The following is a 72089-nucleotide window of genomic DNA, read 5'->3' on the forward strand; positions in this document are numbered from 1 at the left end:
TGGCCTGACCAGTGCTAAGCAGAGGTGAAATATCACGTCTCTTCACTTACTGGCAACACTCCTCCTAATGCAGTTCAGGAGGCTGATGGACTTCTGTGCCATGCAGCATAAAAAATCATAATAATGTAGTTCAGGAAATTGTGTGTGACTTCATATTTCAATAGATGTGAGGTATAGGTTCATGGGTATGTTTTATTTCTCTTTTCATGTTTCCTAGTGTTGGCTAATCAGTTACATATTTGAGTTCATTAAGATCTCGGGGGAAATATATTTTTCTTTGTAAATGATTTTGTCTTCTGTGTTTTTTTTCTCTAATTTATGGTTTCTATGTAAAAGGATTTAAATTCCATTTAGAGAGATTAGGTCGGTGATTATAGAATTAACATAAGAGGTCATGGAAAACTGTGGTTTCCACCAAAGCAGATACTGTATAGATACAGGAGAGTCAAAACCAATAAATTATTATTTTGATTTTGTGAGGAAGTCACTCTTTCTTTATCTGTAGAGGAAGTGTATGTTTATGGATAACTATTTAAAGGAATTTCTAAATATTCTCTTGGGCTTAAATCAATGCCAAATCTGGAATTGCCGTTGAATTCCAAAGTAACAAATTCAGATCCAAACTGTGTAGAAATAAGGGGTACATTTCAGACTAGAAGTTCTTCTGAAAATTGACAATATTAAAAAAAATGTATCAACAGATTACTTTTAAGTCATTCAAGTAAAACAAAGGGTAAACTAAAAGCTGACTTGCAGCTCCTGTGTTATTCTCAGCTGTGGGTGTCCTTCACAGAGTCAGAGCTTCCATCACCCTTTTTGCACTACGAGTGCAAAGAACAAATCAAGACTTGCAGAGAGAAATCAGGGCAAAGCTTTCTGTGTATCTTTGATTGGTATAAGAGCACTTGTGAAACCAAGCAGCGCAGTGTGCATTTAATAAAATGTTAAGGAGTACAGGCTGGTCATTCTTTAGTTCTAATACATCATCTCTGAACTGGATGTATCAGGCAAAATTGCAGTATATAAATAAAACTGTCCATGACAACATAGCAGTGCATAAATCTTCCAGTAAAATATTTTCTGATAAAAACTAACTTGCTAACTTACTTGCAAAAACTTACTCACCATAGTCATCTTATTAGAGTATTTTCACTGACTGAGTTTAGGCTACTTAGGCATAGGGTACATGCTTGCAAAAAATGGTCTTTAAGTACTCTCTTTGAGTACTACTACTACAATTACAGGCACCAAATAAAAGCTGGAATGAAGAAAAAAAAATGGGAGGGGAAATATAACATGAAATGTTTGGAATTTCTGAGGTAGAACTTAGAATATTTTCTAGTCATCTTCCGACAATAATCTAGTTCAACACCCAAGCTACTGAAATAACAGTGATGAATAAGTAAAGAACAATATTAATGTGTATTCAGAACTGGATATTTACTTCAGTATTGCATTCCTGTCCATTTTTTTTGTTCTCAGAGTATGAACAGCAACATTGTTAAAGCAGTAATGTTGAAAATAATGTATAATCACATACAGCGTTAAAGCTTTTCACTTGGGAAATATGCGTAAAACATCACAATTTGAATAAAAGTCTTGGCAAGAAATGAAATGTACTTTGGTTTCTGTCCTATCCTCAGCTGGCAAAAAACAACTAGCCCCATTTAAGTCTATAAAGATACCCGATTTACACCAGGTAAACTCTCAGTATGTATCTAGAGTGTTTGAAGTACACACTAGTACAATTGTACTAGTAAATTGTATAATTCAATACTGGTGTATGTCTACTTTCCTAAGAAGTTTGAAGCTTAGTAATAATAACATAATGCTATTATACAATATGAAGTGAGAAGATGAAATCATATAAAGCAAAAGCAAGAACCTCCAGGGCACCATGTGGATGCATTTTAAGGTACTAAAATTGGATGTATTTTAAGGTACTAAAATATGAAATACTACAGAAAATCACTGCAATGTTTAATAGAGACACTCCTGAAGAGCAGTACCCATTTTGGCAGAAAAAGAGGGTATTTCTAATGTAACTTAACCCATCAACAAAGTTATAGAGCAAGTCACATACTCACTTTTGGCATGGGTTCTTATTTTACACTGCTATTTTATAGTAACAAAGGCTCTTTTGGGAGGTCATCCTAAAGAAAAAGGAAGGAAGGCCTCGTAACTGTAATACATGAGCCCCCTTGCCTCTTCCCAACTCTGTGGGGCACTCATGAACTAAATAAAGAAACCACACTTTCTCATACAGACTTTTTTCTGCATCCTTTCTGAAACCATGAGAAGTTGCTTTCTCTTCTTAATCTTTTTCAGGGATTTCACAGAACATGCAAACTGTCTTCAGCTCTTTTACAGGCTTTAGCAGACTGTCATCTGGTGCTGCAGAAGGCTGGCAACACACAGACTGCTTTATAAAAAATAAACTAGGAACCTGCTCTGTGCAGTTAATAACTTAAAGGTACAGTCAAAGAAACCTTGCTGTAAGGGTGTTAGGGTACAAACATAAGCTATTACTTATCCTCTAAATATTACTTTTCCTCCTCAGAACTCCACAGTAAACAAAGAGTATCTTACCCATCTTTCCTTTAACATGCATCCTAGTTTACTAAGAAGATACAAATGAGGTTGAACAAAATGCTTTTTTTTCCTAGGTAGGAGTTGATCATATGTGACAGTTTTGTGATTATAATACTTAATTACCACAGTGTTTTGCCATTCTGTATAGATGTTGACAACACCAGGGATGTGATATATTTCTAGGAGAGAGGAAATCTAGGCTGAGGCTGCAGAAAGGGAATAATTTCAGAGAGCATTAAAGGGACTGTTATGCCAAAGAAAGATCAAGGAAAAGGTCAAGGAACCGAATAAGAAAATCTAATAACAATAGAGATAAAGGGAAAAAAACCCACAATTGTTAACCGTTTTTAGTGAAATAAATCTGAGCTTAGTTACACATAATTCACTGACACTCTCGGCTGGCTTTTCTTCTATTATATAGGTAGGCCAAACTAGAAACGTGCATGTATGGTCTGTAATGTTTGCATATTGATCATTTGGTGTTTAATATGCTCATTTCTAAATTCTGAATACAACATCATTAGAAACCAAAACCAAAACCAAAACCAAAACCAAAACAAGCACCAAAGAAAACACCACCTGACGTAATTAAAATACATTTAGTTGATCTTCGTAAGTCTGAGCTTCCAGGTATCAAGTTGAAAGGCAGAAACTCTCAGGTTCCTGGAAATTGTAGAACAACGCTAAAAAGCCTTCATTTCTTACGTATTTATTGCAGCTTTGCCTTGTATAGAAAATATGCGTATAGAATAATGCACCACAGAACAGGGAAGCAAATATTTCTTTGAAAATTTTAACGGAAAACTTGACAGGTCAGTCACTAGTCAGGGAGAAAGAGGTGTTTCTAATTAGAAGTAATACTTCAATTTACTCTAAAAATGGGATAATCTGGTTAGGTTAAAGCAATCCAAATGAACAGAGGGATACAAAACAAATTATGCTAGTTAAAAGGTTTTAAAAATAATTATTTTTGCTGAGCATGGAGAATACTTTAACACCTGATTCAAATGCAGATGAACTGAGTGCAGGAACTGCTACATCAGTCTATTGATATCATCCCACTACAGTAATAAACTTTCAGGAAAAGAATAGATGATAGATTGTCAAACAAAAAGCAACAAATACATTACGTTATATAATTTTTAACTTGAATACATCATGAAACTAATAGTTTTGCATGTTTATATCTTTTCAGAAGAAGAGTATATGTTTGTTTCTGTAGGATATGTAAAGAAATAAACCCACCATATACACAGAATAAAACAAATATAATAAAAGAAAAAAATGATGTATTTTTTTTAACATGCCTTTCTACAGTTAAATGTCAGATATATTGAAAGTGAACATACTACTGCCTTGGTTTGTCTTCAAAGTATCTCCTGAAAAATCAATCAATATTGACTTTTAGTTTGAGTTATTACAGTTTGGAAAGCTATAATGGTTGGGGGTTTTTTGTTTGTTTGTTTTGCTTGGTTTTATTTTTACCTTCATTGTTATGAAGGTACAACATGCATAATATATTTTAAATATCTTCTTTTTTGGCAGTTATAGTTGCAAACAACAAAGGTAGTGCTACACCAAGTAGCAATTACTGTGCTTCAGATACCCTTCCCTAACTTGGGAAGTGTCAGTTCTGGACTGTTACCAAGCTTTTATCCTGAAGAAATTGGTATGCATCTGTGTAGCAAAAAAAAAAAGAGAAATGACAAGGTTTTTCAGTTCCATCTAGCGGTAAGAAGAGGTATATATTTCAAAGCACCAAACTGACAATAGTAATGGTGATAATAGAAAGCTTAACAAAAAAAAATTAACCAAACTGCAGTAAAAAATGTAAGTTAGAAATAAAAAGTTGCAATAATAAAGAAGTCCACCCCCTCTTTTCTGTTTATTAGTTTACAAATGCGAGAAAATAGGTTCTGACCTCTGAGACTGTAATTATCTTACAGGTATGAAATAGCAGGCATTTAAAATCTTGGGAAGCAGCTATATTATCTGTTACAGTCATGCAGTATGTTTGTTCAAAATTTATTTTCTGATAATAAGCAAACAAACAAAAAAATGAATCCTACTTTCCATCTTCACTGGCCTTCAATCATGGTGATGCTATTCTAGTTTCACTGCAGAACATGCAGACTGGTCACAATTACAAAGGCACATTAAACTGCACAGTTTCTCATTCTGCCTTATAAACAATTGCATAACATTTGCAGTGAATTATTTTTTTATTTCCTATAATGTTTACCAGGGAAGAAGTATTTATTTTATCTATAAAGGCATCGTGTTGTTATTAGTATTCATTGCCTTTACCCTCTGAAATTAAAAGCAAATGGATCAAGAAAAATGTTGGCCATTATGTTTGCTTCATGGTTGAGACAAGAACAATGTAGGGAGCATGTGACATTGTCGGTCATGAGAACAAGCATAGACATAAAAGACCATGTACTGCCAGAGTAAATTAAAAGCTGAGACTGCAATGGTCAAAACCATGATATCCTCAAGAACAATAGAACAACAGACTACCCCTTGCTTGGGTGATCTGACAAATCCACAGATTCATCCGCTTTCTGTCTTTCTTGCTGAACTAACTTCCCAAATAAAAAATCATTAAATCATTAACCAAATCATGATACTAAATAGCTTTACAGATGTGACTTTTACAAATAAAGAGTATACATATATTTTTTTTCTGCAGTGCCACGGGGGGGGGGGGGGGCAGGGAAAAACAACAACAAATAAAAAACACTAAAAAAAGTCAGGAAATATGATATAGAATATAGATGAGTTGTAGTCTTTTAGTACCAGTTGAGACCCTGTTTTCAAAAGCTCTCTTCACCTAGCAGTTTCCTTTTTTTATGAGTATCACTGTAGAGATGAGCTCTTTCAAAGATACAAAGTCACTTGCAGAAGCAGACCACTTCTGAAAAAAAATACACATAGGGATATACTGGAGAGAGTCCAGCAAAGGGCCACAAAGATGATGAAGGGTCTGGAGCATCTCTCCTATAAGGAAAGGCTGAGAGATCTGGAATTGTTCAGCTGGAGAGGAGAAGGCTCAGGGGGACCTTATTAATATATTTAAATTCCTGAAGGGAGGGTGCAAAGAGGACAGAACCAGGCTCTCCTCAGTAGTGACAGGACCAGAGGCAATGTGCACAACCTGAAACACAGGAGGTTCAGTCTGAACATCAGGAAACACTTTTCACTGTGAGGGTGACTGAGCACTGGGACAGGTTGCCCAGGGAGGTTGTAGCGTCTCCATCGTTGGAGATATTCAAAAGCTGTCTTGACATGATCCTGGGCATCCACCTCTAGGTGGCCCTGCTTGAGAAGGAATGTTGGACCAGGTGGTGACCTTCAGAGGTCCCTTCCAACCACAATCATTCTGTGATTCTGTGAAAATCAGCTTCTGATCTTTGTTTTATATAAAAACAACCTGCAAAAAACATTTGAGGCGGAGAATAAAACTCTGCTATTAACATCATTGCTTCATTTCTATTTTCCATTCTCTGGACTCATGTTCTGTGAAACTTGAATTCCAGAATACAGCACCTGAAAACAATGGTATACAGTGATAATGTCAGAAAAGTTTTGACCAGGAACTTTCATCAATATTCACTCAGAATTATTATTTTTTGAGAAATCATGAAGGATGTTGGGAAGCTGCTCAGAAATAACAGTAAATAAAATGATGAGGATTAGTCTATCTGGAAGTTACATGTCACTTCATATGGGGCTTCAGAAGCAGAAGGCTGTGAAACGTGTGTAGTAATAAACAAGAAACCAGTGTAATGCATGCAATATTTCACTCCATTTAGGAAATGAAAAGCTGAATTCTGCACCAGCTGTTATTTGCAAGTGAATTTTGAGTGCATCTCAAATATTGTACACTGTAATTGTAATATTCTGTGCTGAAGTTACTACTGCAGTATAGGTATACCATTGGAAAAATGAATCAAAACAGTATACTAGAATCATTTCAGGTGAAAGTGATTATATACTTTGCAACAGACAGCTGAACATCCATCTTCCCATTCTCAGAAACTTTTTGCTTTCCCTTTATGTTTATTTAGTATCTGCTAATCATACTCTAAAATATAAATTCTTTTTTTTTCTTTTTTTCTCTTTGTTTCATTTAAGATAATTGAACAGATCACCTTATTTTCTTTTAGAAATTTCAGTGTCTTGGCATGTTCAAAATTGTCTGTAAACAGCTTGATTTTCATGGTAAAAAAGTAAAACACTAGACAAATATCAGAAAGACCCTTCAAGTTCTTGTAGTATATGAGTAGCCACACAGTATTACATAATCTCATAACCAAATGCCAAAGTGGTAATTATTAAAATACCTAAAATTTGTTAGTCATCCAGTCCATCTGCCTGTTACTAAATCAGCAATTGAGTGTTTCAGAACTGAACCTCAAATTAGTTTAATATATTCCATTCAGTGTTCAGTTTCTTTGTCTACCTGATATTAGCAAGTAATGAAGGTTTTATCATTAAAAAACATTGTACTGGTTAATAGACCTTATTACAACAGAAGATTTCCTTAAAATTGTTCTTTTTCTTTTTTTTCCTTTTCTTAATTCCACTCTATTTCTTTAAGACATACTCTCTTTTACTATGGAATATTATTCTTAATTATTCTGAGTTAATGGTATAAAAACACCTAAATATTGTAATTATGCCCTCTCATTTTTTGTTTAATGAAGCAATTGTATAAATATTAAGTTTTACCGCAGTTATTTAATCTCCTTTTGGGAACCAATCCATCTAGCCTTCTGAAAACTTTTTCAGTTATTCTGTGAATTATTTCCAGTTTGCCTTCATTTTCCTCTATTAGTGAGAGATTCAGAAATTAATAAAATAAGCCTAAATTATTTATTGAGTGGCAGTTTCGTTTACTAACTCATTGTTCCCAGTAGTTGAGGACATAGCACAGTTTGTCTCAGGTCTGTAGATATGAGCCCTCCAGAGGTACCTGACTGTATCTAGACAAATGGGCTCAGACAGTTATGCATTTTTTCTGTCTATGTTTTGATCTGGCTTGATAACAGCAAACACCAGAAAGGAAATGGTGCTGCCATGCTAGAGCTGTGCAGGCCTGTGCTAATAAATCTTCTGAGATTGTTTCCTGGACACTGGAACCATTTTGTTATGATTCTTCAGCCGTTTTAGAGAAATGTTAAGATTCATAATTATAAATGTTTGAAAGTCAACATCAAACCAAACATCTGAGGGATCCATTCTGTCACCCTTTCTCAAGCTGCAAAAATATTGGTGAAATACTGGTGATTGTCAATAGGTAGGAGTAAAAGGTGCACTGAATATGTTTGTGTATGTGTATGTGTATGTGTATGTGTATGTGTATGTGTATGTGTATGTGTATATACACTTGCATGGTGATTATGTATACTTAAGGACTGAATGTAGCATTAAGAGAACGAATGAAAGTATAAATCTGGTACAGTTCAGAAACTATGTTCCTGAATATATGCATTGAACAGACCTGGACATGCAATGCTGTCATTGGCTTTATAATATCAGAGTTAAAAAGTGCTATTAATGTTTTCTCAAGCTGCTTAGATATTTCCATCTTTCTTTGCAACCCTTGACTTTGACTCCTCAGTTGTCAGTGGCATTCAAGAACATTAGAATAGCTGTCAGCATACCTTTGGACATTCCTGTTTTAAAAACTTTTTTTTTTTTCCCCAAAAGTTTCTGGCCACATATGAGAGAGAGAATCAACATTTCCAATTGTAGCATTTAAACAAATGCTTTGTTAAATTTTAAATGCAATTTTTGTTATCTCTTCATCGTCTAGTTTTAAAGTTGAAATGCTTGACAAAGTTATTAATTCATAATTCATAAACCTCAAATTACCCTCCAAAAGATTTTCAAAGATAGCTAAAGTCACATTTTTTTCACCTATATGAAGTGTTCGTCTTTTCAGAGGAGTTCAGTGATCTGAGGCAGTTGATCTCTTTGTGGCACATGTATGCTGAACATCAAGGTACTTGGTTATTGTCCTGGTTTCGGCTGGGATGGAGTTGATTTTCTTCCTATTAACTGGTATAGTGCTGTGTTTTGGATGTAGTGTGAGAATAATGTTGATGACACGCTGATGTTTTGGTTGTTGCTAGGTAATGTTTACGCTAGTCAAGGACTTTTCATCTTCCTGTGCCCTGCCAAGTGTGGAGGGGGCTGGGAGGTAGCGTGGCCAGGACGGCTGGCCCGGCTGGCCAATGGGCTATTCCATACCATATGACGTCATGCTCAGCATATAAGGCTGGGCAGAGAAGAAGAAGGGGGGGATGTTTGGAGTGATGGTGTTTGTCTTCCCAAGTAACCATTACATGTGATGGAGCCCTGCTTTCCTGAGGATGACTGAACACCTGCCTGTCAATGGGAAGTAGTGAATGAATTCCTTGTTTTGCTTTGCTTGCATGCGCAGCTTTTGCTTTACCTATTAAACTGTCTTTATCTCAACCCACGAGTTTTCTCACTTTTACCCTTCCAATTCTCTCCCCCATCCCACTGTGGGGGAGTGAGCGAGCGGCTGTGTGGTGCTCAGTGGCCGGCTGGGGTTAAACTACGACAGTTATTCACATAACTGCTTTGATAGGGTCATAGTCTGTTAAATGTCCAGGCACCTAAATGGAAACTGTAAATAGTGGGTTTCTTTGGAAGCCTGGTCCATGATTCTTTTCAGATAGATTGATGTTTATATGCTAATCTTTCCCAAGTGCTGCCTATGTTCGTATCTCCAGTCTTCATTATAGGAAATCTTCATGGTATTCCTAATCATATTGACATTTCTCTTTTAGTTTTCCTGCTCAAGGCAGATTATTTAAGGAAAAGAAAAAAGGATCAGCATCCAGGTTATTTTTTATTCAGCATTAATTTCAGCTCCTTCATTTATTAACTGACTTATTTTCTTTCTGTTACATCTTTTCTCTCTGAGATATTTCTTTGTTCTTCTTGTCATGTTATCTAACATGTATTTATTCTTTCTTTTCTTTGAATTAAAAACAGACAAAAGTTCTTCCTGAAAGTCATTGTTTTCTTCTGTATCACTGCATCTATTTTTCTTCAGTGTTAGACACTATTTTTCATGACATTCCATTAATTTTCCTAGGGGGTTAGTATATATGAGAATTCCCTGGTTCTGCATCATTTATTACTTACTCCTAATTAGAGTCTAATGGCTCCATGAAGACTTCTCTGTTACTTGAAGCGTAACAATGACTTGTAGATTTGGTGGGGAGTGGGGGGGTATATCCAAGAAAGATGCAGATGAGTTTAATGTTCTATTTAGTGGTGAAAATGACTGGAACACCCTAGAACCTGTCTATTGGTCCCTGAGGGCTGAATGAAGCAGACTCAACAATTTACTACACATGAGAAAAAAATCAAAACTCTAATCTATTTCTATGGTAAATAATGCAATCATAGCACAGATTTATTTTTTAACTTCCCTATTTCTAGTCCACGTTCAAAATCAGAATAGGGAGCATCTAATACAGAACTGGATGGGAGAGAACTAGTGACCTTGAAGCTAATGTGCTCCAGCCACTAAGGACAAACAAATCTTTCTGAATGGGAATTCTTGATTATTCCAATGGCAGATCTGACAGGAGGTTATAAAATTTCTATAGGTATTCAAGAAAGCAGACACCCAGTGCATAATACCTGAAATTCTCAGCATCACTTTGTCCTGGAACAGTGTACTTTATATTTAGTTTATATGGAAGGCAATTTCAGACACTAAGTTCTAGGACTTTTTCTCATTTTGAGTGGAGAAACTGCATGGTTAAAGCTGAGCTGGATAAGGACAAGAATATGCTCTCAACAAGTCTCTTGAACACCCCTTCCACTAATAGATAACAGATGCTGGAAAGCTTAATAGCAGATGACCAATGCAATGACAGTGTGAGCAGAAGAGCTTTGGAATTGCCATTACTTCAGTGTGCTCAGATAAGGCCTCTAAAGATGCCAGTGAGACAGATAACAAGTGCTGCATGCTTGATCAGCTCCTTCCTCCTCTGTTAGTCTCCTTGCAGCTGTATCACCCAGCTGTGAGAATTAGACCCTGCCTGCTCTCCAGCATGAAACCAAAATGCATCCAAGTATCTTCAGGCTTTTTCTAACTATTTAGGGATCAAGGAAGGGGCATACATTGTGAAAAGGAACAACCATGGGCAAGACATGAAAGAAATAAGACCATATACTTTCCAAAACTATATTCCTGTTCATGCAGAGACAATTATTTACAAATATCTTCTGTGGTTAACCACTTCTAAAGGGATGCAACAGGGCAACGAGACGACTGGCCATGGTGAAATTATATGCTGCACCTTCTCCCAGATGTGCCACAGCTCTCCTCTTCCAGCGTCCTCTGACAAACCTTATTCTTGCAGCAAAGCATGCTGATTTTACAATCCCTCCCAATTTTCTTCTCGTAAGAGAGGTTTTAATTGTATGCAATTGCATATGGCTGCATTTAACACGATACTTGTGTATATGAAGTTTGTACTAGCAGGTTTACTTTTGTTTCAATTCAGCAGTCCTTGTTATAACCATATTAAATATGCTTGATTAAATATACCACTATTATCTATACGTTTTATTCTATTTATTTAAAAAGTAACAGAATTTTTGTAAGTAGGATATTAGCATGGAAACATAGTGGCTGCAATATACAAAATACACAACATCCAGCAGGAAATCAGCAAAAATCTTGTTTTGAGAACAGTTGCATACTGTCCCACAGAATTGTGTGCAAAAAAACAGTGAAGAAACAGAAGGAAAGTAAAATACAAAATAAGTAGATTAATGAAAATGGAGGCAAAATGTGAGATTTTCCTCCCATTCGATACCCTCCCTTGGTAAATGCATACCTGGTATTTTTACCTGTTAGTGTTATTTGCTGTTGTTTCAGAGCATTTATTTTCAGAATATTCAGGTTTCTCTTATATTTGATTTGTTCTATTTTCCAGCATATTTCCTAGCAGTTTTGAAACTTTGCCTTTTTCCAATTATTTTGGAATATATGTTTCCCACAACATAAAAGCAATAAGAAAAGAAAGCAATAAAACTGTTTTCAGAGATTTTTTTTTTGTACTGCTTTAGTTTTAGGACCAGTGCATTACTTAGAATATTAATGTTTATCTAATATCATCTGTGCATTGGGAGTTTTGCTATTTAGAAGTATCTCTTCTTACTAAATATTAACATGTGAAATCTAAAAAAACACTGAAATCTGTAAAAAATGCATCCAGGGATGGACAAAACCACAGTCCAGGTGCCAGGGCTGCACAGCTACCAGACCTCCACTACTCCTATGACGTGGAGCATGCATGACTCACTACATTGTATTAACAAGGTTGGTTTAAACCTGTTACACTGTTTTCCATCCTTCATTCATTCCAGGCGAACCCCCGCCCGGTCTCCCTCACCTCAACCTTCCCAGTTGCCCCTACACAACAGATATGGGGCTCTGGAACTTGAGGACCAGACGAACGAGGATGAAGATGAAGGCCCATCCAGGGGGTTGCCCGAGGCGAGGCAGCCAGCCCCACAAATTACGACTGCCTCCGCTAAGAAAAAAAGGAGGGTAATTGCCATTGGTGATTCCCTTCTGAGGGAGACGGAGGGCCCAATTTGTCGGCCAGACCCATCCCACAGGGAAGTCTGCTGCCTCCCTGGGGCCGAGGTGAAGGACATCACTAGGGAGCTCCCTGGTCTGGTACAGGCCTCCGATTACTGCCCGCTACTGGTTATACAGGCTGGCAGTGAGGAGGTTGCAGCGAGAAGTCCTGAAGGGATCAAAAGGGACTTCAGGGCGCTGGGGCGACTGGTGGGAGGATCGGGAGCACAGGTAGTGTTTTCCTCGATCCCTTTAGTGGCAGGGCGGAATACTGAAAGGAACAGGAAAACTCATCGGATCAACATGTGGCTCAGGGGCTGGTGCCATCAGCAGAATTTTGGCTTCTTTGACCACGGGGAGGTTTACACGGCACCGGGCCTGCTGGCGACGGACGGAGTTCAGCTGTCTCACAGAGGGAAAAGGATTCTCGCGTATGAGTTGGCGGGGCTCATCGAGAGGGCTTTAAACTAGATTTGAAGGGGGAAGGGAATAAAACCAGGCTCACTAGAGAAGAGCCTAGGGGCGGCACACCAATGTCGGGGGAGAAATCGGCAGCCCAGCTCAAGTACATCTATACCAATGCACGCAGCATGGGCGGCAAACAGGAGGAGCTGGAAGTCATTGCGCAGCAGGGTAGCTATGACTTAGTCGCCATCACGGAAACGTGGTGGGATGAGTCTCACGATTGGAGTGCTGCAATGGATGGCTATAAGCTCTTCAGAAGGGACAGGCGAGGAAGGAGAGGCGGTGGGGTAGCCCTGTATGTTAGGGAGTGCTTCGACTGTCTGGAGCTCAATGGTAGTGATGACGAGGTCAAGTGCTTGTGGGTAAGGATGAGGGGGAAGGCCAACAAGGCAGATATCCTGCTGGGACTCTGTTATAGACCACCTAGCCAGGATGAGGAGGCCGACGAAATATTCTACCAGAGGCTGGCAGAAGTCTCCCAGTCGCTAACCCTTGTTCTCATGGGGGACTTCAACTTTCCGGACGTCTGCTGGAAATACCACACGGCAGAGAGGAAACAGTCAAGGAGGTTCCTGGAGGAACCTCCAGTGTGTGGAGGATAACTTCCTGATGCAGCTGGTAAGCGAGCCCACCAGGGGAGATGCCTCGCTTGACGTGCTGTTCACGAACAGAGAAGGACTGGTGGGAGATGTGGTGGTCGGAGGCTGGCTTGGGCTAAGCGACCATGAAATTGTAGAATTTTCGATACTTGGTGAAGTAAGGAGGGGGGCCAGCAAAACCGCTACCATGGACTTCCGGAGGGCGGACTTTGGCCTGCTCAGGACACTGGTTGAGAGGGTCCCTTGGGAAACAGTCCTGAAGGGCAAAGGGGTCCAGGAAGGCTGGACGTTCTTCAAGAAGGAAGTCTTAAAGGCGCAGGAGCGGGCTGTCCCCACGTGCTGCAAGAAGAACGGAAGGGGAAGGCGACTGGCCTGGCTGAACGGGGAGCTCTGGCTGGGACTCAGGAAAAAAAGGAGAGTTTATCACCTTTGGAAGAAGGGGCAGGCAACTCAAGAAGAGTACAGGGATCGCGTTAGGTCGTGCAGAGAGGAAATTAGAAAGGCAAAAGCCCGGCTAGAACTCAACCTGGCCACTGTCGTGAGAGACAACAAAAAATGCTTTTATAAGTATGTTAATGACAAAAGGAGAGCCAAGGAGAATCTCCATCCTCTATTGGATGCGGGGGGGTACATTGCCACCAAGGATGAGGAAAAGGCTGAGGTACTCAGTGCCTTCTTTGCCTCAGTCTTTAGTAGTCAGAGTGGTTATCCTCAGGGTACTCAGCCCCCTGAGCTGGAAGATGGGGACGACGAGCAGGATAAACCCCCCATAATTCAAGAGGAAGAAGTTAATGACCTGCTACGCCACCTGGATGCTCACAAGTCTATGGGGCCGGATGGGATCCACCCGAGGGTACTGAGGGAGCTGGCGGAAGAGCTTGCCAAGCCACTCTCCATCATTTACCAGCAGTCCTGGTTAACTGGGGAAGTCCCGGATGACTGGAGGCTCGCCAATGTGACGCCCATCTATAAGAAGGGCCAGAAGGAGGATCCGGGGAACTCCAGGCCGGTCAGCCTCACCTCGGTGCTAGGGAAGATCATGGAGCGGTTGGTTTTGAGGGCGCTCACGAGCCATGTGCGGGACAACCAGGGGATCAGGCCCAGCCAGCATGAGTTCATGGAAGGCAGGTCCTGCTTGACCAACCTGATCTCCTTCTATGACCAGGTGACCCGCCTAGTGGATGAGGAAAAGGTGGATGTGGTCTACCTGGGCTTCAGTAAAGCCTTTGACACTGTCTCCCACAGCATTCTCCTAGAGAAGCTGGCAGCTCACGGCCTAGACAGGTACACTCTTCACTGGGTAAAAAACTGGCTGGATGGCCAAGCCCAGAGAGTTGTGGTGAACGGAGTTAAATCCAGATGGCAGCCGGTCACGAGCGGTGTTCCTCAGTGCTCAGTACTGGGGCCGGTCTTGTTCAATATCTTTATCAACAATCTGGATGAGGGGATCGAGTGCTCCCTCAGTAGGTTTACAGACGACACCAAGTTGGGTGGGAGTGTTGATCTGCTCGAGGGTAGGAAGGCCCTGCAGAGGGACCTGGACAGGCTGGATCAATGGGCTGAGGCCAACTGTATGAGGTTTAACAAGGTCAAGTGCCGGGTCCTGCACTTCGGCCACAACAACCCCAGGCAACGCTACAGGCTTGGGGAAGAGTGGCTGGAAAGCTGCCCAGAGGAAAAGGACGTGGGGCTGCTGATTGACAGCCAGCTGAACATGAGCTGGCAGTGTGCCCTGGTGGCCAAGAAGGCCAATGGCATCCTGGCCTGTATTAGAAATAGTGTGGCCAGCAGGAGTAGGCAGGTGATCATGCCCCTGTACTCGGCACTGGTGAGTCCGCACCTCGAATACTGTGTTCAGTTTTGGGCCCCTCACTACAAGAAGGACATGGAGGTGCTGGAGCGTGTCCAGAGAAGGGCAATGAAGGTGGTGAAGGGTCTGGAGCACAAGTCTTATGAGGAGTGGCTGAGGGAACTGGGGTTGTTCAATCTGGAGAAAAGGAGGCAGAGGGGACACCTCATCGTGCTCTACAACTGCCTGAAAGGAGGTTGTAACGAGGTGGGTGTTGGTCTCTTCTCCCAAGTAACTAGCAGTAAGACGAGAGGAAATGGCCTCAAGTTGTGCCAAGGGAGGTTTAGATTGGACATTAGGAGAAATTTCTTTACAGAAAGAGTGATCAGGCCTTGGAAGAGGCTGCCCATGGAAGTGGTGGAGTCACCATCCCTGGAAGTATTTAAAAGACGTGTAGATGAGGCCCTTGGGACATGGTTTAGTGGACATGGTGTGTTGGGTTGACGGTTGGACACGATGATCTTAGAGGTCTTTTCCAACCTGTATGATTCTATGATTCTATTCTATGATTCTATGATTTCGCTAAACAGGTTTCTGTATTTTAATATTGACTACAGACACTACAGTTTCAGAATATTATGAGATCTTTTTCCTCATATGTTGATCACAATGAGGAACTACAGAATATTTATGAAAAATAAATTATATAGTGTACCAAAGATACTCAATTCAAAATAAGTAGGGTTGCAGTACTCTACTCTAGTAACCTTACTTCCATTAAGATAAGTAATCAATAGATGATATTTGTTTTTGCAGAATAATAGAAAACAATTCATTCACTTGGATTTTCTTGCTACAGTATGCTCAGAGTTAAGCAGGTAACACTGCTTTAGTCATCTAAGACTGTTACAGTTTAACCAGACTAAGATACTTGAGGAATAATCCATGTTTTATGTATGTATTAACAAATAATGGCAGTTTGTAGTGATTTGACCAAATACTTTACGTTCCTTTCCATGCACTTCCGTATGTCCAAGAGTGGAATTAGAGGGATTTATCTCACCCAGCTTTAGGATCTGTAACATGCTCTATTGCAGCAGTTGAAGAGAACATTATCTGGGAAGAGTCAACTTGGATGCCTATTTCAGGGTATAATAAATCACATATTAAAAGTGTCTATCTCTCTCCAGCGGCTCCAAAGGCTAAATTATTTGGAGTTTGCCATTTAGATATACAGCATTAGTAAAATTCTATTGAGGAGTTTTTTAATTGTATGCTTTTGTCAGAAAGCCTACAGATAACTGAAATCCTTATGACGAGGAATATAATCCCAGTTTTCTAAATGTATGTCCATCCTAAATCAAGGGCTAGTAACAAGAGATTGTTTACCACATTAACTCTTCGCAGTTTGTAGCTACGGCTTTTCACAGCATGCCATCACTTTTTAGAAGTTTGTGGCAGCACTCTGCTGCCTGAGTTAGGGACTGTGCCCAAATTCTGCAGGGCTCTGTGCATGCACAATAATGCCAACAAGATGCTTTTTGTCTAAAGTATCAATGCTTGGACTGATGCTGCAGTGCCCTACATTGTTTGGTATAGAAAAGAGAAATATGTAGACTTTAATGAACAGAATGACAGACAACAGGAGAAGAAATGGAAAGAGTTTTTAAAACAAATGCCTTTTATTATTAGAATGTCAATGATTTCAGTGGAGTAAGTTAATATCAGCTGAAACATCTTTCTTTTTTCTTTGTCTCTCTCTTTAAGAGTAGATTTTCAATTTTATCAAAGCTTTTTTTAACAAGACATTAAACCCTCCTCTCCTTCTTTTAATGTCTGTCTTCAATGGGAATTTTCAAAAACGTTGTGCATTTTAGGAGCAGAAGTTTTTCACGGCTTCTACGTCGTACAAATATTAATAATTTTCTCTGGTATTTGTATGCTCCCAAATCACACAGCCACCTTCAAAAATCCCTTGCCAGATAAATCACAGCACAGTGTTTCAATCAGTTTCCTAAAGCACAGATGTGAAAAGTTTAGTGTAAGGAGAGATTAGTACCATATGTTTACAGACACATGTAAATAGATTTTTCTTTTAAGTTCTCTACAGAATTTTTCCTACCTTAATGGCTGAAAAACTGAGACAGACTGTTTTATTACTGCTAAAATACAGGTAGTTGGGAGAGATCCTAGTTCTGTAACCATAAGGATCTCCTGGCTCGGGATGAGTCCAGAAGTTGTGAGGTCTGGGAGCCCATCTCTCTGCTTGAACAGCTTTTGCTATGTCTGAGCTGATTAGGGAGTGAGAACCCAAGAACTGAAAATCACCGATTGCTGCAGCTCCTGTCAGGTTTCACAAGGATGTGAAAGATAGAGGGTAGCGGTGTACATAAGCATAATCTTTTGCCCTTGGGACATAGCTTAAGCAAATAAGAAGTCCCAACATCTAGGAACTCTTCTCAAAACTAGAAGTGAGACTTAATCTGAATCTTGTCTGGCTCCTACTGAGCTCTTTTGTTATGAGTTTTTGTCCTTATTTTCTGAATTAGAAAAGAAAAACACTGTTCTATATATTGCTTGAGTAGATGGTGGTAGAGTCTATTAAAATCTAATAATAGGAAGAAAAGCAGTAGGGAAAGTGAAGGAAAAACAATCTCTCTTTGTTGCTTGTATTCTCTCTCATGTGGTGGCAATAGCAACAGCAAGACTTTTTTTTTTCTTTTTTTTTTCCTCCAGAGATATGCTTGTGAGTAGTAAATTGAGAGAAGTAAAGGGAGAGCAGGAATAAAATAAAAAGAGGTCGACAAAGGAGAGGAAAAAGAGTAGAGAGGATTCTTGAAGAGATGACAGATTAAAAGAAGAAAGATCTTGGAGAAACAGTACTCAAAATATAAAGACTGGGAGGCAAGTGTTTTTTAAAGGGAGGGTTAATGAAGTTAGCTTTGGCTGTAGAACAAATGTTTATCAAAATATTCTTCTCCCTTGATACGAAAGGAAATTACAGAGTGATTATTCTTTTTTTTCTTTCTTTCTTTTCTGTTTGTCTCTAGTGTTTATGAAAAAATGCAGGAGCAATATATATCATCATAGCAAAGCCACGAACCATGGAACTTTGGTATGCTTGAGATGCTGTGACTACCTGAAAAGGATATCAGGACCACGATGCCTCTTGTATCTGGCTTTGGGACAGTTAAATTGCTGAGTAATATCAAACTGATCTGATCATTAGTAGACATGTTGTGGACATAAAGCAACTATGAGAGACATAAGGAAAAAATGGGAAATGTGAAAGTTCGTCAAAAGAGGCAAAAAGAATCCTTGCCTGGTCAAATAATGTAGGTCAAAAATAAAACAATATCTCCCTGAAGGAGGGAGGTATACAAGGGTATTGCAAAAATATTTTTTTTCATGTAAGGAATACAATTTCATTTTTAATTTGCCATGCTTATAATTTCCAAATAGCTAGTTTGTTAGTTGTCCCACACTTTCTCTATCCCTCACAGATATCTATGGATTGCATGGTTTCTCTCTCCCCTCACCCCAATTCTTCTTATCCAACATCCAATGTGTTAAAACCTACCTGAATATGTTTTCAAATTCTGATAGCCTATATTCATTATGGGACCCTTAAGTGTGCTAGTATTTCAATTTTTTATTGTTTCTGAGTTCACTTCACTAAGGTAAAACCTGCAATAGAGTTTTCTTGGAGATGTAAAGGCATATAATTACTTTTGTGGAGATATTGAAGCTGCTGCAGAAAATAAATGGTAAGTTATCAGTCTTAAAATCAGAAAAAGAGTCCATGCTGACAACATTCCCATGAGTATAAAGCTCATTCCGATCAAGATGAAGAATACCATTCTATGTTGCAGTTGTGGGGGAAACAGCTTCAAGGCATAAGTCTACATACAATGAAAAGGCCTTTTCCTGATGCCTGTGGACATCTTCAAAATATGAAAAGTAAATTGAAGATTAATGTAATCTCTACAAATTTGTTACCATTATTTCACATATATTGACTTTTTCCGTTAGATTCAATAGCATATACCGGAAAGCTATAGACCTTTTTCAGGATCATAATATCTCTTCCCCATGATTTTTTTTTTTCTATTTTACTTTTCTAGTTCTTTTTTTCTCCTTACATCAAGATATACAAACATTTGATTGTATATTAACTTGTTTTTACTTTCTTTTTGAGTGGTGCTTTCCTGAAATGCTATTGGTAACTATGTAAACACAAACTAAATAAATATGGTCATTTGCACATGTCCACATGCAAGATAGAATGGAGTTAGCAAACCTAATTTGAGTAAAACATGGACAACTGCTCCAGTTAGACATGTCCCTTCTTTCTTCCCTTCAGCAGCATCTATTTTTACCTTAATTCCAGTAAGTTTAGTAACACTGTTTTCCTTTTTCTTTCTTCTGGCTTTAAGGAAGGCAGTGGGCAGATAAAAAGTTTCAGAAGAAAAGGAGCAGATAACGTTTCTTCTCAGATGTTTCCATGTGTAGCTGAACCAGCACTGCAGGGGAACTAATTTCTGTGGGCATGAACAGTTTTTCCTGGAATGAAGTGGAAACTTGAAATGAAATCTTAGGTCTTAAGAGCAATCAAAATATCTGGTTGCAATTTCAGTGTATTTTAGAAATAGGTTCTAACAGTGGGCTCAAAACAAACTTCTATACTTCCTGGTAGAGCAGGCAGAGCAAACCCAGTTGCTGTGTAACCTGCAACACAGCCACCATCTTTCTGGTTTGGCTGGTCTCTCTTAACTCCTGTCAACTGATGTACGTGGCTGTTTGGATGGTCAGTACCACTACTGTCAGTCCCACTACTGTCAGTACCTTGTTTTGAATTATAACATGGTAAAAGTCATGTATTTTAGGACTGTCCATCAATGCTCCTCCTAGTGGCAGATCAGCTGGATATGTATACTAGTTGCATTTTATCTATAACATTTCAGACTGCACTTAGAAGCTTTTAAATTGGAGATTCACTCCTGAAAATTAAGGCAACATTAATCTTACAATGTAAAAATAATAAAAATAAAGTAACCTTTTTTTTTTAGTGATATAGTCTATTTTATTACGGTAAAATAAATGTCCGGAGCTTCCTGCAAAGAAAAAATAGAGCAAAGTCAGTTGATTTCAATAGTATTACACCAGAGATGAAGTTAACACTTAGACAAAGTATTCTTTTTCCCTGTACTGACTACAGTAACAATGTTAGCACAAAATAAAAGAAAATTGATGAAATAGATAGCATGTACTTGATGTTGATGGAATGCATGTTTGTGCCTAATACACTAGAGAAACTCTCCAATAACAGTTCACCGAAGTGAAAATATTGCCCCATTTTGCTCCCAAGGTCAATGCCAATTGAGGTTATTGACTATATAAACGCTAAGTACAGAAGTTTGTGTCGTCCAAGGCTACTCTAACTTGTACACTATACTTTTCAAGGTTCCTTGGTTACACTTGCAGTTTGCATTCCTCACCCACTTATGCCATTTCTATCTCTTTGCCCTGTTTTTTTCCCCAGCCTTTTCAGTCTGTATTTCCTAAACATTAAAGAATGGGCGCCACAATTATGTAAGGAAGAACATCACATTCAAGAATGAATTTTTAGGTTGTCTGCTAAAAAGCTCATCTCCATGCACACAAGGAAGCCTAGAGGAACAGAAGCAGGAGGGGGAGCCCAAATAATACCCTGCTGGGCTACTCCCAGACCGGTCGTAGGAGCCATTGGTCCATCACAGGCCCATCTGCACAAGCTCAGCAGAGCACACGAGCCCAACAGCAAGTGGGAACCCAAGTTAAAGACCCAGGGGAAGGAACAGTCTGTCCCAGAGAACCGCACCCCCACAGTCCAGAGTTGACACCCTGTCCTGATCCAATGTCAGGAGAGGTTTCGGTATGATCCCAAGAGCGAGATTAAGACACAAACGAGGTCCCATGCCGTATGTCCTAAACAACTTTTATTATCAAAAGTAAAACTTGGTAGCCATAGGATAGATCCGAACAAAGATAGAAATCAAGCAAGCATTTGGGACAGAGTTGCAACAATAGTCACCACCATGGATGTGCGACATCCCAGGGGTCTGTCCTGGTTTCGGCTGGGATAGGGTTAAATTTCTTCCTAGTGCTGTGTTTTGGATTTAGTATGAGGAGAATGTTGATAACACACTGATGTTTTCAGTTGTTGCTAAGTATCCTCCTAGTCCAAGGACAGCTCCTGTGCCTACTGACTGAGCCAGGTACAGAAGATGGGAGGGAAAGTAATCAGGACAACCAGTCCAGCTGGCTAATGGGGTATTCCATACCATGTGACGTCATGCTCAGTATATGAGTGGTAGGCGTGATCCAGGAAGTACCGATCGCTACTTGGTTATCGGTCAGCGCGGGTGGTGAGCAATTACATTGTGCATCACTCATTTTGTATATTTTATCATTATCATTATTATCTTCCCTTTTTCTGTTCTATTAAACTGTCTTTATCTCAATCCACAAGTTCTTCTCTCTCCTACCCTTCCGATTCTCTCCCCGTCCCGCTGGGAGTGGGGGGAGTGAGTGAGCGGCTGCGTGGTATTTGGCTGCCTGCCAGGTTAAACCATGACAGGGTCCAATTTCTCAGTGCTTTGGCGGTGGGCGATCGTGCTGGGGTCCAAATCTCATGGGGTTTCAGTTTCAGCAGTGGATGATTGTGCCAGGGCTTGTCTTGGCAGCCCCTTTTATCCTCACTCAAGGGCTGCAGTTTCCATGGTAACAGCAGGTACTTGCACATCGCTACATTCCCGCGCACGCGCATACGCTTCACGCAGCTCCGACCTCGCTCTTCACGCAGCTAGCACGCGGCTAGCACGCGGCTAGCACGCGGCTGCACATGCACACATGCTCCTCGCGACTGCGGCTAGTGTGGGGTCTCTCGCGGCCTTCAGTTGACCCCAACTGAGCCCTGCACACCGGAGGTCCCTGTGGTCCCGCAGCCACTCCCATCGTATTCAGAGGATTCTTCACTTAGACAAGCAATCTTTGAGACAAATGTTCTACAGTTCAGTCCCTTGCACCACCCCGTGGCTCAAAAGTTGAGGAAGGAAATATTTTCCAGTGCCCTGTCTCATTCACCCAGACCCATCCCAGCTCACGAGGTATAAAAGATTCATTATTGTAGTTAAACATTGTCTTACAGCCCTCAATGAGACAATGGTTTCCTTATGTATAGGTCCAATTACATTTGCTATTTCCTACAAAAATACCACCCTCTTATGTTCAATTTAGACAATATTCACCTCGGGTCGGGTATTGTATTGTCCAGGGCTGTGTGTCCTCACTCCAATAAGAATCATTTTTGATCTTACTGTAATTACTCACTAACCATTTAGGAGAAAGGGGGACGGAGGTCCATAGCCATCTTTCTAGACCAAATGGCCCTCCACATACCCAACAATTAGTAAGATTAAAGGTATCAGCTACTTGTTGACCTAGAACAATAAATTCATTTTGCCATGACGAGTCAGAAAGGAGGGAGCACAGGAGCTTCCCCAGATACTACAGTGATAATGGTTGACCAAAACATCATTTACAATGCTATACCAAACACCCTATGAATATTAACAAAGAAATCGCCAACAAAACCACGCAGACAATCTGCAGTTTCATGTATTCCTTCTGGCTGGCTTCAGAACCTCCACCTGAAAAAGAAAAGCAACCAAACTCGGTCTGTTTTAAGGGACCGGCGGTAGGTTGTTGTTAGAAAGATGGAATAATCCACCTCATGTTAATCTTATATTCCTTCCCGTGAGCATCTTTTGCCTTCCAGGCATACTTATTCATTGGAGTTTCCAGTGCCAGGGGTACAGCTCCCACAGCGGGGAGTTCGACCGAAACTAGTTGGCCTGGAAAATGCAAGGGATTTTTAGGATGATCAGGGCCATATAAGGCTGGCATAACGGTCGGGGCCTTTGGACAGAATGTGGTAATTTTCAGGCACCTGTTTATACCCCAACGACTGTTGACACTAGTCACTGCATCCCACAGCCATTCAGCCCATCCTGGCTTGTGCGGTTTAAGAAAGCACTTCAACAAGCCATTTGTTCTTTCCACATACCCACCTTCGCCTCCCTGCTCACCATCAGAGGGCAAAGAATCTCATTTCCTGCTGAATTTCGAGGAACATTTGTCTCTGGTAAGCCGATCAAAGAGGGTGCACTGGAGGTGCTATTTTTAGAACCCGTCTCTTTATCTGCCAGTTTATCGGGCCATCCCGACACCAGGTATTCTAACTTGTCAGTTGGCAATCCATCCATTAAGTCACATAGAATTCCCTTTTGCCATTCCCTTTGACCACAGACTATTGCGCTTATTTGGGATGTCCCTCCCTCCAGGTGGTTTAGCAAGGGGTGTTCTATCATCCCAGGGAGCAGAACCATTTTTACTTCAGCTCGCCTCAGGCCTCTAGAGTGTGTTTTAGTGGCTGGAAGGTTAATGGGGCCATACATGCGCCTGTAATTCATCAATTCTTGTGCTACCTCCCCCCAAGTCCACGTGTTCCTATCCGGGGGCTGGCAGTGCCGGTCGAGCGTAAGTCCTTCTAAAGCAGCTGCAACTCTTTCCCCCTGAGGCATTGCCTGTATTCTCCCCTGTAATTTTATACCAATCGGCTTTAAGGAATCGGGGAGTCCTCTTATAAGAGGAGTCATTCGCTCAGGGTCTACCGACATCATGATCGGGGACTCCTGCCTAGGCTCCAACTTTCGATCATACATCATCTGCAAGCAAGCTGCCTTATGCACACTTGCCACAAATTGATCAACAGTTCTCATGATTGCGAAGGGATCCCCCCTCTCCAAGGGGTTCAAACCCGCCTCCCAATAGGCTGCCCGCTGGGTTAAAGACCAAGAGACGCGGTGATTCCCAGTAGTCAAAAATACTCCCGGTCCCCAATACCCCTCCGCCTCCTTTTCACTTGACAAAATCTGATCCCCCTCAGGTAATGATATTCTCCACACATACTCCAACTCTGGCTCCCTAGGACTTCGGCCAAAATCCTTTTTTAACTTTGCCAACTCGGTGGCGGTATAGGGGATCTCCTTGGTTGTGACTTGGGGAAACTGATCCTGATCATCATCGTAAATACACTTGGTCTTAACCAAGGGTCGCAGCTAGGGCGGTTCCAATTTCTCTGCTTTTTCTCTCATTGCCTGTAAGTCATCAAAAGGATAACCAATTTCTGATATTGGAGATATTTCCTCGTGGGCAGTGCCCGCAAGGAGTTGCTCCTCAAGAGCAGTCTGCAGATGTTTTACCTGGTCTCTCTCTCCTTCAAGCTGTTCTTTTAATTCCACCACTTGCCCCTGAAGGGACTGAACGAGGTTTTGGAGGGATTCAACAATTTGGGATTCCTCAACGCGACAGTGCTCCCTCGCCTCTACAGCAGCGGCCAAACTGGCACCGAGAACAGCACAAACAATCGCTTTCCCTCTTCCTGATCTTACGCTCACATGTTTTTGCAAAGCACTCGTCCAATCAACCACACTCTGCAAATTATACCGATTTCCCTGAGCCCAGTCCACTCTGGGTACAGAGGGTCACGCACCGTGTTTTTCCAAAAACCCAAACAAAGTTTCTCTCCCCGAAGGGACAGTTTTAGTAGCACGCATCTTATACAAAGCGGGGAAGCAATTGTTTCAGGAAGCCACCACGTAAATTTCAAACACAAACTCACCTCCCTTTGCTTTCCTGAGAGGTCTCACATATTTGAAAAACAAAGGTAAGCGGTCCTCTCAGGAAGGCAGCACGTAAGTTACAAACACAGACCCACACCCCTTACTTTCCTTAGAGGCTTCACGTATTTGAAAAACAAAACGGCACGCTCACTTCAAGGGATCCTGTCTGTGACGCCAATTTAAATGTCCTGATCCAATGTCGGGGGAGGTTTCCCTTGGATGTGATTCCAAGAGCAAGATTAAGACACAAACAAGGTCACATGCCGTATGTCCTAAACAACTTTTATTATCAAAAGTAAAACTTGATAGCGATAGGATAGATCCGAACAAAGATAGAAATCAAGCAAGCATTCGGGACAGAGTTGCAACAATAGTCACCACCATGGATGTGCGGCATGCCGGGGCTCCAAGTCTCTCAGTGTTTTGGCGGTGGGCGATCGCGACGGGATCCAAATCTCTCGCGGTTTCGGTTTCGGCGGTAGGCGATCGTGCCAGGGCTTGTCTTGGCAGCCCCTTTTATCCTCACTCAAGCGCTGCAGTTTCCATGGCAATGGCACATATGTCACTACATTCCCGTGCATGCGCAAACGCTTCACGCAGCTCCGGCCTCGCTCTTCACGCGGCTAGCACGCGGCTAGCATGCAGCTGCACATGCGCACACGCTCCTCGCGACTGCGGCTAGCGCAGGGTCTCTCGCGGCCTTCGGTTGATCCCAACCAAGTCCTGCACGCGGCGCAGCCCCTGCAAACCGGAGGTCCCCGTGGCCCCGCAGTCGCTCCCATCGTGTTGAGAGGGTTCTTGGCTTAGACAAGCGAGCTTTGAGATGTGTTCTACGGTTCGGTCCCTCCCACACCCATCCAATGAGTCAAAGGGAGCAGCTCTCCCATCATGTTACAGAGTGAGGGGGGTCACTACCTAGGGGATTTGCAACACGTTATGGGATGCAGGGGAAGAGCATTTGGGATTGCACAAAACTTATTATGGGATGTTTAGAGGAGGAACCCAAGGCAGGGAAAAGGATAGAAGGATAGATCCAGGTGATTTGGGGAGGAACAAGTATGGGAAAATAGACTGGTAGTGGCATAAAAAGGGCCATTTTCATGTAAATTGTTTGCTGGTCTGTACAGTTTTCGGCCATGTCCTGACCCTGATCAACGCAGTCATCTTATCTTCTTGTTAAATTCCCTTCTAACTCTTTCCTGGGTGCACATGGTGGGGGGGTGGTCTGAGTGCCAGCAACTGGAGTCACACCAGGGGTCAGAGGCCCAGTGTGTGTCCGTGGTACCAACAACTGGGGGAAGTACGGGGGTGCGTGTGTGATTGCTAGCAAAGATCAAGCCAGAGGAGCTGGTTGAGTAGGAGAAGTGACCTGGGAGCCAGGCAAGTGTGTCTGTCTCTAAGGGTGAGACCTCAGCAGAAGCTGGATGTCAGAGGGACCAGAGGAGTCCCAGAGAGCTGCTGGAGGGACCATGGGGGCTGGGAGTTGATTGGGATTTCTGTGTGTGTGTCTGTGTGTCTGTATGTCTGTGTGTGTCTGTCTGTGTCTGTGTCTGTGTGTCTGTGTGTGTCTGTGTTTGTGTGTCTGTATGTCTGTGTGTGTGTCTGTGTGCGTGTGCGCGTGCGTGTGTGTGTGTGTAATGGTCTGTACCAGCAACTGGAGTGGGACTGTGGCCTCAGGGGCTCGCCTGTCCAGGTGCTAGTAGCTGGAGGGACTGGGATCCAAGGGCACATTGGCTGAGCTTAGCCACTGGAGGGATCCACCAGGTACATATGTACACACACATATGTATAGCCAGAGAGGGGAACAGGATGACATTTTTGGCGCTGTTTGTATCTGTGTGAGTGATGAATGTTTCCATCTCTGTTGATCTGTGTGGCCAGCTGTGTATATGGTGTGGTGTATAGCTGTGCTTTGTGTGCATGCACCTACTGGGAGTACATGCCCAACCTCACTACTGGTTGGACCTGGAGGCATGGGGCTGCAGCAGTAGCCTTGCCTCTGTCAGGCTACCAGATTTGACAACTACCTGACATAAATTATGCTCTGCAGTCATGTAACCTGTAGGATGATATAATTTACAAATATCTTAAGCCCAAGGCCAATATTAGCACTATTGGACAGATGTAGCAAATTTTGAAATCACCCAGCAAAAAAATAGCTGGTTCTTTCAACTGCCATTGCAGTGCTGTACACAGAGCTTTTTTGGTGATTAGAGGGAAGTCAGTGAGAGAGATTTCATACTGAAAGGGATCAATTTTTGAGTGGTTTCAGCCTCCTGTTATTCGTGAAAGATTCAGCGTACTTCCCAACTTTCTGATATATGTGGGATTATTCACTGAGTACAGAATTAATCATTGTGACTAAAGTTGACAGAATTAGGCCCTAATAAATTTGGCTGAGATCATAGGAGGAGTCAGTCAGCATCAGAACAAAAATAGACTGATTCTCACCATGGTTCTTACTGCAGCACATAATCGTGCCAAACTGGCTGCCTCTCATTTTAATTAAAATCTATGTCTTTCTCTTTAGTCACCTCTCCTTATTTCTTGGTCTGTTTGATTCAAAGCTTTTATACAGACTGTGTAGTACAATGAACTGCAGTCCATGAATGGAGCCAAATGATGTATGGTGCGATTCAAAATATAAACCTGTAATTCTGAAGCACAATAGCTACTGTGACTTCCCAGTGGAGCTGCCAGTTCTGGCAAAAGCTGCCCATACCCGCTGTGTTGGTACAAACACCTTTTGCACAGTTATCTGGGGTTTGTGGCCATTAATTGCTGCAGATAAAGGCATACCGCCAAAGATGCCTTAAAAGAGTGTTTGTAGTCACTATTAGGAGTAACTCAGAATACAAAATTCTGTAGCAGGAGTGTGAAATTGCATTTCAATAATGTAATGGTAAACAGTATATTTGTTTTAAATAAGATAATTCTTTATAAGCGTGAGTTTCCCCAAATTATTGAAGTATAAATATTTAATTACTGTATTATTATAATGTTATCTATCAAAAGTACTTCTTTTTTTAATCCAAGGGATTGCTCCCATAGTCCTGAAATATTACCGGAAGTATTATTTATTTGAAAGTAAACTGCCTGACAGATTTTTATCCATTAAAACCCAGTGACTAATGAAGTATGCCTTGTGTGCGTTTTGCAGTCACAATAGTGTGGCAGTAGTAGGATGTTACACAAAATAACACGGAGTTTAGCTTGGTTTAATCATCTAAGTATTTACCCTGATTCTTGGGAAGATTTGCAGCCTAAGGCAACTGTTGTGGCTGTGGGTGTCATATAAATTAATTTACAAAACATTATTCTGCAATATTAATGCTGTGCTTTCGATGTCTATGGTGTAGACATACACTGAGATTATTACTAAAACAGAAAACAAGTTACTTTAATATAGATTAAACATGGAGATGATGCAATGACCTGAAAAAACAAGGTAAAAGGAAAAAAAAAACCCAAAACTGTGTGTTTCCTATAAATGTTTTCTGTATGTTTATCTCTATTCCATTTCACCAAATAGAATGAGTAGGGAACCATCTTTTTCCCCTTCCCCAAGCATCCCAGACTGATCTTTGGCCATATGTAATATCAATGACTATTATGGCACCACCATTTCTTCCACCCCGTGCACCTGGCCTTCCAACAATGTTGCTGTTGGATTTCATAGAGTGAGACTGAAATCAGAAGATGGGCAGATACATCTTCAGATCCTGTATATGGGAAGTACTGGCAGATTCACCAGTATAGGTACGACCAGCTAGACAGTATTTCTCTTTCTTGCCAGAACAGTTCAGTATCTTGTGACAACTGTAGATGTTAGTGGAATTTTTTTGTCATTTGTGTGACGGAGGATCAAAATAGAAAACAATTTTTTGGAAAAAGATCTTTTGAAAATTTTAAAATCTATGTCTGCTTTTTTTTTAATTTGTCAATCTGTCTATAGTCTGAGAAGATGAAAGAGTAATGATCTTGGTATTTGTCTACACAGCTTTTTGCAGCTTTTTGTTCCATCATTAAACTACTCATCCATGCAACTCTTCTGTTGTATAAATCCTTAGACTTCCTCAGATAAAGGTTGTCACTCAGAGATACTCGTATCATACTACGTAAGAGGTTTTTTGTTTGATTTACACAGACACTGTATGTGGAAGCTTGTACAAAACGTTACCTTCTTAAAACACCTACTTCATCTATACAATTTAGTTTAGCTTATTAAAATGACTAATTCTCCAAGGACCTATAGTTATGCTGGAAGATTTCATCTGCAAAGTTTAATCAGACTTCCTGTTCTTAACATTTATAGCTTTAGCATTTAGTTGTTAGATTCCTAAGTGACCAGAAGAAAAAAAAAAAAAAAAAACAAACCACCAGCATTCAGATATTCAAGAAATAGCATTAAATTTTCAGTTACTTTCTGCTTAAAAAAATCAGGTAAGAAGAAGGACTTTTTAAATTAATTTGTGTATAAAACACATATACAATAACCTTAAGCATAACAGCAATGTAATTCAGGGTCTAATCCAGTGAGTCCTACTCAGACATATATAAATGAAAAAAGTTTCAGTTCAAGGACAGCGCCAAGCAGTTCTCAGAATACTTTACTAATTTCACTTATTTCCTATAGTTCTGTAAAGAGTGGCTATTTGAAAAAGGTAACTGAGTCTGTATGGTTTTAATGAGATTTACTAAAATGATGAAACAAGGAAATATAGCACTCAAATATGTGAAAATAGCTGAAACTGCTCTTACTGCACTAAGCTCTTTAAATTCACTTGCTTGAATGCTAACTATTAGAATTATCAGACCAGAGGATTAATGGGTCTAATGCATCTGTTTGGTGAGGTTCACACATCTTCCTACCTGAAGGTTATTGAGTAGGCACAGTGTATTTCTTTTTGGATAACTGTGGTGCTGGCATGTACATTGTTGCTGTAGTGCAAAAAAAGTGCTGTTAGTGCAAAGTCTGCTTAGTGCAAAGAAAGCAATTAAGGACCACGTCTGTAGAAGTAACCCTTGGTAAAATTCTGGTGGAGACAGATACCGTGGTCCCCAATAGAAAAAACACTGCTAGATCAGAGTCTCAAGTTAAATTCAGTGACTGATTGAATGGTTTTAATAGTTTAGATCACAGATATATCACATAATCAAGTCTGTGCTACATTTTCCTTCAACAGTAAAATGATTATTTAATTTTAGACCTTATTAAGGAGATTGAATGAGCAGGTGAATTTCACGTGGTGTTACGACGATAAAAAAATTGAATGTCTATTCTACAGCCTCAGTGCTGCAAGAGTCTCTCCTTCATCCTGGTAGATAATATTAATTTCTGCTTCTCTACCTACAGAGCATATAAGTTTTGCCATGCAATTTCAGATTGAATGTAGTTATCCAACAGCCTTACAAATTCAGAAAATACTTTATGCAACCAGAGAAGTGTTGCAATGTTATAGCTTAGTATGATCTGAAAAGGTAATTTACAGAGACTTGTATGTTTATTGAGTTTCAGCCTTCTGGGTGCCAAACAGGCAGAGCCAGCACTGTGTGTCAGTGGTGTGTTCAAGCTTGCAGGCATTTCAGGCGCACTTTTGTTGCCTGATATCACCCTGACAGGCTTACAGTGTCCGCAAGAGGCCAATCTTTTCTGTGGCATTCACAAATACTTTTAACTTATCAAATAGTTACAATGCTTTAAGAAATTATTAATGATTTTACTACTGAAAAAAGATATAGCACTCAATCTGCCTATTCATGGCATAAAAGAACAAAAAAAGAATATGGAGAAAAAAGTGGAAAATCATAGAATCATTAAGGTTGGAAAAGACCTCTAAGATCATCAAGTCCAACCGTCAACCCAACACTACCATGCCCACTACACCATGTCCCTAAGCGCCTCATCTACACGTCTTTTAAATAATTCCAGGGATGGTGACTCAACCACTTCCATGGGCAGCCTCTTCCAAGGCCTGACCACTCTTTCAGTAAAGAAATTTCTCCTAATGTCCAATCTAAACCTCCCTTGGCACAACTTGAGGCCATTTCCTCTCGTCTTACTGCTAGTTACTTGGGAGAAGAGACCAACACCCACCTCGTTACAACCTCCTTTCAGGCAGTTGTAGAGCACGATGAGGTGTCCCCTCTGCCTCCTTTTCTCCAGATTGAACAACCCCAGTTCCCTCAGCCACTCCTCATAAGACTTGTGCTCCAGACCCTTCACCACCTTCATTGCCCTTCTCTGGACACGCTCCAGCACCTCCATGTCCTTCTTGTAGTGAGGGGCCCAAAACTGAACACAGTATTCGAGGTGCAGCCTCACCAGTGCCGAGCACAGGGGCACGATCACCTCCCTGCTCCCGATGGCCACACTATTTCTAATACAGGCCAGGATGCCATTGGCCTTCTTGGCCACCTGGGCACGCTGCCGGCTCATGTTCAGCCAGCTGTCAATCAGCACCCCCAGGTCCTTTTCCTCTGGGCACCTTTCCAGCCACTCTTCCCCAAGCCTGTAGCGTTGCCTGGGGTTGTTGTGACCCAAGTGCAGGACCCGGCACTTGACCTTGTTGAACCTCATACAGTTGGCCTCAGCCCATCGATCCAGCCTGTCCAGGTCCCTCTGCAGAACCTTCCTACCCTCGAGCAGATCAACACTCCTGCCCAGCTTGGTGTCGTCTGCAAACCTACTGAGGGAGCACTTGATCCCCTCATCCAGATCATTGATAAAGATATTGAACAGGACCGGCCCCAGTACTGAGCCCTGGGGAACACCGCTCGTGACCGGCCGCCAACTGGATTTAACTCTGTTCACCACAACTTTCTGGGCCCGGACGTCCAGCCAGTTTTTCACCCAGTGAAGAGTGTACCTGTCTAGGCCGTGAGCTGCCAGCTTCTCTAGGAGAATGCTGTGGGAGACAGTGTCAAAGGCTTTACTGAAGTCCAGGTAGACCACATCCACTGCCTTTCCCTCATCCACTAGGCGGGTCACTTGGTCATAGAAGGAGATCAGGTTGGTCAAACAGGACCTGCCTTCCATGAACTCGTGCTGGCTGGGCCTGATCCCCTGGTTGTCCCGCACATGGCTCGTGAGCGCCCTCAAAACCAACCGCTCCATGATCTTCCCTAGCACCGAGGTCAGGCTGACCGGCCTGGAGTTCCCCGGATCCTCCTTCTGGCCCTTCTTGTAGATGGGCGTCACATTGGCAAGCCTCCAGTCGTCTGGGACCTCCCCAGTTAACCAGGACTGCTGGTAATAGTGCAAGGTAAAAACATTATTAAACTTCTGCTTCATTTTTCTGTTACCTTCAACTCAGATAACTTTATTTCTTGGGGAAGCATGATCAAGGTAAGAAGAAATGGGGAAGAGGAGGAAGGGATTTAGTAGCAGACTAGTAAAGGGTGGCATGACCAGGATCTCTAGTCTTTATTTATTTATTTATTTATTTATTTATTTATTCTCTTTCTTTCTAGACACTCTGCTCAAGAAACCTCAGAAGGATACATTTTCTTATTGACTGAGAGGGGGAAAAAAACAAAGACAAAAAAACCCCAGATATTACATTTGTTTTGACCTTTTTAAGGAACAATTCCTACTTACCGTGTTTTAAGCACCAAGTCTGAAGCTCTGGGACTAATTAGATGGTCCATATGCTCTGATTACAATAAACATTATGCACAACTTTCGTAAAGAGCAAGGTCACTGTGATTACCTATGTGAAGTCTCATCCAGGAAGTCCATTGTCTTGTGAAACTCATTGCTGCAAATGAATGATTTTCTTCTCTTTTTTCCTCAAAAATGCAACTTGAAGAGCAATAAAAATATTCCACGGAATGGCACTTATTAAGTCATAAATTTTCATTCATCACTCAAGAATATTTTAGAAAAGGAAATTTGTTCTGCATTGTCAGAGAATAACTACTTTAAAAAAATAAAACTAAAGAAGGCTATATAAATTAATACATTTTATAATATTTTTTGCCTTCAGATGTATTCTAAAGGTTAAAAAGCAATTAGAATTGTAAAGTAAGCAGACTAGCTGCTCATTTCATTTATTTTATCTTTCCCTTTCCTCCTTTGAATACTTTTTTCTTTAAATTGTATTTTCCAGATATTGCTGTATTTCATTTGTACTTTCTCTAATATTCTCATTGTAAATATCCCCTTAAAGAACTCCTCAAGTATCTGCCAAATGTCATTATTTCTCTACACTGACAGAATGATGTTAATTAGCTTTCCTTTTTAAATGGTTTCAAAATTCATCTTCCTTAATTAAGAACATGTTTTAAAGAAAGCTGAGATTACAGAGAGGATGCTCCCATTTTCTGCTTTTGCAAATGTTTCCTGATAGAAATGTGTATTACTGCAGACGAAACATTCCTCTGATACTTACATTTGGTATTAAAAGGTGTTAGTCCCCATTAAATCCTAGTGTGGGACTATTTCTTCAGTAGTAATAGGTGGATCGTTTCTTTTTCAAAAATACGAAATTTTTGAGGTGAGAAAATGTGAAATAGGTGAGATACAATCAATCTACGGTTATCTTTATATAACTGAAGGATGGCATCAATGTGTAGAAAGAGGGACATACAAAAGCATAGTGAAGACTGTATTTTTTTCTAAATCTGTAAAGGAAATACACAAGACAGGTAAAACAGAGAATTCAGATAGACTAAAATAGTGACACCATTTGAAAAACAAGTGACGAGCTGCAGTAATAAGCGTACTCCTGCAATGTTGAACATAACCAGGCTTTTCAGAGTTTGAATTATGCCTGATTATTGCCTTGCATTCAATTTTCCTGCAATAACACACAAGATAATGCAAAGCTGTCTCCAACGGTAGTGTATGTAGGAGACAGCAAGTGTGAAGATGTCATATATTGAAAAGAATTCAAAATGTTTGAAACTGGGATAATGAAATAACTATATTAAGTGATCAGCCATTCAGGTGAAGGAGAGAACAACTGTGGTATCAGTCCCTGTTTTCTTGGTTATTTCAGTATGCATGTGTTGATGACTAATCTAAAAAAAAAAATAAAATTAAATGTGAGCAAGGACCCGAACTCATGGGTCCCTTCTTTTCTTTTCAAAGCCTTAACTAAATGTGACAGAATTTGCATGTGCTGAGCCTTTTAATTTTCCTTCTGATTTCTTTGATCTTGTTTTAGGGCGCTTTCACTTATTTCCAATAAGCTGTAGTTTGCTCACTAGATCTTTTTTTCCAAATTCCTCTTCCCTTTGTATAATTCAATTGATTACTTTCTTATAATTGTTTCCTATGTTAACAACATTTAACAAAATAAGAAATTTGTCTTCATAGCATAGAGACACATTTTTGGTAGTTACTATAATGTAAGGGTGAAAGAAAGAAAAGTTCTTCAGATAAAGTCAGTTAAGTACTCAATGTGATGATATAGGTGATTGTGATTTTATCTAGACAGAAGATCTCTGCTGAAGGTAGCTTTCAGACAATTATATTGGTAAAAAAAATAGGTAAAAGCCAATGAAGTCATTAAATTTTCAAAAGTTACAAATTATCCTGTAAAGCTTCAGTGACTGCAAATTAGCCCTTGCTATAGCCCTCTGCTAACAATCTATAGATCATTTTATTATTCATGAATTTTAGTAATTTCAGGACACCACAGGTCATCTTATGCTCATTTATTTGCTAAACACCTTGTGCCGGTTTGCCTATGCTGAAAAATTGCTACTATTTACTTCCCACGAGACACACAAGCAACAAAGTGGTGGATTTGCCACAGACATCCACTATGCCAGGCAGCATATATATCTTGCTGTCAGGGAAATAAATGAGCCCTTAAATTGGCTGCAAAGCTTTAAGAACTGAAATTTATACGTCTAGTTATCAAACAGAAAGTTCAGAACACCTGTCAATATGAAATATAATTGTGACAAACTGTTACATTTTACCTTTAACTTTTCAGCATTAACACCACAACTTCATTACAAGAATCTTATCCTCCCTACCCCTCCTTTCTCCCTTCCTCCAGTTCAGCTCCGCTCCTGAAAAACACTCAGTACGTTTATTTGCAAATGCTGAGCAACCATTGATGCATTGGGTCATCTGTCAGCAGATGAAAAAAATATCAAACGTATTAAAAATGCTTGAATTTCCTATGAGAATAACCACAAATTTTCAGATTATCACAAAAAGCTAACTGCATTTGATCTTTATAACTTCCTTAGAAGGCTTTCTACAGAATATCTACAACCATGAAAAAAACTTCTGAGTTCTTTGTTTTGTTTTACCTTAAAAAAAATCCAATTACCTCTATCTTCTTTCATTGACCAACTTCATTATCTTTCTTTCTGGGTCTCAGAGCACTCCTAACTACAATGCAACTTTTTGCCACCAGAAATTCAGTGATTGCTGAACTATTTAGTTGAACTATTTAGTTTTTATCTAAATGTTCCATTAAGAGGGAAAAAAAAACCAAAAGAGCCACTCTTCTCTAAACCCCCTTTAAACTGTGTACTATGCACACTAAAAGTAACTAAATATTTTCCTTTTTGTGCATGTATATCTGTGTGTTACCAACCTCTAATGTGAAAATGTTACCTCTGATGTTACCAACCTTTAGCCATGTGAAAAAGAACAATATTTAAAGAGAATATTTTTTTTTTTCCTTAGCTATCAAGAAAGAGAATATCTAGGTTAAAATTCAATTCTACATTAAAATAAAAAATCAATACAGAGAGCTTAAGAAATATTAAAGCCCTTGACCAGCTGCACCTTTCTGGTCAATAAAGTGAATATGAGCAATCTGAGAAATAAATTAACTGTGTGGCACTTAACTCCCTTTATTATTTTGACCGTGCTATTTATCTTTTTCCAGCTCCTGGACACTATCTTTCTATTCAGGAAATTTGGTTGTGGATAAAATACTACATTATGATAATTTGTGACATTAAACAGGGTTTAAGTCAATGTATTGGTCAAAACAAACCTTTTTTTCTGATGTCTCAGCACCTGTACATGTCCTCTGTGTGTGTCTGGGATACGTGCTCAGCTTCACTGCGCGTTGGACCTGCAAAGGGGACAGCAGCAGCCGCGTCCCTCAGCCTGGGCAGAGGCCCTGAGTCCCCGGGGAATGGGCTGGGCTCCAGTGGCCGGGCAGGAGGAATCCCCAGGCCTGGAGCTGCTGGAGGTGGTGGCTGCTTGTAGTAGCCTTTAACATTATGTTTCTGTATCACTGTGTTATCTGGGTACTTCCCAAAACTAGCGTTTTGTTTTTCTTTTTTCTCACACTGTCCTTCATAGTTACAAAATTATTATGTTTATGGAGACATGGACCACGATGATTAAGAACAATATTTTCAAACAAACAAAAAAAATTGTCCAGCTTAAGTCACTTTCAGGGGGCTTGAATCTTGTCATAATGTTGTAGGTAACAAAGCTAGAGCCCCTTTAGGGCACATGAGGCCCTTAGTGCCCTTAGGAATTCAAAAATATGAGGGATGAAAAATTGTTTGACATTTTTGAAAATTTGGCTTGTGACATGGTCGATATCACACAGCAGATGTAACATACCACAGAGGCCACAGCTCACCAGCTGATGTGAGCTAACCAAGCAGAAACCACAAGGAGAGATTATATCCATAGAAACAGTTTATTACAAGGGAGCTGAAGGGCATTGGTTGTGGATAAGCTAAAGAAATGTATGCCATAGTTTAACCACAACTTTAAACTTAAAAAAAAAAAAAAAAGGAAGAAAAGAGGAGGCAACCACTCCTAACATCTCTTAACAAACCAGTCCTTGGATGTGGGCAAATCATTCACTTTGTGTTCCGTTTTCACTGGTTATGAGTTCATGAGTACCTTGTGTATAAATTTAAGTCCCAGAGAGAACATTCACACGGTTTTCTCTGTTTTATGATCCAGGGTTTGGCTACATGTTAGAGAGTATCAGAAGAACCTTTTTGCTATGACAGTTTCATTGGCTGTGAATACCCAAGAGTGGTGGTTCCCATTTCCAGGCTGCTTTTGTCACACGATGGGCATAGGAACATCCGCTGCAGACCTTTTGCATGTATGCACATCTTCATTCTTTGCCAAGCATATTTTTCAGACATTATAAGAAGGATATAGCTGATGAAACCCCATTTGGCTCAGTTTTTCTCATCCCAAAGTTGATACTTACAACAGTCCAAATAAGCATCAAATTAAATTACTCATGTCTTTTACTGTGTATAAAACAAACATAAGATGATTAGTTTAGAAGTAGATATTCACTATGGAGGCATCTAAGAACAAGTGAGATAAATTACATCAGATAAGTTTTATTTTTTATTTACCAATAATATCAGGGCAAAATATGTCCACAATTTTCTAAGAAAATGTTAATGTGTTTCTTTAGTTTTATGATTGTTTTCACAGAGCAAAACATACAAGCTGAAGAGCATATCTGTGTCAGCATTGGTTAAAAAACTAATAAAATCAGGATGTCTTAGATGCCTGTTATGAATAGGTCCTTCAAAGCCATTTTGTATTTTAATCAACTGAGTATTTATGTACCACTTAACAGAACCCTTTTCTTGATATAACAATCAACTAAATGTTCTTTATAGGTGGAATTCTTAAACACAACTTTTACATTAGCAACCTCAAAATTACTCACTTAGCTTAGCTAATTTGCTTATTGATCTCTTCACATTTGTATGTAATATAGAACACATTCTGCTTTTCAATGGCTTAAGACAGCAAATGCTTACATGGCAATGACTTCATGTGGGAGTAAATAGAAACTTAAGACAATGATTTAGCCTAACAGTCAGTGTTAGGTATTATTTCTGCTTGTACTGTGTTATGCCCAGATGTCTGTAGCAGGGGTTTTTTTTTTTGAGGGGGGAGTTGGGTGGAGGGTCAATATATAACATGGATAGCTATGTAGACAAAAGCTACACCAAACTTAAATTCTGCCCATTTCACTTTGCCTATTATTTTATGTAGAAAATGTTATATAGAAAACCATATCTTCACCATGACCAGATATTTGTTTGGTTTATGACAGCATAACTTAAGGCAGACCTTGAGAAACAGCAACAGCATATAGATCCATATGTATTCCTATGCTTTAAATACACTTGCTTTCTGAATTTCACAGCCCTATGTAAGTCAAAATCGGTAAATAAAGAGAATTATAGTGTGGTATTTTTAGCTAAAGAACTTTCTCAGACATTCTAGTACTGTGCTCAATAATAATTCACCTGAATAAGTTTGAGTTCTGGAAAGTTTTTGGAGTAGTCTCATTTGACCTAATATCTCCTGGAAAATTGGCTACACGTTAGTGGTTATATGCAAGGAACTCATCGAGTCATAATATGAAAGAAATAGAGAGGACCAGCTAGGTCTTCAGGTCCAATTTCAAATGATTGTCCATTTGTGAAAAACATGATGGGTCACTTCACAATTCTATATAATGACCTTTAGGTCTGTAGCAAAAGACCAAAAACCACACATAGGAAGAACCATAGCTATAGTATAATAGATCAAGAGCACTGAAAGGATCAAGTACCAGAGAGTTTATTTGTTAATCAAATTAACTAAAACTCCAAGAGGATCCTGAGAAGAATGGCAAGTTCATGGAGCCTGCTAACCTGACTTATAGTCAGACTTACTTGCTGGCTCAAAACCAGCAAGTTTTGAGCTGTGCGCTGTTGACAGCACACAGCAGTCAAAGGAATGATTATTTGTAACCAGGAGAATCAATGCACATTTTTATGGCTATCCTATGGCTCATCATGGCAGAGGTACGTGATAGCATATATCTTAGGAGAGATACTTCTATCTATAGATATGACTAATCTCTAATGCTTTTGAGGAAAATACACCATCACCACGACCCCTCATTTACATTCAGAAATCTAATTCTGCATTAGAGGGAAAAAACCCACAATCTTTCCTGCAGCACAGGACAAATATAGTTTAGTGCCAACAGTCCCTCTCAGCACATTTTTGTATGCACCAAAGAACCTGGCTTGTTCTGCTTAGCCAAAATAAAATTAAGGGGGGATTTAATGAACTCTCTATAAATAAATTTTGAGGTAAATATACAAGAGGGAGAAAAACTATTTAAGTTAAATGAATATCTGCACAAACTCACATAGGTATATATTGGCCATGAATAAATTTAGATCCAAAATTAGAACAATGTTCTTAAGGATATAGGGAGCAAACATTTTGAAGTATCTTCCAAATGGTGTAGTACAAAAAAGGGAAACCAAATGATTTAAGAATTTCAGTGGGAGCATATAAGTAAATAAGACAATATATAGAAATGGAAAATTGAGAAAATTTAGTCTTATCCCCATCTATCCCTTTTTATTCTTTTTTTTTTTTTTTTTTTTATGGCTGTTGGCTTTGCCAATATGCAAATAAGACCACATTTGAGCAAACAAATATCAAGCTGTATTTAGTCAGGGGCAGTTTCCTTCTGGAGTTAGCATTTTAGACAGCAGATTTGGTGAGTTTCTTCTGATTCTTATGGCTCTAATGCTGTGATCATTAATCAGTTATTCAGTTAGTTCCATAACCTGGTATAACTGCTTCCTCAAAAGTACTCTGGCTTTTTAATGAGTGATTCACCTGGTAATTTGATAAAATGGCAGGAAAATAGTATTCCATATATAAACTTTTTCTTCAGTGCCTATGTTGTTGGGTTTCATCTTTGTAATACAAACATCTCCACTCCCTGTCTCTAACTGGACCATCTGTATGATTTGTCTCCCTTTTTTTTTTTTTTAAATTAACTGTTACAGTACTGCTTTTAGTTATTGTACTTTTAACAATGAACGTATTTAAAATCTTTGCCTGAGGGGTGAAATTATCCCTAAATAACACTTGTTCTTGACCTATGTTATTTTCTTACAAGAGATGTTGGTAAGGAACTTTATATAAGTATGAAGGAATTATACTGAAATATTACTTCATCAGAGAAAACATAATTAAAATATGTATCTAATCTAATTAAAATGTGAATTTAACAATGTTTCATTAGTGATGGTCTCCACGACTCACAGGTAGCTCATATTTTTAGAGAATTTGATCTGATTTATCTCTGTTTAATTACACGCTATAAAATACATCAAAATGTTATTAATTCCTCACACATTATTCATGTTTACTCCATATATTCACAACTCTTCACATCAACAAAGACTGTTTATTACAATGTCTGCTGACACTGTGAAGTAAACTCCTCCTGAATGTGGTTGCTGGATACCTTCATCAGTTATAGTTTCGACTTAGTATATACCTATATATGTGAAATTATAAATCTTCCACCACTTTCCCCGGACTTATTTTTGGTTTGCTTCTTAGAAAACACATAGTTAACATGATAAAAAAGAATCTTAATAAGAAAATTCTTATGACTTTTTTCCTCATAAAAGAGATGACTGAGTGATCTTAATATTATGCATGAATTTATCTTTTAGTAAGTCCTTCCACCCTATACTCTTGCTCCTCTTCCCTCTTTGAGTTCAAGATTCATCTTCACTGCTTGTAATGTAATTTTTTTATTTAGGACAATTACTTCTATAGCTCAATTTTGAACAGTTTATTATCTTCTCTTTACATAAATTTTCCCAGTTTGTAGATAACTACATGGACTCCCTTTCTTCTTCTCTTGTCTATGCTAAGCAACATAGTTCTTTAGTATTTTTCAGTTAATCATATTTTCTCAACCTCTAATCACCATTAGCTTTCCTCTCTTCAAAGCTCTCCTCAGTTGATACACTTTTTATATGAAGTATAATGCAAACCAAATATACTCTGTTAACAAAACTTTGGAAATTCTGTGAGCTGCTTGGTTTGCTCTGTTGATAGTATAAACATCTGACTAAACTATAAAAATCATCACTCTACATCTCTAGGTGCTATGTTAGATTTTTATCAAAGAAACAAAGAATAAAAAATAAGCCTTTTCTTGCTTTTACCATGTGATCAAAATGGACATCATAATTCTGTGATTAAACAGGTTTCTTTGAGAAGCTCTAAGAGTTCCTTATTGGAGAGTTCTCAGGAGCTTCCTGATCATAAAAAAGTGATTAGAGGTTTGGTTTGGTTTTACAATTCTTAAATATTTTGATATGCACATCTAAACTGAAGTTGTTTATATCTCAAACATCATTTTTTTTAAACATTATTATTTTTAAGACTTGTGAGTCTTTTATTTTATTCATTCAAATTAACATGAAGTAGAAAAAAAATTTAGGTAACTATAATTGCATGTTGTTAGTTCTTTGTATGTATTTTACTGGAAATATGCACAAAACATATTTCCATTTGCAGAAAAAAATATTTCCCAGAAAACCTTACAATTTTAAAATCTTACACGTTTACAGTTTTATCTTTTTTTCATCATCATATGAAAATTACAATCATATAATACAGTCCCACTATTATAACTTGTTGAGTAACATTCTGTCTCTAAGCATTGCTTAGAATTTGGAGGATGGTCCAATACACCAATACTGCTCCAGCTTTGGTTACTAGAAACCTGTCCTTTAAGCAAAGTTTTCAGATTCTTATGTTCCATCCCCAGTCCTGGGATTGTGCATTACCAGGTGTAGAATGTTCACTGTCACAGTTTAAATGTATGGATGTAGGCTGCTAAACCATGTGGAAATTATTCAATCTTCTTCATCTTGGTTTTTTGTTTTAAAGTGAAGTTGAACAGAAAATGTGCATATGACAACATTATCCAAATGATAAGAAAATGTTATTTTACTAGCCTAAGATACTATTGACTCGTATCAGTCAATTTGGGAGATGGATTTGAACTGATTTGAATGAGAGTTGAACAAAGTAACTCTGTGGAAGTGTCCATGAGTGCTTACAAACACTTAAGAAATTAACAACATGATGTATCCAGCTTCTATAATAAACTATTTGCTTTATGGCTACACAAATAGGTTGAGCAGATGTCAAAATCCCTCAAATGTACTGTGACTAAGTCTCTTGAACAATATCAAAAGATATATGCTCTACTGTATTTGATCATGCCTGAATAATAGCAATGACAAGAAAGGAAAGTCATTTTCCCACCAGCATGACTGTCAGTGATTTGGCATGACTTGAAAGCATGGAGGTAGCATGTCTTCAAAGAAAGAAGGACGAGGAAGAACTTAGTAAAAGGTAGACTCCATTTTCACCTTGTACAGCAGAATGTTACATATTAAAACTCCAATCCCCACAGAGGCGTTCTTCATATCTTTCCTATTCAGGACCATATATTTAAGGCATGAAATGGCCTTACGTGTTCAATTTCCATTCTTTGACCAAGGAATACTGCATGAAAGGATCATAAATAAGAGGCTTAACAGTGGTTTCTGGGGACTATTTTATCAGGATTTTGTTTTAGTCCACATTGTCAGGGTACAGAAAAGTGAAAGGGGAAGTTTACTACCTCTGAGTTTCTTTCAGTTGATACTTAGGCATAGCAGCCTAAATGCCAATGGTCGAGTTGCTCAGAGGCTTAGCTGAAGCCAAAGTTGCAGAGGTGCTTTTTAAACAGGGTAAGCAAACAGTTGTCATGGTAGAAAAGCCATATGTAGTAGGCAAAACAATGGTGTGTATAGAAGCCAGTATATTTCTAGATGTAGAAATATTGCACAATAACTTTCAATTTGATGTTTTTATCAATTAATTTGATTAATTTTTAATGAAAAGTTTCACCAATTTTAAGTTCATGTTTTATCATATAAACTTTCTGACATAGGTAGTATAGTTAGCAAACTAATAAGTGCTTTTCTGTTTTTAAACATTGGGTGTATTGTGGTAGCTGCACAGGGACTGGTGTTTTTACTAGACATTATTGCAGAATCCTAAGAAACCTGTTGTTACATTCAAATTGTGTTTTCATTCAACAGACAGTTATTAATCTAGTAATTTTACAATATGTTATAAGATATTGTGGCTCTTCATGATAGCTTCCAAATTAGACATTAAAAGAAATAACAATAAAACCAGAAGGTGTCCATCTAAATTTTATCGAGGAAGCCTGGATGCTTAAATTGCACCAAAATCTCAAATAGCAAGCCAGAAAAATTACTTCTCAGTAACATTTGAAACTCATATGTGATAATCATATCATAATCATGTAATATAATCATATCACATATGAGTTTCAGATGGTAGTGAAGGGTAAGTGCATAAAGAACTCTATGTTCTTTTGTGGTAAGTTTAGATGTAACTAACCTGTAAGTTGAAATTTACATGTTCTAGGTCTCATTTTTTAGTAGAAAAAGCAGGAATTAATCTAAATCTTTCCTAAAGTTCATTGTTATTCAGATATTACTGGAGAATTTCCAAAACACTCCATTCTCAGAAGTATCTGAAAAGTTAGATTTTTGCCTAACATCTTAAGGGTTCATTCTGCAGTAAATATAGCTAGAAATTGTGTTATAATAAGCTAACTGTTTCCCAAGGAATTGAACATATGAGTCCTAGACTTCCCAGGTTGCCAAGGATAATCACCACAACTCCTAAATTCTAGAAGAGTACCCTGAGCACCCAAACTGCACTGTTAAAGCCAAGACTGTAACAGAATGTAAGAGAGATCAAGCATTCATCTGTATAAGGGTGTTTCCGAGAATTTCTGACCTTATTACTAGATTTTATCTAGAGCAACATAAAATAAAATTGCATGACTTACTTAAAGCCACACTGCCTAACATGGGCAGTCTGCGTTTCACAGCTGATGACCACAAACTACTTATTAGGTATTTCAGTTAGAAAAAAACTAAAAAACTAAAGCTGAGATTAGGTAGTTAATTTGATTAGAGGTGGTTTTAGTCTTACATCTAAAGAGATTCCATAGGATATGTCATTCTTCTTGACTATCACAATATCTGTAAAACTGGTCTGAAAAGATCTAACTACTCTCCAAATTAAAAAAAAAAAAAAAAAGTTTGAAAAAATACTGTCTGGAACCAACAGAGAGAAAAAAACCCAGACAATCAGATTCCAACACTTAGCATCTCAAGCTTGTCTAATGCAAAACAAACGAAGAAATGAGAAACCTCTTCAACACATTATAACACAGAGAGCAAAACTATGATCTAATGAAAAATTTTGCCAATAAATACCTCCTAGGGGTTATATCTTGCTCCTTAAATTTAACAGCTCAACAGATGACTCAAAATTTCTTAGAACAATGCCATACAAAAAAAGGAAGATATCAGAACCACATCTTATGTAGCTTAGTATAATATCACCAGGTGAGATTATGGTTTTGGTGGGAATATCTGGCACAGAAATTCCCTCTTAACTCAATTATTCACTCTGATTATTAGAAGTTTTTCAGTGGTAAAAAAAAGGACAGGAAAATTTACGTTTAAAAATTTGGGATGAATTAAGGTTTTCTGAATCACCAAGCGACTATGATTGTTAGTGTGAATTAATGAATACATGTACAAATAAACACATGCATATCTGTTGGATTGAATGTTGGAAGGATATTTGCATGTGTCTTCATATGATTCATGTAATTTGTTCTTGCCATTGTGTCTAACTATATTAGAAAACAATTTTTATGAGGTACAAATTTTTTATTTGTATTTTTTTAAAATCTTTTTTTTTTTTTTACTTTTTTCCCTGGCTACATATTATTCAGGTAGGGAAAAATAAGAATGTTTCTTACAAAAATATAATCTTTTTGTCCTGGTTAGACTATGTAAATGAAATCTGTGGTATGTCAGCACATCTAGTTAAATAGTGATTACGATTTCTTTTTTGTTTGTTTCTTTCATGCTCTCTTAACATAAAGCAGAAACATCAGAAATGAGCATTCCTGCGTGTCAAAGAAGCAAATTTTAACTGTGAAGGCACTAATCCCCCAAGAAATAGCAGGTCCTCAAACTTTAAGTGAAACAGAAGTCGTGTGGCTTAATTGCAAAAGAAGCATTTAATCATATTGGCTTTGGTGGATGCATGGTACAGATGATGAATAGTTCTGAAAAAAAACTTTCACTACATATTATACACAAATGCTTTCTGATATATATACCTTAGTAATGCACAGATGAGTAATAACTGCGCATATGTACGTTCACATAAAATCTCATGAAAATTAAAGTATATGCTCCCAGTATAATAAATTGTTAATAAAATAAAATGGATGAATCTCATGAAGATTTTTAGCAATAGAAGATGATTATCTGTGGTGTGTATTATCCATTCCATGACATAAGTTCAGAATTAATGTGAAGATTTTGTATAATTTTCCCTGCATAAATAGCTGTTATAATAGACTGCATAGTCTGGTGTACACAAAACCTAATATGGAGACCTAATATGGACCCAGAGGGTGGTGATCAGTGGCACAAAGTCTAGCTAGAGACCAGTAACTAGCAGTGTACCCAGGGGTCAATACTGGGTCTGATCCTCTTTAACATCTTCATTAATGGTCTGGATGATGGGGCAGAGTGCACCCTCAGCAAGTTTGATGATGATACCAAACTGGGAGGAGTGGCTGAGATGCCAGAGGGTCATGCTGCCACCCAGAGCGACCTCGACAGGCTGGAGAAATGGGCTGACAGGAACCTCATGAAGTTCAACAAGGGGAGCTGCAAAGTCCTGCACCTGGGGAGGAACAACCCCATGCAGCAGTACAAATTAGGGTCACCCAGCTGGAAAGCAGCTTGGCAGAAAAGGACCTCGGGGTCGTGCTGGACACCACCTTGAACATGAGTCAGCAATCTGCCCTTGATGCAAAGAAAGCTAACGGTGCTTGCATTAAGACTATTGTTGCCAGCAGGTTGAGGGAGGTGATCCTTCCCCTCTACTCAGCACTGTTGAGGCCACATCTGGAGTGCTGTGTCCGGTTCTGGGCTCCCCAGTATGAGAGAGACATGGTCATACTGGAGACAACCTAACAAAGGGCTACCAAGATGATAAGGGACTGGAGCATCCCTCCTATGAGGAAAGGCTGAGAGAGCTGGGACTGTTCAGCCTAGAGAAGAGAAAGGGTCAGGTGGTATCTTCTCAATGTACATAAATACTTGAAGGGAAGATGCAAAGAGAACAGAGCCAGGCTTTTTCCAGTGGTGCCCAGTGACAGGACCAGAGGTAATTAAGCTCTCTTACAGTCTCTGTAAAACTTGTATCTGCTCTCCCACTGTCTACTGAGATCTTTCACTTGGACATTCAGAGAATCATACCAGATGATAAATGGAAGTAAGCGTTAATACTGCAGGTCTTCATTGCTGTCATTCACAAGTGTTATCTTATTTATCTCAAAGTGATCAACACAGAGAATTGCTTCTGAAGTTTAGTCAAATTCCCTAGTTTCAAATCATTCAATTAAAGGTATTTGAAATGAAGATTATTAAGGTAAAATCCATTTTTAAAAAATCATTTGCATATCAGCTAAAGTGCAAATTCCTGCATGCACAACAGTAATGGAGAAAATTTTAAAGGAATTTCCATTGTAGAACAGAAATTAATGGACTGAACCCTCTAAAATTAGTACAATTGGTTGCATGTAGCTGGAGGATACCAATGGTTCTGTGGAGAGCAGTAGAGGTTTTTTATTTAGTTGGTTGGTTGGGGGTTTTTCCCTATTTTATTATGTTTGTTTGATTTTAGTGTAATTTCCATGTGTTTTCTATTATGTACATTTCTGCTTCATCTAGATAATCTTAGATCCTTATTAGACTACAGATTTTCATGAGACGCCTGAAATAGCAGAAGAAACATTGGGATGATATAAGGGACCATGAACTCTAACACATTCCTAATACTCTAAAAATGATGTTTAAAGACAGGGATCATATTCCTCATAAAGAAAATATAAATGTATTTTCCCTGTATTCTCTAGCAGTGACACATTTTTGATCTGTATTTATGGTATCTTTACCTCCATATTAATGTATAATATTACTAAGGTTGAAATAAATAATAGTTACGCTCAAAATTTTGTTGATGAGAAAAGAGGAAACATATTTTATATACAAAGCCAAGAATTTAGTGTTAGTACAACTGGAACCTTAACGACGATATAATCAGAGTCTAAACCGAGAATCATTTCAATTATTGCACAAAAAGAATGAAATTTCTGTATTAAAAAAGTATCACTAATACTAATAATACAGTTAAAATTGTTATACACACATTTAGTTTCTACCATTTTTCCTGATGGTAGAAACTTCCTTCCTCACTTTAGGATTCACCTGGGGCTATTTTTTGTTTGTTTTCTAACATGTTTTTACACCTTGCTTTTTCTTCATTGGTCTGCAGCTTCATGTTACATCTGCATTTCCTATGTATGGTATCCCTTAATGCATGTTACATACTACTTTGCTATCCTTGGTTCCCTTAAGACCAGTTTTATCCAGCTCCAGGTCTGCATTTCTTTAATAGAGAAGAAATGTTGTCTTATCACCCCACACTGCACTCCTCTGGGCCTCATCCTGTCTCCAGTCCTCAAGGTCTCTGCGCTCACACCACTACACTACATAGCTATGTTACAGTCTTAAACATCTCACTCTGCACAGAATAACTGCTTGTTACTGCTATCCATGTAAAACTATGGCTCCACCATCAAAGACAAACAGAAGTAAAGCAAATGAGCTAATATTCTTTTTCAGAAAGTCAGGCAGACCAGGCCTAACAAGCCTCAGTCCTGGGACCTTGCAAACTCAATACAGAGCTTGTGGCTAGTGTGGTGGGTTGACCCCGGCCAGCAGCTAAGCACCTACCCAGGTGCTCACTCACCTACTGCCCCAGCAGAACGGGAGAGAGAATCAGAAGGGCAAAAGAGAGAAAACTCATGGGTTGAGATAAAGACAATTTAACAGGTGTGCACTTTTAATAGGTGCGCACACAAACAAAGTAAAACAAGGAGTTCATTCACTACTTCCCACCGACCGGCAAGTGTTTAGCCATTTCCAAAAAAGCAGGGCTTCATCATACATATCAGTTACCTGGGAAGACAAACGTCTAACTCTGAATGTGCCGCCTTCCTCCTCCTTCCCCTGTGGTTTTATTGCTCAGCATGACATCATATGCTATGGCATATCCCTTTGATCAGTTGGGGTTAGCTGTACCAGCTGTGTCCCACCCCAAAAATTTAGGAATGTTCATCATATCCCAAGTCTAGCATACACCGTTACACCAATTTACTCCAGCTTTTGTGAGACAAAACCTGGTTCACCAGCTAGAAGGTAACCAAAGGACATCTCAACTGGATCAAGGTAATCTTTGCCTTGTCTGCTTGCCTCTCCATACACACACAGCAAGTTCATGTACAATGTGAATAAACAGCACCTAGCAAACTTGGATTTAGACACATGCAACACCAATAGGTGCATGTAGCAGAGATAACGAGTGAGGATTCACATATACCACATAAGAAAATGCAAAATCCCACTGTTCTTGATGTAGTTCTCCACATCTTCTTTGAAAGACTGAAATGAATAACCCCATTTCTGTTTTCATACTCATGTCATAATTAACAATTTCTATAATTAAAAAGATTTTTCTTTAATTAAAAAGTTTTTATTATGTAAGTACTTAGATTCAACTGCAAATGTTCTTTAAAGTTTAAATTAGATTTTATTGCTATTTCTATAAGACTGACCATAACTAATGAACTCTGCTTCATAAAAGCGATTTGACTTTTTATTTAACCCACTTATTATCCTTCCCTGTCTTTACTGGTATTAAAAAAAAAAAAAAAAAAAAAAGATAAAAACAAAATATGGAAAAACATTAAGCAGTGTAGTGTTTTTTTTTTTTATTTTATTGCAAAACTTTACTTGGAAAAAGCAAAATGACCATTATTTTTGTTTGCTTTGCTATTTCTCTAAGAATAAATAGTATTCAAAGAGAAATTAATATCTGGTATTATATTTTAAATAACATTTAAATGATTACAACATTAAAGACAAAATGACAGATGCCCAATGATTTATCCTCTGGAAAAAATCAAGAAGAAAAAAGCTGCTCTAATGTATCTCATCAGATATTGCTGTAGATTTTGGCTCTTGGAGGCACATACACTTCTTCTCTTGGCACAAGAACATTAAAATCCCAATTTGGCGACTTAAGTTAATGACAAACTTGTTTCCATGACATTTAAAGAGCTGGCTGAAAAAAGTTAGCTCAAAGAGGTGTATTTATTAACATTTCTACCATTATTAGGACAGGGAAGTCTGAAGAAGAAATAGTTTTGAATAGTTTTCTAACACATAGATAAACAAAAAAATCACAAAGGTTTATAAAGATATTTTTATGATACCATCCCTCAGAATTATGTTTGCTTAGACGATTTTATGCCAATCTGGGATTCTGGCTCAAGATCTTCTTCCTGCATCCCTTCAATAACTCTGTCTTAGGCTGTGAGACTCTAAAATGTCTACTAAGATAGTCTCACTAATTATGTCACCATTCTGTCTTAATTATGCAGACTTTTTTTTCCAAAAATTTGGAGCGATGTTTTAATGTTCTACATGTTTAATCCTGAAATTGTTTTCTTCTTTTTTTTTTTTTTTTTACTTTCTTAATTCACTATGAAAAAGACAAGTCTGTTTTCCCCCATACTGCCTAATTATTAAAGTTGCAATTATTACTAGGCATCATACAATCTTATGGTCTTGTTTAAAAAAATACCCTCTCTTATGCATGCTAATTTATTTCCCTTTTTAGAATATGCTGTGTGAACTCCTGTTATTTCCTACATTTTTTTAGTTTGTGTGCACTTTAATTTTTTTGCTATATCCAGAAGTAAAAATGCTGAGGTGGTTAGAAACTACAGTCTTCAGAAAATTCTACAATGCATTCAACAAGTTATCAACCCCTATTGGCCTTCCATAAGGTTTGGTTTGCACCTCTCAGTAAATAGTATTGGCTATTTATTTCTAGTAGAGCCCATGCTACTCAGAAATTCTGTTTGGTTTCATGAAATACTCCCAGATAGTTTGTTTCTCACAGGCCGTTAGGCTACATATTAAATAAATAAATAATAATAATAAAAGGCAGGGGGGGAATCCCTGACCTCTGTTGTTGATTGTAGCTGATGTAATACATATTACTGCAAGATTAGAGGCATTTCTACATAGATGAGAAGAGGTGTCATCAATCCATTAAGTCAGGCAGTCTCAGAGTTGCACAAATGACAGGAAGAAGAATGAGGTGCCTGTGGTATGCATTAGTAATCTTCAGTGTTTCTTTTCTTTTTCTTTTTTCCTCAGTAATTCCTAAACCTCTAAAAAATTACTTTCACAGCAAAACATGAAAGTGACAATGTTTCCTTCTGTTAAATATATGTTACTGTCTATTTATTTCTGAGAATTAAAATGTCAGTGTTGCAGGCGATAAGGTACTGGTTCGAAAAAATAAAGTAACTGCTAGACTACTACAGCAACAGTTCATGAGCTGGAGAATGGAGTGGACATAAATAGAGATACAAGGATTATTTTATTATTTTTCTAATAACATTATACTGTTTTCTGAGATTGTTATAGTTTTTCTGTAAGAAATTTTACTCACACATAGGAGCATATAATTGAGTTAAGTTACTGAAGGGAAAGCCAAAGAACAAAGAGAAAGAAAACAAAAGTATCTTTGACAACCTTATCACTGTTGATAATTCATGCATTAACTTCATATGCCCCTTTCTTAACTCTAAACACATTTTTACTAAGCTGAAAGAAAGGACAAAGATGAAGCTGATCCACCCATCTTGTAAGCAGCACTCCCAGCTTGTGCTCTGGCGATTGGAGCAGAAGGTCGGATGTGAAGCTCCAAGGGTTAAACAGTAAGAGTGGCTCTTGGGCAGCAGCTGTTAGCAATAGAAAAGAGTAGATGGGCTTGATCTTTGGTCAATCTCAAATACTTCTGTATCAATTGGCTGCTCTCCATGCTAGCTCAGGAGTGGCAATATCTATGATGGACCTGGATCGGGAATGTATGATCATACAATTCTTTCAGGCATGATACTATAGCCTCCTTCTGTGGACAACTGCCAGTACCTAGAAGGAGATAGGAATTGCTGGTGGCTCTTAATGATCCTGCTCTGGGAAGGATTTCCAAGGTAATGGCTCTCTGGAACCTTCTTTTGGATCCCAGAAGCAGCCATATACTATTCTCCATACTCAGCCCAGGTTTAACAGCAATTTCTATTCTTTGCTGGTACCGCCTAAACCAGAGCTTTTAAGAGCCCTTTTTTGTTAACACATGTAAATCTGACAAGATTTCATAAAAATCAGTGTAAGATTTTTTTCATATAAATATGGAGTTTGCACATAGGAAAAAGCAGGGGGAGAGAGAGAGGAAAAAAAAAGAAAGAATGGAAAGCAAGCAGGTCCAAGCCCAGCACCAGGGACCTTGACTCCACTCACCACAGAATTTAAGGGCAGCTGTAATCCTTACTTTATTCATATGAAAAAGAGACAACCCATCGCCTCCTTACTCTTTCTTTCTCACACTATTCCTTTCTCTTCTCCTAACACTCTAAGAGACTTCTGTCTCTAGTCAGTCATCTTTGCTGTAAGTTTCTTTAAATTGTAATTGGATGATCTCCCAGTTCTTGGGGACCCCTTTATCAGAGGAATTGCTGGGGATGTCGCTCCTATCTGATAAAATGGTGAGTTGCTACATTAACAAAGGACTGACTAAAGGTATGATTCTTTTTTCGTAGTACAAATCCTGTTTTACCAGCAACTATTTTTAAGCAACCCTATGACAAAAATATGTATGCTTGTAGGGTCATGTTCCTGTACTTTATCTTCTGTCAAATTAGACTCTGCATTTATGAATATCATATGTGTGTCTTTGGATCTTAGCCTGCATGTTTGCCACCCTCATCCTCAGAAATCTCAAATGTGTAGGCACCATTTGAACTAATTTCCACCAATCAGTTTCATTTCTGCACTCTATCTCACTGTACATGTGGCTCTTAGTCATAGGCAAAAGTCACACATAACAATTTCAACATTTAGTAATAGCATTAAACTCCGTTTAACAGAAAAGCTCAACAAAAATCTTAGACAAAAATAAACATTTGCTTCTGTATTTTCATAAGAACCCTTTAAAAGTATCCTTCTTTTAACTGCTAGCATGAGTGATAGGTGCTGACTAAGGAATACATGAAGCGTAGGAAGAAATACGTGATGACAAGCATTCTTTGCACCCTTCTTTGCTGCATTCTTATTTTTACCTCTAGTTAAATACATGTACCAGCTAAAGGCAGCTAGTCAAGAGACTTGTGAAAGGCCCTTAATTCTGGAACTCAGCAAGAACAATGTGTGTGTGTGTGTGTTATTAGGAAGAGGGAGTTTTATCAGTAATTGCTCTTCTTTATTGAGCATTGAGTAATTGCTGCAGAAAAAATCTCAGAGGCCAGCTCTGGCTCATGCAGTCACCTTTTAGGGGAATTCTGTAATTATTTTTAAATGTTCATATTTGCAAATTCTAAAGGAGTACTGATAATTCGATTTTTCTTTTCTTTTTCTTTTTTTTAAAGGAGGATTATTTTTAAAAGAAATGTTTCTGCATAGAAGCACTCATTGTAAGCAGGTAATTGCTACACAGTCCTTCAGTAGCAAAAATGTTCAGATGCTTATGGTCTTGTATATTTGAAAGAGTGTGTCTGGCTTGCATTGGTCACTGCAGAAGCCTGCTGAAAGTGAAATACTTCCACCTGCCACTGAACTGCTGTCTGCTCAACTGCTCTGGGCAGCACAGTCCCACCCTGTCTTTTGCTTAGGGGGACTTCCAAAAAAGAATGCAGTCAGACTAGAACAGTTTTCCTATCCATGTCATTGTTATGCATAAAAATTTTGTCCACCTGAGTTGCATCTTGATCTAAAACCTTAAAGGAAAGAAAGATCATTTTGAGAACTACTTTAAGATGTACCCTCCATAAAGGTTATGTCCAGTGCTGCAATAGGATGCATCTTTTTTTTTAATTCATCTGCAGCAAAATGTATTCATGATAGAGGCATAAACAATTTTAAAATAAAAAAAAAAAAAAAAAAAAAAAACCTTACAATTGGACAAAATCTTACAATCGGGTATCTTCAGATACCTTCTTAGTACAACTCTCTACACTGTTTATACTGCTGAAGTACTAAGCATGAATGGAGCTAGGGACCAGAGACTTCAGAAAAATCCAAACTGAGATAATTTTATTTGCAACCCCCCTTCCACTACAAACTTTCCAAATTCCTCTCATTTTGTTTTTCTCTTGTTCATCATAATAGTGAATATAAAAAGTAGTAGTGGTTGAGGTTGTCTGCAACACAAAGAAAAACCACAAAGCATTGAAACAGAACAAAGCAATTCAGCAACAAAGTTTAGCGTTACTGGCTGCATCATTAAAGTTGCAAAGTAATTTTCTACAATCTGCTGAGCGTGCCCTATTTTGTGAGGCATCAAATATTACCTTGGATATAAAGTCCATCCCCTCCGGTGCTTCTGACTTTCTGACTGCTTCAATTTTTAATTGTTATAGTCAGCTGTATAGAGGTGTCATGACATTTAACAAAACCTATTTGTTTGCCCTCTGCAATGTGTGGCTGTAACGAAGTTAATACACTAACAGGCCTTGATTGCCCTGACTATCCTCACTTGGGACCCCCACGCTTCAGCCCAGGAGTGACATTCAAGCTCCTCAGCCTCATGCTCCTAGGCTAGGCCTCAGTTATGTTGTAGATGAGCCTGTATCCACCCCTGCTGAGTGGATAAAAATTTTCTTAAGTTGGCTTATGTATGTGTGTGTGAGTATATGTATATGGATAGCTAATTAGAAAGTCTCTTTTCATCAATGTTTGCTTTACACAGTTTGTTTTTCTTTTAAGATGTTTCCTTTCCTAACACAAAATAACCCAGCAATAATAAAATGCATGCAAATATTATCTCTGGTATTTTTCAAATTATTGCTTGTTGATTTTATGTGCATAAAAATGTTTTTGTTGTACTGTAAGTTTAATTCCTCTTCCAACAAATAAATAAGTATAGCTCTTAATAAAATGAAAAGTCAGTCTGTGGCTGTTTTAGTAAGCTACTATGGTTCTTTTCTTTTTTCAGAAGATAATCCAGGTATTGAATTAGTTGCTGTAAAAACATGTCTGTAAAATTCATGTCTGTAAAAACAACATGAAAAGTCCTTAAGACTAGAGTAGAACAAAGTTGTTAGATTCCATAGGCTTGAAAACCAGGAAAGATTCAAACAATATGAGAGGTAACAGAGAAATAAATCTGTTTGTCTAGGCTGGTACATGACATGTTTGACAGGTATGTGGCATGAAACTCTTTGAGAAAGCATAACATCAACAATTAGGTGATTCAGGGCTTATGTGTGAGAAAAAATGCATGGGCATTCTTTATTGCTAACAGGTTTCATTAACTATGAATAGTAAGCAGACACAGATATATAGTTCTTTGTAGCATTTTGAGTATCAGTGCTCAGTGGTTTCAGATAACATCTTAAGTATTAAATGTTTTTATTTTTATTCAATCACAACAACTTTTCCCCAGTCCCTATAGAATCATAGAATCACAGAATGGTTTGGATTGGAAAGGACTTTTAAAGATCATCTACTCCAGTCCTCCTGCTATAGGCAGGGACATCTTGCACTAGATCAGGTTGCTCAAAGACGTGTCCAACCTGGCTTTGAACACTTCCAATGATGGGGTATCCACAACTTCTCTGGGAAACCTGTTCCAGTGTATTACCACCCTCATTATAAAGAATCTAAATCTACCCCCTTTCAGTTCAAAACTATTTCCCTCTGTCCTATCACTGCAGGCCTGCTAAAAAGTCTGTCCCCATCTTTCTTATAAGCCCCCTTTAAGTATTGAAAGGCTGCAGTAAGGTCTCCCTGGAGCCTTCTCTTCTCCAGGCTGAATAACCCCAACTTTCTCAGCCTTTCTTCATAGAAGAGGCATTCCATCCCTCTGATCATTTTTGTGGCCCTCCTTTGGACCTGCTCCAACAGGTCCATGTCTTGCTTGTGCTGGGGACCCCAGAGCTGAACACAGTACTCCAGGTGGGGTCTCACCAGAGCAGAGGGGGACAATCACCTCTTTTGACCGACTTCTTTTGATGCAGCCCAGGATACAATTGGCTTTCTGGGCTGCAAGCGTACATTGCTGGCTCATGTCCAGTTTCTCATCCACCAGTACCCCCAAGTCCTTCTCGGCAGGGCTGCTCTCAATTCCTTCATCCCCCAGTCTATACTGATACCGGGGGTTGCCTTGACCCAGGTGCAGGACCCTGCACTTGGCCTTGTTGAGTGCCTCTTGAGGTTCACAAGGACCCACTCCTGAAGCCTATGAAGGTCACTTTGGATTGTGTCTCTTCCCTCAAGCATATCAATGGCACCACTCACCTGGATGTCATCTGCTTAGGACAGATCATGTTTAACTATACAATATACAAAAACTATAGTAGCAGTTTCTCTTGACTGTACTTAACTAACCTTTATCTGAAATAGCCTGCCTTGAAACAATTTACTTTTTCTTCTTTATGTATACTACAAACAGATCAATGATCAGTAACTTCCCTCTACATTTTAGATGCTAGAACTGAAGAACTTTTCTGCCTTGTCTTGCAAAGAAATAATGAGGAAAAAAGGGGACAACACTTCTCAGGTATAAAGATGTGAGGAGACATCTGAGCTAATGCACCTTGTTTCTCATCAGCTAACACAATCATGGTCCAAATTAGCTAGTTAGAAACATAAGAAAAGGAGGTTGAAGTCTGTTTGCCTCCATCCCCATAGACACATAGTAACAATGTTAAAAACAAAAGCAATGACTTCCAAAATATATTATTAAAAAAAACCCCAAACAACAGATATATTAGGTACTGTGTCTTGTTCGTGAGAATTCTCTACTTTAGTAGCTATTAGGAACAATTATGAAACTTTAACTATTGTTCAGAATCCATATTACATGGGATAAGCAAAAAAAAAAAAATTATGAGGTTACAGGCACAACTTATAACTTTATGTGAAGTCTAAATAGCAATGATAAAGATAGCTCTCCAATTAATGTCAAGAAAAACTCTCAGTCACAGAAATTTGGGCATGGGGGATGCAGCTCAAAAGATGGTAAATGATCTTAGAATGATCAACTGACACTACTAAACTGGAATTAGATCTACTGTTGATACAATCAGAATGATGGCACATAATTAGAAATAAAACTCATACAAATTTTTGAAATTCTAGCTCTCTGACAGTTTAACTTCATCCTTGATTGGATATTACTGACAAATTATATTTTGGTTTTTGTACCTTGACAGCCATTCTCTATTCTTCTGACATCAGTGGAAGCAGGAATAGAATTGGATCTCCCGTGCCTTTTATGTTCACAGAGTTTTGTTCTTAAACATCACATGGGAAAAAACTTAATTACCAAAAACAATCATTTTTTTTAGTATGTGAGACACTCTTAGTTTCCAAATGTCTACTGAAACTGTAAAAGCCAAACATAATCATCATCCTCACCACCAGTGGTTCCCAGGTTACGGTGGATACATTATTAACATCGTTTCAGGGAATGATGCTAATGAGACATTTTGAATACATGCAGGAGGATGAATTTTAAGGTCTTTTGTGGGGACTTTTTCACTGAAGATTTTTTAGGCATAGGAAGAATATAAAACGCTGGCTCTGAACCTCATCACAGCATGACAGAAATGAAGATACTTAATTCAGATTTATGTTAACTTACTCAGCACTTAATTTATCTATTGTACGTAATTTATTGTATCACAGCATTTTTGTACATATGCTAAGATCAGAATTTTACCTCAGAATCAAATAACTGCAGAAAACAGATTCCATAAACTCCCATCTGTTACCTAATTATTTCCTTAAAGACTTAATTTTAAGTAACTTTTTTTGACAAATAAAGCTTCATAGATGAGTGATACAAACTTAAAAAAAAAGTTTAAAAATAATTCAAATATCCAAGAATATTGGAGTCAGATGCTTGCTATGGATTGAAAATAGGACAACCAAAACCTGTAGCTACTTTAATATAAAATTTATTGGTTAAGTAATCAATTTCTAATCTATCTAATTAAGTAATCAATTTCCTTAAAGAATCAAGTTAGTCTTTATTTTCATTTATTGTAATGAATAACAAATTCTTAAACCTTTTGCCTACACTGAAGACTTTTCTCTTAAATTTGCATCTTAAAGGGAAAATAAGAAATATATCTAAATAAGCTTCATGGGACAGAGCCTAGTCAGTCTCATGGGAAAAAAAAATTGTAAATAGCAATATAATAGCAAAATATAATTCCTTATATAGAAATTGTTCTGTAAATCTACCGGGATTTTTTACTGGTGAGGACTGGGGTATTTTTGTTATTTTTATGCAAACAAGACTATAATATCAGAAAAGGTCAAAAAGATCCAATGTTTTACCTAAACTCTTTACTAACGCTCGGTGTGAATATTGCTTAAATAAATCAATGCCTGTGCTCATATATATACAAGTCAATTCTACACCATCCTTGATTTCAAAGCAATGAAAAATTGATGACATGTTGATTTGTTTTGGGGAACCAAGCCTACATTAAATGTTAGGGCTTGATTTGATTATTTTTCTTGATACTTATGCAAAATACCTTAACAATTTATTTTGGAGGTTTTTAATTGTTTTGTTGGTTTTTTTTTTTTTTTTTAATAATTTTCTCAATGATATAATATACTATGATATCAGTACAATAGTAAACACCCAGGACATCATGACTTTGAATTAAAATTAAAAATTAAAACTCAAAAGTAAAAAGATAGAATTTAGTTTGATTCTAATGGGACCAAGATTTACACTCAGAATTTTCTGAACTTATTTTTGTAGCTGGCTCTCCTTGTTTCCTGCATGTGAAACTAAAAATTCATAGGTGTATTGCAAAGCTCAATTTAAAACAAAACCAAAAACTAATACAGTATTTTAGATAGTGAGAATATTTAACCAAATAGCCAAAGTAATATATTGTGAAAATGCGTGATGTCTGGAAGATAAACTAATTAATACAATTTTTTCATTTCTATTTATGCTAACAGAAGCATCTGATCTCAGTAGACATTAATTTTTTTTACAAGTTTAAGAATATTCTTGTTGCCTCCCTAACTTGCATAACATTTTACCTAATGTTCAGATAGATATATAAAATCTTCTAAAATGACTTTGCTTCTCTGTCATAATAGATGTTGACAAATCATTTTATTCCAAGTTTTTTGTTTGAATTCAACAACGTGAGTTGGTTGAACTGTACGTTTGATATTAACTGAAGACAATGATGAAAAAAAGAAACAGATAAACTTATCAATAAGCTTTCAAAATACTAAGATGTATTAACAACAAAACAAACAAAAAAACCCACAAAAATCAGTGAAATAAATGACTGCAAAGTGGACTGAAACCTCTGCATGATACATTGCAAGGTCTAAATGAACTGTATTCCAAAGGGATACAGACTTAAAAAAAAATATTAGAAACAAATATAGATTAAGGATATTCTGATACATCCAGTAGCAAGTGAAACAAAAGGAATTGAAATGCTGAAAAACAATCCTTTCTATTGACACTGAGTTTTACCAGAAAAAAAATCACAAATTAACATGACAAATTAAAAGTATTTGTATATTTAAAAAAAAATGATTTTTTTCTATGGATATAAATATTGATTATATTTGTCATATAGTTATTTTTTACTATTTCTTGGTCACTGACAGTGGGTTCAGAACTCAATTGCATGGCACCAGTACCAGTGGTACTGAAGAACTTCTAATAGACAGGGTAATATTTACAACGCAAAGGCCTTGTTTCTTTCAGGAAAAATTTCCCCGAAAAGTCAAGTCAGTGTTAAAAACAATTGGAGCCACTGGTACAGATTGTAGCAGGCGAACCTTTTTTAATAACTAATTAAATTGCATTCTTTCATGGTTTGGGATAATGTCAAACTTGAATCAATAGAAAGCAAGTTAATTTCTCCCGACTTCTGATAGAACTTCCTAGAAGCTCCTGCAAGCCAGAATTCTAAAAAAACCATACCAGGAAGAACAGACAACAACATTTAACTTAGAGACTCATTTAATGCTTAATATAACTATGTCTAGTCTACTGTAACTAGAATGGTTCTAAGTTCAAGCATGCTGTGTTGGGACCTACCTGGGTACAAGCCCTCATCTTCTACTTCCCTTGTTTGCAAGAAAAAGGAATTCAGATGGTTGTTTTTTTAAAGTTTGATGTGGATTTCTGCACAGCTAATCAATCTCAGCAGTCAGCCCTGCAGGATCCCATGTAACTAAGAAACATCCCAGAAGGTAAATGAAGAAGCAGCCTATAAAAAACACTGCAACAGTAACAACTAAACATGGAAATATGTCAATTAATGTATTATTTGTTTCTCTAATTATTTACTTTGGAAGAAATTGGAATTTCAGGTTACTGCAAAATAAGTTCCGTATTAGAAACCATGCAGAATGTACCAATTTTAGCTTTGTTCCAGTATGTAGAATAACTTTTTAATATATGTTTAATAAGGTTCCATTGCTTTAGGTGATACTGTAAGAGAGAAATCAGTAAGTCTTCACAGAGATTTAACTGTTTATTTACCTATGTAATTTAAATCTAACCAATTGCCTTCCCCCAAAGAATGCAGCATAAATAAAACTTCAGTAAGGTCTTTCCATAGGATCATCAAAGAAATTTCTACTCTATGAAAAAATTAGCTGAAAAAAATGAAAATTGCTACAGTATAGCATTATAAAATTTTCAAATATTCGTTAGATGTGATTTTTTATAAGTGTTATTTTATATTCAACACTCAATAAAAGTAGAGTAGATGTATTTGTTTAAACAACTATAGTTTATAGTTACAAATTTAATTAGGCAGGATTATTTGCACAGCAGTTCATTTACATAATGTAATCTATTTTATACCAGTCCAAATTCCCTTGGTATAAAACGGAACAGAAAATTCTGATTTTTATTATAGTATTTTTGATCAGTTAATCAAAACAATGAGCCAGTTAGAAGAAAGCAAACAAATGCCCATGCAAAACTAATTTTTTAGTGTAACATATTAAAAAAAAAAAAAAAGATGCAATGGGATTAGTCTTGTCTCCAACAATAGCAGTAATAATTATAAATTTATGCCACTACGCCCCCATGTTCTGTTACAGTATTAACCTTCATTCAAAGTCTCCTCTGTCCTCATTAATAGAAGCAGTGACTTCTTTCAACATCATTCCTTTTGCAAAACACATGAATTAGATACCGCACCTCCGCTATATAGATGTAGTTCAATAATTATGAAAATCACAGAATCACAGAATCATAGGATGATTGAGGTTGGAAAGGACCTCTGGAGATCATCTTGTCCAACACTGTGGCTCAAATAAGGTCAGCTAGAGCTGCTTTCCCAGGAAACCATTGCTATTATTTGGAGTTTGCTGTTTTGTAGATGAATATTTTCAATGGGCTCTGACCGGTCTGTTATTACTAGCACTTCTCACAGATGCCATATACCCTGGCATAAACTCATCCTGTTGACAGCAGACTACTGAGTTAAGATTTGACTACTTTTTTCCAGAATAATTTGTCAGTCTCCAGCCAACAGGGAGCTCAGCATAAAAGGTAGAGCTCATCAAGACAGTTATAATCAAAAGTATTCATGAAATATGAAGAACTCAGTTTGGACTAAATTTCTACCTAACATTATATAAAGATTCAATCAACTGCCCTTTATGAGAAGGAATACAGACATTTTCTTCTCTTAATACTATTAAAACTCCTCTTCTGACTATATGCTAATGTCATTCACATCCCATTTATTCCTCACATTTACCTTTGGGTCTTCGCCCTTTCAACCTTCCATCTGTATTAGATGAATGCAATAAATAACTAAAAATATCTGCATTACTGCTTCACATTACAGCTCTGCACTTCTTGGGCCTCCAGAATGGTGTACATAAGGTAAATATGATCCTATTTACTATGCTTATTACATTGAGAAAAGTCTTCCTGAAACACATAAGCATCCTGAAAATGACAAACAGCAATATTAAAATTACATAGGGCAACTGACTGATGGACACTTGTAAAAGCTTTAAGAACAGTTAGGGATGGAGAGCGTATCACTGTCAGGTTTGAGTATCAATTTTGTGTTCCACAAGGTCACAGAATCATCCCCTATCCTATTCCAGGTAAGTACATCAACAAGCGGAAGGAAAAGTTCTGGCATAACTAGTTATAATGTTTTTTCTCTCATTCATTCAGTGTCTCAAAAGTTACCCAGTTGTTCCCTCCTCTCACCATTTTAGTGTTCCTCTAATACTGGTATACAGCATCTAACACAGGAGTGAAAAATATTCACATTGACATTTGTATAATGAACCATTATGAAGAAAGTGATAGACAAACTACCATCTCACTTGCTCAGATTCCTGGGTTTTAACACTTAACAATATATCGCTATTCAGTGTTTGCCCACAGTAATTTTTTGCTGTGATATTTATTTCTCTTTTTGCACTAGGAGGACTTTTTACATATATTTTTTGCAGAATAATTGTTTTCAGAAGGACCATGGATTAAGAGTGCCCACTAGTGTCAGTTTCTGTATCCTAAAGCTTTTTTATTCTTTTTCAGTAACTGACTGTGAAAAAATATTGTACTGGTACAGAAAACATTGAAAGGAACAAAAGCAGTAAGATTGTCTTCATTAGAGTTTGAGCAAAATATGGTTTTAAATTAAAACCACCGGTCTTCCCTTACACAGCAACTTACTTCCCTTACACTTCCCTTACTTCTTCTATGGAAGAAGAGTATGCACTTTGAATAATGAATAAGCCTGTAAATCTGTTCTCTGCCTAATAATTGCTTTCATGCCTTTTGGGATCTGAAGATAAATTAAGTTGTGATATACGGCTGATACTTTGCATTTACTGATATCCAAAACATCAGATCTGGTTTAGATGCATAATAAAAAATCTCAGAATAACTTAAATGGGATATTTTCGTATGTACATTAGTTGGTATAATGAATTTCAGAAAGCAAAAAAATCAGTCATGCAATTCTCTTTATTCTTATTTCCATTTTGTTAACAAGAAATAAAGCACGTTGGTGGATACAATCTATTACTGTAATTTGAAAAACATCATTTAGTACTTGTGCTACAAAAATGCAACATTTATATAAATTGGGATGTATAAAGTTAGCTTCTAAAGGAGTAAGGAAGAATGAACTACCAGGGAATCAAGTAATCATTCTACAGCAACAAACAAAAATGACAGCCCTTTTTTTTTAAAAAAGGCAAATATTTTCTATTGAATGTGCTTGTCTGAACATATTAGTAGGTATTAAAATTTTTGCTCTCCCAACTACAGATTTAAAAAGTAAGGAAATTTCTGCCATGACAAATGACATGCATGTGCCACTCTCAGTTATATAAACTGGAGTGATACCAGAATATTTAAGTTAGGAATTGGCCCTACACTGTAAAATTTACCTGACCTGGTTATGCACATTAGGAAAAAGTACTTCTTTAAGAGAAATTCACTTTGATGGACGTAGGACTGGGCATGAGTAACTTAACTATTTAGAAATGGAGCACTATATTATATCATTCTGGACAAGTATTGCAGAATTCTTACACGAAAAAAGAAATGGAGCACACTCAGTATTTCTAACATTGATGAGATGTAGCAAAGCAGACAATGGGAACTCCACCGCTGTTACAAAAAGAATGTTATCATTCCCCAGAAAAGGAGGAAAACTATGACTGGTGGATAGCAAATATTTCATAAGGATCAGGCCATGCTCCTCTTTAGATTTTTTGATTTTTAAAAAATTCCCATCCCTAGAATGAACCAGATTATTTGTCTATGGATAGGAATAATTGACTGGAAAACATGCATTTGCTATTTGGAAGTACCTTTTATCTTCTTTTTGTCATTTGCTTAGACCTGATGAACCCAGGTCATTCTCAGATGCCTCTAATTTCTCTTGGAATTTGTCCTCAGATGTTTGTTCATTTGGTCTTCATCCTGGATATTGTCAACAAGACATCATGAAGAGGTGCACCCTCTGCCCTATGTACTTTTAAGAAGAGCAGCAAGAATCTTTAGTAAAATGAGGGAAGCTCACAAAAGAAGGAGGTGCAAGATGCACATGGTAAACATGAATCAGGTCATTGACCAGTAGTGATCTAATAGTCATGATATGAGTACTGTGCTCATAGAAGACTTTGTTTTCCTATTATCATCCTTTTAGCTCTACAGCTACCTGAAAGGAGGTTGTAGCGTGGTGGGTGTTGGTCTCTTCTCCCAAGTAACTAGCGATAGGACAAGAGGAAATGGTCTCAAGTTGCGCCGAGGGAGGTTTAGACTGGACATTAGGAAAAATTTCTTTACTGAAAGAGTGGTCAGGCCTTGGAAGAGGCTGCCCAGGGAAGTGGTTGAGTCACCATCCCTGGAAGTATTTAAAAGACGTGTAGATGAGGCGCCTAGGGACATGGTTTAGTGGGCATAGTAGTGTTGGGTTGACGGTTGGACTCGATGATCTTAGAGGTCTTTTCCAACCTTAGAATCATTAAGGTATATACCTTATTGTATGATTCTATGATTCTATGATTTTATGATTCTAATTCAGTTTAGGTAGCTAGATTTAAAGAGTGTGGCTTTTACAACCAATATATCAGACAAAATTAAATCTTTCTGAGATATAAGTGAAGATTTTGTTCAGTCAATATGTAAGTTGGTGGTATTGCTCAATAGAAATAAAATATTATATACAGCAAGGTTTTTTTCTTCAAGGTGTGTCTAAAAGAAAAGTAGTTTAATATGAACAGAAAATAAACGGTGAAGTTCTTAGTTTAGGATTCAACACAGCTCTACAATCTCTGCCTGGAATGATGTACTTTCAGAAACTTCTCAAAGTTCACTGTACAGATCTTCTCTGAACAAGAAATGGAGGGCAAAGGGGAATAGTGCATTACAGCTACTATGGATGGTAGAGCATTATAAACAGTACCTGAAGCTTGATCTATACTAGCCTGTAGAGAGGTGCAACAGGAGTGGGTCTATAGAGTGAAAATGGTGATGTTTTGTGCCTGCAACCTATATAATATATGTTTTAGAGATTTACATTGAACAAGTTCTATTCTGAAGTCATTAATTTAACGTTACCTAAAAACCCCACCACCTGGAAATCTTATAAAGAGAAGTAGCAAATTACAGAAAACATATTGTTGTGACCTTATTTTAGAATATATCAGATCACCTTAAACTCTGTAAATGTTGGCCTCAGGATGGTCGCAGAGCACTCAGTAACTTACAAATGTTACAGAGATATGCCTCAGTTTGATGAACTGGCTGCGTGAAGAAAGTGGACAAAAGCAGATATTGCAAAATTATGAAATCATCATTTAACTGTATACTTCCTGTATACATCTCAGCCTTAAATGAACATATGATGTTTGTCATCTTTTTTCTTCCTGAGATGACAATGATTTCTTTCAATTTTTTTTTTTTTTTTAAATAAGAATATGCGTACAGTGAAAACATTTATAAGAGCAGACAAGTAAATGTGAACAGCATGACAAGTGAATATAAAATCTAGTGTCAGGATAAACTTCAGACATTTTGAAATATATTTCAACTAGTTGTGGGTTTTTGTTTTTTTTTTAATCCTCTACTTCTCTGAATTATTTCAAGTGAATCCTCCTGCTTTCTTTCAAATCTGGCATCCCTCTTATGGTCTCCAAATAGTTGCTGCATTCCACAAGTGTTTTATGGTACATCTGTGCACAAACATTTCACTCTGCCCTTGCCACAGGCACAGGTCCTCCACAACCTGCAGATATTCTCCATGCACCATGCTTTCTTATTGTCTCATAATAAGCTGCTCGGAAACTGTCTTCCCCGATATCTGAACTTAGCACGGTAAATGTCATTGATCTGCACCCAAGTTTTCTCAGTGCAGTGATGGAATTACAATTACAGTCCAAGTGCCGGGTATGAGAGATATTTATCCTTTGATGAATTGCAGGTCTGATAGGACCACAGCCTATTGCAGGGTTAATAAAAACTTTTGCACTCAGAGAGAAAACAAGAAGTAAAGGAAAGCACTTACTTCTACCTGTGGCAACTTGTGGTTCCCAGAGCTATGAGCTCAAGAAGGCTGATCACCCAGAAGGAACTCCTCCATCCAATGCATCACCTGTCAGGTATCATTCTGGTCCACCTATTTGCAGGACACACTTTCCCATTCTAATGACCTCCGAATATAGTTTGGCAGAAACGTTCACTAGAAAGTGCCAGAATATTCACAGAAATCACATCCACAGAAATAACATAACCCATAGTTAGTTCCACCTAGCTGAGAACTGGGTTGTAGAATCATAGTAAAACACAGGTGATCCTTTAGATTCTGTATTCAAATCTACTTTGAAGGATGAGAAATGTACCTCCTTCCTCCATTAGAACATACTGTCCTAAGTAATTCTCTTATCCTATTTCTCTCTTCATTCAGGCTGGGCCCTACATCCTCTCACTCAGCTCTTGTATGAGACATGTTTGTATATAGTGTCCAAAATTTGATATTTCACTTCAGATTCCTATGAGAATTCAAAATGCAATTATATGAATGGCTTGCATTGTATGAATATGGTATCGTGACTTTTAAATAACATGTCAAAGTAATCTAGATACTATCTGATTACAGAAAAAACTCAATTTTCTCTCATTATATAACCTAAAAATATTTTGCCCTCATGTTATCACTGATGCTGTCCTTTTTAAAAATGTCAGTATTCTGTGCTGATTCAAGCTAACTGAAACAGTTAATAATTGTTCAGGTCCTGGATGGATAGATGTGGTGAATGCAGCCAACACAATTAAAAGGAGGAGATATCTGAAGCCATATGTACAATAGACAGGTGTCTTTATTTTACTATATCAGAACAGCAGGACAAATCCCTACTTTCAGACTGTCCTAAGTTCGTTAAGGCATCAGATAGCTTAGAGAGAAGCTTTATTTCAGAAAGAAAACACAAACTACTGCATTTTAGGCACTTAAAATCATGAACTATTTCATTTGCACTGAATTCAATGTAAACTTGGTTAAAATACAGAGCATCAGGAAACCTGAGGTTTTGTGCTTCAAAATGCCAAATGTTATTGTACCTTCCAGTACAAGGTCTGTATCTATAGGTGGTATTTACTTCCAGAGGCAAATTGTTTCTTGAACAAATGGTGATATAAATTGTAATCAAAGAGAAATATATGTATATTTTAACATACATCTGGGAGAGACTGCTGAGTTGATATCTGTAATGTAATATTAGTTGTCTTATTAAAAACTGACTAATCTGGAAAAAAAAAAAATTCTACATTGCCAACCAGGATAAATTACAACCATGTTTTGTGAAGAATTTGGCTATAATTTATTCCTTTCTGGTTTATAACAAATGTTTTATCCTAAATGAGATTTATGCTATCATCTTAAATAATAATTAATCTATTAACTACTATTTGAATGGTCAGGTTATCGCAGAAGTGCTTCATGCAGTGAATACCAATATTTCAAAAAGACCCAGGCTCATTTTCCCTCCAGGGGTAATGGACTAATGCTGAAAATTATACTGTATACAAATAGTTATAATGATTATGCATCAGGTTGAGGGAGTTTATTCCTTAATAATATCTTTTTAGTAGTTATGATAGCTTGATATCAGAATAACATGTAAGACTTCATTCTTAAATTTTATCATTCTGAACCATAAAATAAAAATCTTAATTACTGGGTTAAATAAAGGCAGTGTTAGCTGGTCATAGGCCGCGGCAAATGTGGTGAATTGCGGGAGTTTAAAACTCTCATTAAAAACAATATTCAGTTTAAGGGGACAGCTTCTTAAGAACAACCTGGGTGAAATACGTAGCATTACACTGGCAAAGATTGCTGTTTAAGGTTGTTCTTTGTCACATGACTACCTTTGCTAAAGAACTATTGTTCTGATCAAGCTTTTTGGTCCCTGAAAAGTCATTGAAAAAAACTTGGACATAAGGCTGGGATATATCTGACTAAATGTAGGTATGTGCACCCAAGCTAGTTTCCTTGACTCCTTCTGTATTTTTTTAGGAAATAAATGCATTTTTAGAACATATTTAATCTAGTGTATGCTCAACATTAACTTCACAATAATATGAATTTTACTGTGAAAGTATCTCTAAAGGGAGAAAAGGGTGACTAGTTCTAGTGTGACTAGAGAATATATATCTTCATCTGGCCAGATAAATCCCATTCAAAGACACATGGGGTATATTTTTAAAGGGCTTAAGTAACTGAGTTGCAAATAAGCTCTTATGAAATCCCCACTAAGTTTTTATATCACTTGAATTCTTACTAGCAAATTTTAGATAGTCAAAGAAGTAACTAAACTAGGAACCTTGTCGCTCTTAGGTGTCTTCTGTGTTCAGTGGAAAGATCTTAAGAGTTTTCTATTGTTTTCTATTTTCTAATGTAGAGAGAACACAAAATGAAAAGATGTCTAACTTTCACATCTCATTTAAATGCCTACAGTTAATTGCATTGAACAAAGGCCCAAATTTATTTAGGCTTGGATTAAAATGCAGGGAATAAGAGTGATTTCACCTAGGAAATAGATGATAGGTAGGTGGATGGCTGCCCCTGGAGTTGAGCTAAACGTCTAGATTCTTTTTGTGACTATCAGAGAGAAATAGTCATCAGCAGAGTACAGTCCTGGTGTGCTTTAGGTAGAAATAAATGACATCCAAAATGTATCTATTTTTGTCCTGAGGTATTTGTATAATCACAACACCTTAACACAGGAATGTTCCAAAACTATGAATAACAATTATACTGCCATCTATCTTGTGCCACAAGTTGATACTTTGCTAATTAAAGAAAAAAATATCTACTAGGAAATTACATATACATTCAACCAAAACCAAATACAGTAAAAACTTTCTATATAGAGACTTAAGGAAGTTTTCAATAAGTCTATTGGAAAGATATCATATGTGGCCACTTGCTTTGGAGAAGCTAGTAGCGTAGACATGTTATCCTCTCCAAGAACATTCTATAGCACTGTTTAATTTTCTAACATGGATGTAGGCCCTGCTGCTTCCCAGCAGTTCCCTTTGACATTGACAGGAATCGCCCAATGTGAGGTTATATTTAAGATATAGCTATACTGTTCTTGTTCACTCACAGATCCTGGAATTTTGGTTGCATAAATATTAATTGCCTCTCGACTGTCTTTGGGAGTTACTCAACTATTTCCTGCATTTCCTGTTTTGGGTAATAGTTCACTCCAGTAATAGCACCCATTAAGCAGTATGAATAAGACTGCAACTAATTTGGCTCCTTCCAGATTACTCAGTGTTCAAGCAATGTTGAAACATTCTTGGCATGTTCGAATGTCCTTTATGCCACAATGTATTTTCCTGCTTTAAAAGCACCATGAAGCTTGCAATGACCTTCCCTCATTCCGAAGACCTAGAACAAAACCATCCCACAAAAATAAGAATTGTTTTAATGATGTAAAGCAGGGACAATATATGGGGTATCTCAAGTAGTAGTATGCAGTCAGTCTGATCTAGAGAGGCTGTGAGCAGTGTAGACGCACCTTTTAGATACAATGCAGATGTACCGTCAGAAATGCAGCTATAGATCCTTACTATACCTTATAAATAGCTTAAAAATTAATAAAAGTTTTCATAGTAGCACAGCTTATAACCTAAATATGGTCCTAGAGGTATCTGTTTATGAAACTCCAGATCTTAACGTATTTTTTCCTTTTTGTAAATGCAACAGTTTGAGCTTGAAATATATATCAATATTTGTTGTGTTTTGTTTCCTACTATAGCAGGTTGTGCTACCCTTGGGAATTGTCTTTCACCTTTCCAAAGATTTTATTACAATATTTAATAAAGCTCTATGATGTATCTTATTTTATTATCTATTAATTCCTACAAGGAATACTTTTGTACCCTGCAGTTCTTGTTTAGTTGTTTTGATCTGTGCTAGACTTGTTTCAGTAGATCAAAAGATTATAAATTGTTAACTCCTGAGTTTATTGAAACATAGCAGCACTATAAATCCTGTGATAGATTTTCTTGCATCAAAATTAGGTCAGCTTTATTACTTACTTTAGGATTGTTTCTTTTTGTATGAAATGATATTGACAAAAAAGCAAGTGAGTTTACACAGTCTAGTGTAAAATCCTTATTTATTTCATCAAGCCCTGGTACTAGATATGTTCATGGTATTTTATCAGAATCTATTAGGTGTATGTGACATCTTCGTGCAGAAACTATCCTCTAGGCAAAAGCATTAATACTAATTTAAATCATAGCACAGGGATTATATGTGTTAACATTAAGCAGAGGTTTATAAGTATTTCTTTCAGAAGAAAAGCTGGGCTAAAGTTCTGAAAGTTATTTTTCTGGCAGAAAAAAAAATTCAAAGCAAAGAAAATAATAAAAAATAAATATTGGTTAAATGTCTCTGTGGAGAAGGATTGAACTTACAAACATTTACAGATACTTTGTTTTTACTAGCTCAATGTTTACATTCATTTTAATACTACTTATGAACTACTATATCTAACAACAGAAAATTGAGTATAACTAGCTTCTACCCATCTTTTCCCTTCAGCTGATGACTTGTCCCTACTTGCACTGCTCGTGCAACTGTATGTGTATCCGTGACTAGAAGTGCATAGGAAAATCTTTCCATTAAATATAACCTGAAAACCCACGATTGTATTTATAACACAGGTTAGGGGATATGGCTGGGGCAAAAATAGATGAATGTGGTGTAGAATCTGAAATTGCTTGGCTCTGCTTTATCACTGGGAAAAATGTTTGCTGAATGATGACAAATGCAACGTATTTAATGTGAGAGTGAAAAAGAAAGGTAGTAAGGGATTTCCAGCGTTTTTAAACATTATTGTTGCTTTATTTCTTCTCTGCTCTCAGTTTCCATTCTAATTTCCTTCCCTTCCCTTCCCTTCCCTTCCCTTCCCTTCCCTTCCCTTCCCTTCCCTTCCCTTCCTTTCCCTTCCTTTTTTTTTTTTTTTGAATTCTTTAGTTTTACCCCAGTATAGTAGCCTGACCATTTCTTTTCTAAGGCTTCCACTTCTGAACAGCTGCAAAGCATCCTTCAGCCTAGAGACAATTCCCTTCTCAACTTTTGGGTGGAGACCCCAAAAATGTTAAATGGTTCTTCTAAATGTGAATATTCTTATGATATATTTGTCTAAAACAACAAAAGTTTATCTCTGAATTTATTAGGAACAATTTATGGCTCTACCATAATTTTGTCTTTAAAATAACAGCTCATACTTCAAGATAAACAGTGTTTACTATGATGCTACATGTGAAAATACTTCCATTTTGAAAGGAATTGATCTGAAATGTAGAAATCACTAAGGATAATGATATATATGACATTTTGCTGAAGAAATCTTGATAAAATTGATGATTAGTGTTAACAGCTTTATAGTCCAACATGAATTCCTCAGTAGTTTCCTTCAGTATATGTATTGGGTTTGCGTGGCACAGTTTTAGTAGTGGGGGTGCTACAGGGTGGCTTCTGTGAGAAGCTGCTAGAAGCTTCCCCTGTGTCCAATAGAACTGATGCCAGCCGGCTCCAAGACGGACCCATCGCTGGCGAAGGCCGAGCCCATCAGCAATGATGGTAGCGCCTCTGGAATAACATATTTTAAGAAGAGCAAAAAAACCTGCTCGGAAAACAGCAGCTGGGAGAGAGGAGTGAGAATATGTGAGGGAAGTGACTCTGCAAACACGAAGGTCAGTGAAGAAGGAAGGGCAGGAGGTGCTCCAGGCGCCGGAGCAGAGATTCCCCTGCAGCCCCTGGTAAAGACCATGGTGAGGCAGCCTGTCCCCCTGCAGCCCATGGAGGTTAACGGTGGAGCAGATATCCACCTACAGCCCATGGAGGACCCCACGCCGGAGCAGATGGATGTACTCGAAGGAGGTTGTGACCCCGTGGAAAGCCCGCACTGGAGCAGGCTCCTGGCAGGATCTGTGGCCCCATGGAGAGAGGAGCTCACACTGCAGCAGGTTTGTTGGCAGGACTTGTGACCCCGTGGGGGACCCACACTGGAGCAGTCCGTTCCTGGAGGACTGCACCCCATGGAAGGGACACACGCTGGAGCAGTTCGTGAAGAACTGCAGCCCATGGAAAGGACTTATGTTGGAGAAGTTTGTGGAGTCTCCCGTGGGAAGGACCCCATGCTGGAGCAGGGGAAGAGTGTGAGGAGTCCTCCCCCTGAGGAGGAAGGAGCGGCAGAAACAACATTTGATGAACTGACCGCAAGCCCCATTCCCCGTCCCCCTGCACCACTGGTGGGGAGGAGGTAGAGAATTTGGGAATAAAGCCCAGGATGAAGGGAGGGATGGGGGGAAAGTGTTTTAAGATTTAGTTTTTATTTTTCATTACCCTACTCTGGGTTGATTGCTAATGAATTAAACTAATTTTCCCAAGTCTGTTTTGCCTGTGATGGTAATTGTTGAGTGATCTCCCTGCCCTTATCTCGACCCACGAGCCTTTTGTTATATTTTCTCTCCCCTGTCCGGCTGAGGAGGGGGAGTGATAGAGCGGCTTCCTGGTGGGCACCTGATGTCCAGCCAGGGTCAACTCACCACAGTGTGTTAATCTACTTCCGTAACTTAAATTTTCATCCTAGTTATAAATCCCAACCGAGACTTTTTATTTTCTAACAAGACTAAGATGAATTCTAGTTATTTTACCTTTATCTAGATTTCCATTTTTCTTTTTTTTTTTTTTTTTACTTTTTATTATGAAGCATTCTGCTATATTCTTTCTCACTGTACTTTCAAAGACTGTTTATTTTTTCTCCTGCACGCAAGGAATGACTCCTTCTTTAATTTCCCTGAGAACTTTCTAGAAACCACCTACATATGAGCCAATGCTAGCTAATGCTTTTAACAGAGAAATGGGCACATCTGAACACTACCTACTTCTAATCATATGATAGATTTTTCCTCAGTATGAAGTTAGGTGAGACGAATTTGACCTAAGGTGCCTCAGCATTTCCTGTTTCTGAATTGTTCTGAAATTTATACATAGTTTAAAAGAGTCTACTTCAAAACATCTTTTAAAATTTGATAGACTAAACAATTCCTCCTTCAGAGAAAACTTTTCAGAATTCCTTTGTCCTAAAAGAAAAAGTGTTAGTAACAGGAGTGCTAGCAGCACCATTAAATGGGC

At 38.0% G+C, this 72089-nt stretch overlaps 1 pseudogene; it reads right to left on the reverse strand.

Annotated features, from left to right (window-relative positions):
- Nucleotides 1-23169: 23169 nt before the first annotated feature.
- Nucleotides 23170-24750, reverse strand: LOC142078661 (uncharacterized; annotated as a pseudogene).
- Between the last annotated feature and the right edge of the window lie 47339 nt (nt 24751-72089).

Source organism: Calonectris borealis, chromosome 1 (genome assembly GCF_964195595.1).
Source record: "Calonectris borealis chromosome 1, bCalBor7.hap1.2, whole genome shotgun sequence".
NCBI classification, from domain to species: domain Eukaryota; kingdom Metazoa; phylum Chordata; class Aves; order Procellariiformes; family Procellariidae; genus Calonectris; species Calonectris borealis.